Source organism: Tinamus guttatus, unplaced genomic scaffold, assembly GCF_059628265.1.
Source record: "Tinamus guttatus ecotype Peru unplaced genomic scaffold, ASM5962826v1 Tinamus_guttatus_pri_ptg000067l, whole genome shotgun sequence".
Taxonomy (NCBI): Eukaryota; Metazoa; Chordata; class Aves; order Tinamiformes; family Tinamidae; genus Tinamus; species Tinamus guttatus.
In genome coordinates this window covers 1,760,986-1,833,074 of record NW_028288601.1, presented here as the reverse complement: position 1 = coordinate 1,833,074, position 72,089 = coordinate 1,760,986, and the positions used below count along the sequence as shown (strand labels likewise).

At 40.9% G+C, this 72,089-nt stretch overlaps 1 protein-coding gene across 1 annotated transcript; it reads right to left on the bottom strand.

Annotated features, from left to right (window-relative positions):
• Positions 1 to 30,304: 30,304 nt before the first annotated feature.
• Positions 30,305 to 37,154, bottom strand: NPY (neuropeptide Y). Its single transcript, XM_010222110.2, has 3 exons — positions 36,941 to 37,154; positions 32,866 to 32,946; positions 30,305 to 30,509 (listed from the first exon to the last, which is right to left on the bottom strand). Exons 1-3 carry the CDS (start codon positions 37,126 to 37,128, stop codon positions 30,485 to 30,487), a joined length of 294 nt encoding a protein of 97 aa, XP_010220412.1. The 5' UTR covers positions 37,129 to 37,154; the 3' UTR covers positions 30,305 to 30,484.
• Positions 37,155 to 72,089: the final 34,935 nt, after the last annotated feature.

Sequence of the window (72,089 nt, the reverse complement as noted above, 5' to 3'; positions counted from 1 at the left end):
GGCAGGGAAATGAGCTTGCAGGATTTGGCATTTCCTTGGAGAAGGTACATGGAGGAAGGCTATGTAGCACAGCCAGAGATAAGCACAACTAGCCAGAAGCTCTTCAAGGAAGAAGGAAGAGAGCTCCCAAAAAGTATATTCTACTATGAGTAGATATATGGAAATACCATAATTGTGCAAGGATGCAACTATAAAAGCACAGACACAAAATGAGGCATAGTTTCTCAGGAGATCAGGTAAACAGGAGGTATTAATACTTTAGCAATATGAAAACGACTATGAGAAGATCCATCCAGTCCCTTTATGTGAGTGGAAAATGATCTGCTGATGATATTGTAAAAAATGTCATCGACGGTCACTAAAGGGCCAGCTGAGGGAGTTAATATAATTAACACTAGCAGCTGAAAAAAAAAAAATGGGCTACACCAGACACTGAGCAGTTAGATAGTATTCACACAAGGCAGAGGCTCTGCAAGCCCAGCAAGGAACTTGGACTCCGGTTGCGCATATCCATCTAGGCAGCATTGCTCAAACCAGCATCAGCATTTGTTGTCCCTCTGAGCCATACCCTCCTGCTGCTTTGTCCTCACGACAGAGAAGGCTGTTTTAGGGACAGCTCACAGTCCATGGTGCAGCTCCCTGCTTGGTTACGCCCAATGGCTGTGGTTGCAAATGCCACTGAGAAGTCTTGCTGCAAACTGGCACATCAGGACCCAGCCAGGGCATCCTCAGAACTGGTGGCACTTGCTTTTCAGAGCTTAGATATTTAAAGGGACTTCACCGTAGAAGAGAGTTAATGCTGCTCCTATCTGTGAAAAGGGAGAAAAACAGGGACAAATAAATTTTTGTCTAGTCAATGTATCCAGAATTTCTTTCTAAATTCTGGAGCAAAGAATCCATCAATTTGGAACTTTCTAAAGACATAAATAACACCCAGTATGGATTTGTCAAAAGTAAATCATGTCAAGGCAAGTTAATTTTCTCCTATTGAGAGGTAACAGGCCATGTGAGTTGGAGAGAGGCACTCAGTGGAGGGGAGGGAACACAGAGGAGGGCAGGATTAGAGCTTAAAGCATGATAAATCAGGAAAATGGCCTGAAAATAATAGCTGAAAATTCAAAAAGTTATGCATTTATTTCTCCAGCTGCAGAAGGGGAAATGCCTAGCTAGGCAGCAGTACTGCAGAGAAGCACCTGAGATTTACAGTGAATCAGAAAATGAGTCAACAACAGTGTGCTGCTGCAAAACAGGCAAACAGCAGCCTGGTACACCTCAGCAAGAGTCCTGCCTGTGAGCTACATGAAAAAAAAAAAAAACAAGTACTTGGTAATAATAAGATTTGGTATGAAATAATATATCCTGGTCCAGACAGCAGTTAGTCATGAAAATACTGGCCATCTGGCAAGGGACCAGAAGAGAAGAATGAGGGTGAGAAGAAGCCTAGTAAGTGTGAGCTACACTATGAGAAGCGATCAAAGCAAATGAAAAGAAGGCTGAAGAACACCCTCAAATATTAAAGGATAATCATAAATAGAATATAAGGAGACTGTTTGCTGTACTTATCCTGAGAAAGACAGGCAAGGGGTTGAAATAACAGAGATTTAGAATAGATACCAGGAAAAACAGAAAGGCAAACAACCCCTTGGGCAGAGTGCTTTGAGAGGCTGGAGACTGTTTCAAGGCTTTGAAGGACTTTTTTGGCACACACCTATCAAGAAAAAAGTCTAATTCACACTGATTGGAGCAAGGAAATGCTCTCTTGTTCTTAAAGATACCTAGTAAGCCCAGTTTTCTGAGAGTTCTCATACATTAAGGTGCACTAAAAAATAATACCTGAGGAAACCCCAATACTTTGGATCTGCAGGGTGAATGTAGCTAACATTTCCCTCCTGGGTAAAGGGGGGAATTCTTGTGTACCAGACATGGAAAATGCCACTTGCCACTGTGCAAAATACTTCTGCTAATGCATTTTTGCTATGTTTTGACAGCTAAACTAGCATACACTGGCCTAACATCTCTGACTGGTCAGCCCTAAGGTTCCTGCTTCTCTCTGCTATACTCAACTGCTAGCAGCAGTGTCCTGAACCAGGAGCACAGCCTCTCAAGTGCTGTATCAGGTATCCTGCCAGGGAGGGTTTTCATTAATTAATTAATCATAATTAATGTCCAAGAAATGTTTTCATTAAAAGTGCACATCTCACTTTTCTCTACACTGCTTTTTCTGTTTGAACAAACTATGGTGGAGCAACCAGATTCTGCAGCCAGGTCAATTTCTCATGAAACTGTGTTTTTATCTGATTAGAATAAAGATCAGAAATAACATTGTCTACCTGTAATTACCAGCTTTACATTCCATCACTAGTTCGCTTATAAGCAAATAAGTTTGGTTTACTTTGAAGAATTCACTTCAGACACTTGTCTTAAAGTTTGCATTTTCTAGCTATATCCAAGAAGGGCACTGCGCAACTCCAACAACCCTGCAAAGTCCAATATCTCCAAAATTGAGGACATGCCTGCCACATCATTTTATCATGCTCTCAACATGATATACCATTTAATTACAAGATCATAGATTTTTTTTTCCACAGGACTCCTAGCTGACTTGCCCCAAATGGACAGTGATCAATTAATGAACAATTTTGTATGCATCAGTCAGTGTATGTCCTCATGCACAGAGGAATTTGAACTGAATATGGATTTGTTCATTTTCTCATGGGTTTTCCATGGTGCTGTTCTCTTTGGGGGTCAACTCACTGCAAGATTTAGGTGCCAAAAGTGATCTGAGGATTTGATTATAATGATGAAATTTCTTGTTAAACCCTTATTTCAAGTCAGCTGAAGGTGGGCTGTGGTGTTGGGATGGGATTCTCCAAGGGGATCTGGTGGGTCCCGGAGCTTGGGACAGCTGCAGAAGGGCAAGTGGGGCACCAGAGCAGATCTGATTCAAATTCAGACACAGCTGAATATAACCACCCCTTAATGAAAACAAAAATCACTGTGTCTATTCATTAGAGAAACCTTCCTAGAATACTGCCTTGAATGGAGAGATATGCAGAATCTGTGTGGATCACCAGGGTGTAGCAGTGTAGCATATAGCTGGACCATCATTGTGCTTACGTTATAAAAGCATTGATTTTATTGGAGACCTTGTATATGGTCTCTCCTTTACAAATCCAAAGGGAAATAATAGTTTTCACAGAGTGTTAACATGTAAGAATCTGGAATTAGTGTGCCATTTTGTTTGAAAAATAGCACAACAGCAATGTAATATTTAAGCTATTGGTTACAAAATTATATGGGGGAGTATAAGTCGTGACCACTACTGAAGTGTGAAGACAGCAGTGTATGTAATTTTACCTTTTGTGTAAAGAAAAAAAATGGTAAGAGGCAACCGTTCAGCCTAATTTTTGTATTTGGTTGTGATTTCTACGCCTGTCGGATAACAGTTAGCAGGGCTATTAAAGTGCATTAACTCTCTGCTGGTGTTTAATGACAAACAGACATGGTCCATATTCATCAAGCAATTATTTATATCACGACCTTTTATAGAGCTATGAATTACCCTTAGGACTTTTACAGTGACTGATATTTCTAATAAACTGTTAATTTTGCTCCATAAATTGTTGATATTTTTTAAGCTAGGAAACTAAAAACTGTGAAATTAAAACTACAGTGCAAGCTGTGAAAATGGGATCTATGAGATTAGGACACAGTTTCAGGTCACTCTAATGTAATAAAAGTGCATCATTACAACAGAAATTAAGGGGAGCTGCTGCAGATATTAATATCTAGACAATAGACTTTTATGAGAATAAATGTATATAACCTGCCAAATTAAAGGATCTGCAGAGATTTCTTCTGTGCTACCGCTGGGGCAGGCCAAGATTTTATTTGCCTCTGACTTATGCTCAGACCTTCAGCTTCACAGGCTGTGAGACATCTCTACTTTTTAGCATCTCGCTGCCAGTGCCCTGCCACACATGCTCCAAGGTTTTTTGTGTTAGCAACAAATTTCTACTGCTATTCAACAAATAAAATGAAATGTGGGAGGCAGACAATGCACTGTACAGTAAGACCAAGTAAGGCCTGATGCTAAGGGAAGTGTAGTCTTAAGGAGGAGAACAGGCTCCAGACAAACCTGGCTCCTGTCACAATATGTCCCAAATCAAAGGCTTATTTAGGCTTTGCTTGATTTGCCAAAGGGACAGATTATACAAGGGGCTGCGCTAACTGATGTTGTAAATAGGCATCTGTTACGAGGGCCTTGGAGCTTCACTGCTCACATTAAGACAACTAAATGCTCTAGGGAAAAAAAAAAAAAGCATCTGGTCCTAAATGATGCATGTGGCTTTGCAGTATTTTCAAAAGTGACTGAGGCTTTGCAGACTCCATTCACCAGCTTGCAAAGTGGCTTCATCCTCCACAGGGTGCTTCCCTGAGAAGCATCACCAAGAGCCTACAAACTGCTGAGCACCATGAAACGATACTGCTGTCCAAGCCCCTCAGGAAGAGGAAACGGAGCCACGTAGGAGCCCAAGAGCTTCTGAGCCTCCAGTGCCCAAGGGCTGGACCCACAGAGAGGGCCGAAGCTGGCCATCGTAGTCATGCTGGGTGATATTCCCATACACATTTCTTCCTAAAGATGTTTTCCTGCCTAATGTGCTAGTGTAATTAGAAACTGAATACTTATTCCTTGGGCAAAAGCATTAGAAGAAATTGTCAAGTAGTAATTTCTTATATTTCTCCAACAGGAATTGAAGCCAGAAGAATAAGAAAATCCTGCTTTAGGACTAAGATCTTCACTGCTACATCACAGCACAAGACAATTTTTCAGGAACAAGGTAACAACTTCCAAAAATAGCGTTCAGAGTAGAAACACTGATTTTACAGTTTTGAACAAGAACCTTATCATTCGTGTTTCTCATGAATGTTTTATATCTTGACAATTTTCTGTTCCTTGGCAATGTACACCATCAGAAAGCTTACCTCGTTATGTGCTTTCTAAGTGGATTTTCCTCTTGTTCTCAATGGAGTATTGCTTCATAGCATATGACTGATTTAGCAAATACTTTAAAATTTGATGCAGGTCATTAAAATGTAGTACATATTCACTCAGCAGCAACTCATTTCTTTTGTAACCTGTTGCCTTATCACCATTCAAATTTTAAGCTAGGAATTTGCAGCATTTCAACAGCAATGGAGCATTAGAATTTCCTGGGTGCTGAGCTGAAATAGCAGCTGATTAATTTTGACTCCACCAAAGAAGTGGGACTCCTTTTTTCCCACTATCTCCCCTAATTCTGATTCCCAAAAATACAGAACGAAGTCTGGCTCCTATTTAATCTTGCTAGGTGCCACCTAACATCCTTGGAAAAGGTGGAAGATCATTCTTCACCTTGCAAAGAAGGTGCCAGGCAAAGGCTGGGCACATTTTATGTATTGCAATAAGTAGCATTCAAGGAGAAAGATAACTGAAGCTAAGCACCTATTCCGCCATTGCATCTCACGTAATGGCTTCAAAAGGGTATTTATTGGTGGCATGATGGTGGAGTAACTCTCACTGTCTCTTTGGTAAGAATATGCAACCCTCAAAACAGCGATTTTTTCCTTCCAATGCATTCATCAGGAAAAAAAAAAAAGAATAAGTGGATAAAAAGTAAAAAGCACTAAATCAGACTGTTGTGTGCTGTAGCTGCCCACAAATAGAAGTAAAAATTGTTTCTTTTTTTTTTTCCCATAAAAAATTGTTTTGTATAATCCTGCAATATCTCACAATTCAATTTCGTTTCAAAACCTGTCTCCCAAGAAAGTACCAAAAAGAACTTACAAGAGAGTAAGGCATAGAGTATATTTCTGCCAAAGAGAAAAATACTAATACATTTCCAAGGCTGTGGTTATTCTAGTTTTGGGAAAGAAATTGAAGAATTATAATACTTGTAGCTTTGGTGGTAGGTCACTGGAAGAGATTAATACTACTGCCTTACAGTTAGCAGTCCCCACTTGCTTAAGAAAACGGTAATGCTTTTGAAAGCCTTTTTTGTTGTTGTTCCTTAAAATATCGGTCAAAAAGACAAAGGGAATGATTTCTTACTTTGAAACATCTCGAGTGGCCAAGGACGTAACAGTATCTTTTTGTAACTTCAAACACTGATGTAATTTTTAGATGACTCAGCAAGTTCATGTCCTTTTTGATGGAATTTTTCAAACTGCCAATAATATAGATATTTGTGGATATAAACTTGAAGTTATGGTTCCTTTAAGTGAAGGATTTTCCTTTTTATTTTTATTATTCATTTAGGTAATTTCCATTTACATTTTGTACCAATTAACGAACAATCTTATTGGCATTCTGAAGAGATAGATGGTAGTTATGGACTTTTCTCTTTAACTTTCTTCTCCTCCTGCTGCGAGATGTTGTTCATTTAGCAGCACACCACAGATTTCGTCCCTGCAGAGGAAGAGAGACCTCACACTTTTTGCGGGGTGCAAAGTACCAAATGGTCATGGTGACAATCAACAGCAATCATGGAGGGAAATAATTTGCTTCAGGAGGGACAGGAGATGTTAAGAAAATAAAGTGTCTTTTAGATAATTCAGCAGTGGAAATCAGTTCTGCAATGTCCTCTGGAATGAATTGTCACAAAGATGTTTTACACAAAGATGCTTGTGCATTTCACATCCCCAGAAAGGATTTTGTTGTTGTTGCTGTTTTTCAGTAAGAGCCATCGTGCAGTGAAGACCTGCAACAGCTCAGGGAAGGGAGGCACTGCCTGCCTCCAAGTCCAGTGTGCCCCTCGTGAACTTAGGTATGGATAAAGGTGATCTGAGTCACAGAAACCTAGAATAGTTTGGGTCAGAAAGGATTTGCACAGGTCACCTGGTCCATTCTTCAGTCCTTCCCTCAAACAAGAACAACTTAGATCAGATTATTCAGAACCTTGTTCAGTGTCTCTCAAGCCTCATCCTTATCTCTGAATATCTCCAGGAATGGAGATTTCATAGCCTGGGTGTCTGTTCCTGTGTTTGATTATCCCCACTCCTAACCAACTTCACTCATGAATATTCTCCTTCTGATATCCTTCCCCATCCCATTATCTGATTGAAATACCTCTTGTTGCCACTTATGTCCATTGCTTCTTGTTGTTGTGCACCTCTATGATCTGCCTCTGTCCTGTCTACAAACCCCCACGAGGTAGCTGAATGCAGCTATAAAGTCCACACTTCATCTTCCCTTCTCTAGGTTGACCAAAACCAGTTCCCTTGACTTCTCCTCTAATATCAGGCAGGCTGTTCATTGGCATGATCCTTTGCTGGACTCACTCTTATATGTCCATGCCTTGCTTACAGTGGGGTCAGTAAAACTGGACACAGTACTCCAGATGCGTATCTCCCAAATGCTGTCTAGAGGGGGAGAATCACTTCCCTTGACCTGTTTACTGCACTCTTGCGGATGCTGCCCAGCTTGCAGCTGGATTCTTTGCTACCAGGGCACACTGCTTACTCATGTTCAACTTGTTGTCCACCAGAGGCTCTTCTGCAAAACCCCTTTTATACCCAGTCAGCGTGCAGCTTGAGGTTCCTCCATCCCATATTCATTCTTTGCATTTTCCTTGGTTGAACTTCAAGAAACCACTAGCTGTTCATATTTAAACCCAAATTTTCAAAAAGCTATGGTATTGCTTTCAAAACAAGAGATTCTCAAACTCAGGTGATCCTGTAATCCGCCAGATGCTCAGCAGCTTGTTTCATCCAGAAGCTGACAATACAAATATTTTAGGAAGGATGCTAAGGGGAAAATACAAACAAGAGAAAATTGCTAAACTACTTTGAAACAAGGATATTTCTGACAGGATGGTAATATCACCAATCCTTTCTCTTAACTGTGGGATGAAAAGAGATGTCGTTGTTTTCTTCACAGGAAGAACATTTTCATAATCTATACTCAAAAACATCCAATAGCCTCTGACACCTGTAGTCTTATGACTTCTTGAAGAGATCTGACTATTTTAAAAAGTCTTGAAAAGACGTCCTCAGGAACTGAAAGGAATTCAACCCCATACAACTGAACAGAATTGTGAAGTTAGTTTCAGAAACGTTATTGCAAAATAAAACATATTATTGAGATATGAAGACAAAACAGAAGGACATCCTACCAACAAAAGACTCAGAAGTGTAGCAGAAGAAAAAAGAAAAAATACGTATTCTATGAAAATCTTTAGGAACAAAAAGGCCCATCTCTCCGTATGTCAGGTGTACTCTGATTTGTATGCTCATGTATGGAGCACCATGAGTTGTATGTATGAAGCCTCCTTTGTATGGAGCACAAGGAGTTGTACAGACGAAGCCTCCTTTATCGATACGGTGAAAGTAAAAATTAATCCGGTCTTGCAAGACAGTTATTGAAATCACATATCCCTGCTCAATTGCAATATACCTCTTGTTTATCTCCTAAAAAGTAGAACAATGTAAGCTGATGCTGAAAATACCTCCCCTGAGATTTTTTCTGCATGAAAATTGTCAATGAACGTACTGTATGTCTCCAAATTTCTGCCTGGTTAGAAACATTTCAATGTTAGTTTATGTAGGCACATTTCAATTCTTGAATTAGTCGCAAGTTATTCGTTGGCAGGATAAATTCATGTAGGCAGAATCCAGCTTCTGGGATGAAATGTGAGCCCCTCCATATAGTCACTAGCTGCACGCATGCCTCAAAGGACAGTTCCTCTTCTAAGGAGTGAAGAGAGTCACCTGAATTTTGAGGAGGAGACGACTGATCTTTGAGCACTGGGCAGGTGCCAGATGGCAGAAACGTCCCTGATGGATTTGCACCTGAAGTTGCATTAATCCTAAAGGTGAGGAGATGAACTTCTTCTAAGAGCTGTTCGATTAGCTGTCATCACTGACAACTCAGAGCTCCATATTAGGGGCAACAAGTTTTCACTGTTAATCAGACATCAGCAGCAACACAGCTTGAGAAATGACAGACTTTACATAATACATGAGTGGAAAAATCACATGGACATCATCAAGTCTACTGAGAAAATTAATGTTTTGGTTCATTGGACATTTTTACAGAAGAAACTGTGACATCCCTGTAGGTAGCACATCTCCATGTAAAGTCACAGAATTATTGTGCACTGCTGGCTCTGCACTTATATAAAAAAAAGAGAACAAAAGAGTCAAAGCAGTATTATTATAGGATTTATAATCATACTTACTGATTTTTTATGAAGGATTGCTATCCTAAATGTACTGAATATCATTCCTGAGATAAAAAGACCATTATGCCTATAAATTTATATATAAATGTCATGGTTTACGCAGAGAATCATATGATCAATACAAAAATCACCTGAGGAGCTCAGAAATGATTCACAAATGCCAACCCTCACAATAGCTCTGTGATATATAAAAATACCCCCCCTCTCCTTTGCATAGTGGGGTGTAGCTAAGGTCTGAAGAGGCTGTGACCTGCAATCACCTGCCTGGACATCAGGCTTTGGATCACTACGAGGTCTTGGCAACCAGGACAGAGAGGCAACTCCAAAGTAATAGTTAACCATTTAAATAAAGTACTGATATTCATCAATTAAGCATGTCTATTAGGTTCTTAAATTACTTCTACTGAATCTCTACCTTTCCAAAGTTACAGGAGGGTGGTGGTGCTAAGGAGAGTGGTGATGCTACCAAGAGAACTCGGTAGTTCAAATTGCTAATACCTTATTCGTGATTATTTCTTCTTATGGAAAGAAGCTTTGCTTCATAATCATGTTTCTCATCAGAATACAAGAGCTGACAAATACACTTGGCATTTAGTTCTCCTCTATCACTACTGTAAAGATTGTTTGTAGGAATTACTCATGCAGTAGTAGAGGAGTGATTTAAACATTTGCTGCTATTACACTCTGACTTTTTCACAAAATACTGGCTGTGAAAGATTTGCTACTGGCTTCTCAAAGAAAGCATATTTGTCAGGAAACTGTATTTTATTTTTAGTTGTCACCTTTAAATGAAACTTCTTTAGTGTATGAGTGTGGAAACAGCAGAGGACTGGAACCAGCCTTCAGTGCACTTCAGGTCTGCTTATCTCAGAGCTCCAGAACAAATCAACACTTTTCTGCTGCTTCTAATAAGGATGCTACCTGTGCTAAGACCAGGCACCGTTGCTTCGGTAATGAAGGGAGAAGCATCATTCCAAGCACAGCAGGAGCCTCTGGAATGACCAATAGGCCCCTCTTTAAACATCCCTGAAACATGTAAATGCCTTCATCAATATTTTAAATGCACTTCATTCAATCATAGAGAAACTCAGGCTGGAGCAACAGGGAGGAATAATCCCTTTCAAAGGCTTTTCCTAATAGAAGCCTTCAAAAAGTGATCTTACAATTGCAGCAAGAAGACCTGCTCCAATATCTCCACACTAATTTCTTCCTTAATGAAGAGTTAAGTCTGGATGTAAGACTGGCTGCGTTGCCCCTTTCTGGTTTTTTTTTTTTTTTTTTTTTTTTTTTTACACCATACAGATCTGTCGCTTTGATACTATCTGCATGAGACTGGTTTTCTTCACTTTTTATTTTGTCTTTTTAAAATACATTTTTCTGAGAAGATACTAAGGATTCTGCATTAGAAATTGAAGCTTCAGGAAGACAGGGAGAGCACAAAGATACATTTTGTAGTCTAAGAAATACATACGCATTCATAATTTGAATGGCTGTGTAAGTAAGTCGTAATGGTTTTTAAGAGATTGACGTAAAATTCACGTAAGTTAGGGAATGTCTTTCCACAGAATTAGTCCAAATTAGAGATCAAGATAATTATTTCTAAAATAATTAGAAATAATTCAAAATAATCAACAGTAATAATTTTAAATAGGTAATAATAATTAACAATAATTAGAAAAATTAGAAATGACTTATGAATAATGTAATTATTTCTAAAATAATATATTTCTAAAATATACAATAAATATAATAATCCTTAAATAAAGATGTGCCTAAAATCATTAATTGTAGCCAAATGTAACCAATTATAATCCTCTCTAAATTATTCCTGAACTTGCCTGAGATTTTCTTCACTGGTGCAAAGTGGCCTGTTTGGGGATAATTTTGCAGTTTACCAAGTCATTTCATCTAGACAGTTCAACAACCAGCAAAAGCAACAACACCCAAATGAACTGCATAATCCAGAAGAGAAAAGCAGCATTTGCCATTTTCAAACCCCTTAGCCATCTGGTCAGTCATCACCAGATTATTTTCACTATTCCCGGACCACAGCTGAAGAATTGCTTGTGGAATGCAGAAAAATTAATTGACATGACCTGAACTACTATTTTTTTTCTTCATGGAAGACACTGATTGTTTAATTAACATTTTGTTTGATTGTTCTTAAGGGCTAGAGGGATCATTATCTGGACTTAATTACCAGCATTTTATAATGCAGTATATAGCTCTGTCAGAAATGCTTACAAATTGCTGAACGGATGCAATACCTTTTTCTGGTGAGCAAGTTTGTCACTCCTAATTAGATGTTCCTTGGAGAAGAACGCTAAAGCAGAGCTTATGTTGGTAATGACACAGCCAGCAATAACAGGGGTTCACATAACTGCCTCTATAAAGCTAAAGGATTACAGTACATTGCCCATGCATGTGAGTATGTGTATGCCTGTGTGCATGCAGGCTACCTGCATGGCAGAACGTCACCTCTGCGCTACCAATGTACACAGGGCAAATGCAGCACACAGAGGAGCCAGCCCGATGCTCTTCTCCATTCTTCCGCATTGTCAATATCAAACTTCTGTTACAAAGAGAAGATGAGTGAGCAGGAGAGAGAAGATTGTCCCTTTCTCTCTTCTCTCTCTTCTCTTCTCTTCTCTTCTCTTCTCTTCTCTTCTCTTCTCTTCTCTTCTCTTCTCTTCTCTTCTCTTCTCTTCTCTTCTCTTCTCTTCTCTTCTCTTCTCTTCTCTTCTCTTCTCTTCTCTTCTCTTCTCTTCTCTTCTCTTCTCTCCTCTCCTCTCCTCTCCTCTCCTCTCCTCTCCTCTCCTCTCCTCTCCTCTCCTCTCCTCTCCTCTCCTCTCCTCTCCTCTCCTCTCCTCTCCTCTCCTCTCCTCTCCTCTCCTCTTCTCTCCTCTCCTCTCTTCTCCTCTCTTCTCCTCTCTTTTCCTCACCAAACCTCACCTCACCTCACCTCTCTTGGATTTTGCCTTCATTTGCAGGTCAGACCACCTGGGTGAATAGAAAAATTCAAACAAATTTTAAAGAAAATCTTAAGGATATGGGACCCTGTGTATAGCCCTGGGGCCAGCCTCTGACCACCTTCATATCAGAAGTGCAAGCCAGAAGGATGCTGAAGGACTGAGGTGCTCTGTAGCTTTCTTGCCCTCTGACCATCCCCAGGGGCTACTTTATCTGTGCTCTTCAGCCTCTTCCAGCTAAAGCCATTGTTCAGCCCCACATGGAGCTGCAGAAACTGTAGATCACAACTTCACTGGGGGCCCATGAGGTTCCTGGGGAGACTATACCTGAGCTGTTATCTTTTCCCACAGACCAAGTACTTTCCAATGAGTAGGAGCGAACTCCTGAGGCCAACCAGGTTAGAATGTCCTTGATAGGTCCCTGAGTGACCTATCATCTACTGGGTAAGAAAAGGATAGTTGTCAATGACCACTTACCACATCAAGGGCTTCAGGCTGCAAAGGACATAAATCTCATGAGGCAAAACTCTTTGCAATTTACGGCTCACCATCAGGTGAGAAAAGGGCACTACTCACATGCCCCAAGATGGCAGCTACCTCTTTAGATCATCCTTTGAGACTCCCAGGCCATTACAGAGCAGAACAGGTTGAGTGCAGTGTTGGTGTGCATATGTACCTGTAGGGTGAGTGGCCTGGGTGACAAACGGCAGGTGTGATCTTCAGAGAAGCAGAAGGGAGCAGAGGGACAATCCATGGTACTTGGTGGCACTTGGTCCCTGCAACTGGCTCCTGAGGCCTGTGCTGAGCTGCAAGGAGAGTGTAAGTGTTGAGGTGCATTGCTGTGAGCAAAACTTCCATGGACACATGTGCCTCCCAGCTGAGACCCTACTCTAGTTGCATGTTGGCATCTAAGCAATATCCCAGGAATTCTGGGCTAGAGTCCGTAATGTAGAGTTGATTGTCCCTGGCAACCATCACACTGACAGCATAGCTTCTGCAGGGACAGATACATGCCATTCACCAAATCTGCATGCCATGATGGGCCTCCCAGAAACCCAGTGTAAGCAGAGCCATGGTCAGTCCTCTCTGGGGCACTCTGTGGTAAAGTGGATGGAGTCTTCCCTAGGGCATGGGAAGCCCCTGAAAGCAGGTGTTATTCAGGAACTAGCAGTCATCATGTCCATCACAGTACTCCCAGGTGTCTTCCAAATGATGAGAATATCCATCACACATGTCCCAGGAGCAGTCCCTCCCTGTGGTACTCTTCTCGTGGCTTCAGCATGATTGCACCAGTGACACCATGTGACAAATGCTTCTGTCAGCCTCAAGCAGGCTCACGCTTTGGTTATGCTCTTCAGGGGAGAAGAGACAGGGGAGAAAAGTCACAGCCTTCAGAATCCAACTTTGACACCTGATTCTCTCCTGGGTGCCTCAGCATTAGCACCTGAAGGTTTTGAGTAAAGCAGCCCCCACGACTCCGGGCAAACACTGCAAACTGCCTCCTGTTTGCACCACCCCTGCAATATCTCAGGCTGTCTTACTCCTCAAAAGTAGGTGGGAAGGAGAAGTGGAGAAGAGGAGGAGGAAAGGGAGGCTGCCAAAACTAGACTAGACTAAGTGTTCCTGGTTAACTTGGGGATCTGAGGCAAAACAGAAGTCAGATGAATTTCTTAATAACTCCCTTATGTGGCTTTAGTACATCAGTTCTGGGAAAAACTGATTAGACATAGTAATTGATTTCAAATACTAAGTTTAGACTATGATCTAAAGATAGCCATAGTTGCAGGGCTCTGTGACACGTCAAAGTTAAGTAAGGTAGAGAGGATACTTTTGTTAAAGATCAATATTATGACAAAGAAGTTAACCATAAAAAGACTGACAAAAAGCTGTGCAGGCCAGTAGTGCAGTGAGGTGTCTAGTCGTCTGATTCGTTTCACGGGGCAGGGAACAAGAACAAGACAATTACATGATCTTTGAAAATACTGGAATTTGTGGCCTGACTTTCTAAAATAATATGATAAATATTTTTGCTACTTATTATGAATAATCTCTACACACACACACACCCCAAATAGATACTCAACGCTGCGATGCTAAAGAAAACATGGCTAAGGGTAGAGAAAGAAGAAGGAGAAGGAAATCTGGGATATATAGAGCCTATGAAAACCACTTTTTCTCTAGAACAGTTCAGTATTCCTTCCGTTTCTTTCTCCTGCTGTACAAAAGCTCCTCTGATGCACCCTCAAGGAGGACAGGATCAGACGAACCAGGAGCAACCTACTGCTATCCTGAAAATAAACAAGAGAGTAAGAAGACAATTACAAGGCCAAACAGAAGCAGAAGTGTATATCCCTTAAATATTAATAAAATAATTCTTACCTACATACATATTTGTAAGCACATCTGTGTGTCTGTATGCATACATACATATGTTAATATAAAATGCATATACTTGCACACCTACTCATGGACACATATGTGTGCTTGGACAAGCATGCACACACAAAGCACAGCAAAATGTTCCCCAGTGTATACACAACATGAAGTTCAGCACTAGCAAAACCTATGCTATCAGTTATGGTCAGATTTCATAGCCTGCTGCACAGGACATGGCCGAGTTGTGTAGTTTGACGAGAGCAAATCCTTCCAGGGCACTTTGTTTTCTTTCACTCAGAAAGAGTGTCTTTGGTCAACTGCATCAACCGGACCCTTGTGACTTGCTTTGGGCATGTTTGTGTCCTGCAGAAGGCAGCTCCCCTTTTGCTGTGAGGCTACTTCATGCTGCCCACACTGCCCACACATTAAATGCTAAAACGTTCGCTTGGGCCATTGCTGTAGAGCTGACTTGCTGCAAATTTACACCCTGCTTTACCCTCCCTGTCAAGGCTTCAGCTCCCTCTGCCTTATTCTACATTAGTTTAAATGGCATGCGCTATAGGAGGCAGCTTGTCCCAGTTCCACCAGGGATGCTGAAGAACGCATTTTATACACGGGTTGCTGTACAGTGTTACCAGCACACACCCAGATTTTGGGAGATTTAATTCGTGTTTCATGCTCAAGTTTGATTTAATGGAAGTCATGCTGATTTATGTATAATTTAGGCATTCATCATCAGAAATAAGACTGCTTTAACTAAAAACACAAATGTCTGGATTGTAGTGGAACTAACACAGTTCCAAGTCACGTCTGGAGGCTTTTTTTTAACGTAGAGAATTACATAGCTCTAACTTACAGAGATTCTGTAAAGCTGATACCGGGCTGTGCTTTACCTTCCCATTACTAAAAAAATGATTGCCCTTTAGATTGTAGACTGTTACTTCTGCTTTTTCTTTTCTTCCTATTTTTTTTTATCTAACCTCCTATTTTTTCCTCGCTTTGCTTCATATCTGTTCTCCTCAGTGTCTCACTGATGGGAGAAGTACTGTGCCAATTATCTAATAAAATTCTGGCAGAAATTCAATCACACTCAATATGTATGACATTTTTAAGCACTCTAAATTATGATTGAAAAGTCAGAAATCTCGTTATCCCAATAGCAATAAAATATCAGACTTCCTTTTGTTAATATTCTCTTATTCAGAAAGGAGTGGGAAAGGACACAAAGGCGATTTGTGTAAATGCAATTATCCAAATATATTTATAAAAGACAGATCTTTTTTCCCTACCACCCACTTCCTGTAAGACAATATATCTTGAGTTCAGCTTGTCACTACCCATAAAGTCATTGCTGACAGTGCAGGTTACAGCCCTGGAACCTGAAACTGTTTTAAAGAGTTCTGCTCAAAACACTAAAATAGCTGGCAGCTGGTATAACTAACTCTTAGGTGTATCATAGCTTCTTGACATGGAAGAAGTCTTCTCCTAGCCCTGGTCTATATCTGAATGGCTCTGGATGCAGGACAGGGCCAATCCAGGGAGCACACCTGCACCAGAAGAACTTGCATCCTGCCCTCCCATGCACCTCAGACACCCCGACCACCAGCACAGCCGGCAAATTGCCCCAGAAATCAAGCAGGGAGATTCATGGCCAGTAGAAACATATTTGATGCTTGCAAAAGGTGATGGTCCTCTCAGCAAAGGCAAGAGATTCCCTCATTTGCTTGCACAGATCTAGCTCGAGGACTGAAGACAACTCCTCTGTGAAGCGTAAAGCTGTCAAGAAAATGTTAGAAAAAGACAGCTCAGTGACCACATTTTTCAATCTTAACTGGCAAGTGAAAAGAAACATTAATTGTCTGTTTATGTCATCTCCTCCCACAGTTGACTGTTGCAGAATACAGTTTAGGGTGGCATTAAAATGGAAGGTGGGTGTTATAATTTGCCTGAAGTTTTAGCAGTTTTTAGTTTTTGTTCCAGAAATGATCTAAAGAGTGCCATTCTACTAATGTCCTTGTAAGTCATCCAGATCTTCTACCATTGAGTGTACAATCCAGTGATTTGCACAACTTTGCCCGCAATGACAGTGCCTTACTAGATTAGATTTGTTGTTTTAAATAAAAAGAGTACCAGAATCAATCAAGTACCCAGGACTGGGCTGTGCAAAACTCTGAGTCAAATTCAGTCCTAAGTTCATAAATACCTCCATCCCCTGTCCTGCTTTCTCTGCAGTGGGAGCAGCACATCTGCAGTGATGCTTGCTCTGCATGGGCTGGGTCTTCTGTGACCTTTTAGAAGCAGATTTCCAGATCTGCATCTAGAAGCACAGAAACTTATTTGATACTCTTTAAACAGTGACATTTCTGCTCTCCTGGTTTAAAGTGATTAGTAAAATTCAGGCATCACCCCACATTTTTCACAGTAGTGAGCAGTTCCTTTGATGCCTTTACAGAGCTCTCCCAAGGATGGAGTCCCATTATGCCTCCCACTGCTGTGCTCATTGAGGTGCTCTGGGGGAGTGCCCCAAAACTGTCCATGCCACTGTGAGTGACGGGGAGTATGGAAAGAGCAACTCATGCCCCACCAAATGCAGCACTCATTTTCTCAGTACATGAATCACAGCTCATGGCCGTGCTCAGACAAAAGGAACAGCTGTGGACACAAATCAGGCAACTTAATAGGTCAGTACGCTCTCTAAGTGTTTCCCTTTGAGCTTTTCTCTAGACAATACAGAAGAAAAGTATGATCACATTCCTTTTTTCAGGAACATAAGCAAAGTGAATAAATCTGCCCAAATATGCTACCCACTCAATGATCAGTGAGGTGTAACATCCACATCCTGTTAGCATCACTTAGAGTAATGTCACCACCAAAAATCTTCAAGCTAAGCTCCAGGCTATGTGAACACACTTTCTAATTTTTTTTCAGACAACGGTTTCCAGCTCATTACTGAGATTTGGGGGAAAAAAAAAAAAAGTAGGCAAGCATGAAGACTAGCATATCTTATTATCTTGGTGGTAATGATTATGATATGCTGTACAGAGAAGCAGAAGGAGTTGTCACCCTGAGGATCACTTGGATGGTGCCCAACACAGATCTGACTGACAGTGCTGTGCCAGCTGAACTGGTGCTGATGGGCTGCGTCTATTATATCCACCCTGAAGCTGTGTAAAATCTACTTCAGGCTCCCTGTTAGGCTGCATTTCATCAGCTGGCTCAGGTGGGAAGAGCGTCAGCCTTGACACTCTTTTGAGCGTCAGCACCAGTACAGACTGGGGGGTTGATCTTTTGGAGAGCAGTTCTGCAGAGAAGGATCTGAGCAACCTGGTGAATAACCAACTGACATGAGCCAGCCAGGCCAGGTTTCCTGGCCTTCATTAGGAGGAATGTTGCCAGCAGATCAAGGGAGGTGATTCTCCCCGTCTGCCCAGCCCTGGTGAAGCCACACTTGGAGTATTGTGTGCAATTCTGGGCTCCCCTGTACAAGAGGGACGTGGAACTGATGGAGAGAGTCCAGTGATGATCAGGGGACTGGAGCATCTCTCTTATGAGGAAAGGCTGAGAGAGCTGGGCCTGTTCAGCCTAAAGAAGAAAAGGCCGAGAGGTGATCTTGTCAATGTGTATAAATACCTTGAGGGAGGGTGTCTAGAGGATGAGGCCAGACTCTTTTAAGTGGTGGCCAATGACAGGACAAGAAACAAGAGTCAAAAATTGAAACACAGGAAGTTCCACCTGAATTTGAGGAAAAACTTTCTGGCCATGGGGGTGACGGATCGCTGGGGCAGGTTGCCCAGAGAGTTTGTGGAGTCTCTTTCTCTGGAGATACTCGAAGTCACATGGATGTGATTCTGTTCAACATGCTCTAGGTGACCCTGGTTGAGCAGTGGGGCTAGACTAGATGATATCTGAAAGTACCTTCCAACCTTAATCATTCTGTGATTCTTTGACAGTTCCCCCAGCCATAGAAATGACAGAGAGCACCCATCAAATGTGCTGGCCTCTTTACACTCTTCCCACTCCTGGAAATGACGCAAGTCCCTTATGCTTCACCTGTCTCGTCTGAAATCCCTCATTCTGCAGCCCCCAACGTCCAAATAGGAGCCTCAGATGAATCCAAAATTTCCATCCCTCTCCACCCACACTCTTCTCCAATAGTTCATCCTTACACTCAGGGCTCTCCAGAGCAGCAGTGTTGTTGCAACAACCTCGCTTCTCGCAGAAGTGCAAGCAGAGCAAGTCCAGCTCAGTCAGAGGGGGATGCTTAATCAAGGCTAAAAAGAGGAATGAACATTATGTGCTACCCATCCCTTGTAAAAATCTTAGAAGGAAAAAGCATCAGTGCAAAACACGGGGTAAATGAAATTCAAGTCTGTAATTTCTGAAAATGTGAGTCCTGGTAGGTTCTTCCACAGAAAACCCAAGTGCACTACATGTCAGGGGACTTTGTTCTGGTGTGGGGCCCTCAGACCACCTGTTATTGAAACCTTCAGGCTTGCAAAGGGCATATCCACCATGGCATGCTGTGAAGTTTCTTACCCATTAGGGTCCAGCAGAAGGCTGAATATTTGAGGCCATGAAAAATCATAATGTAGTGGCTTTTATATGTCATTACACAGGTTTTTGGAATTATCCCTTCATCATGGAAATATTCCCAGTGCCATTTGTGTTATAGCATAGTGAGAGGTTCTCTTTAGTACTTTATGTTTTTCTCTTGTGCTGCACTTTGTGAACCAGAGCTTATTAGAGGGAAAGCGGAAAAAGCAGGGCCTTTTACACAGTACATTTACAGTAGTAATGAAAATGTTTACCCAGGCAGAGAAAGGAATTTCCACAACAAGACAGATAAATGGTCAATTGATTTCAGTACTATGTCTGTAATAGTTGGCTACACTAGATAGATTAAGAAGGAGGCATAAACCCCCTGAGGTGTGCCAATATGTTTTTACAGCCTCTAGTCAATTCACTGAATGATTCAACTGGGGTTTTGAACAAAATTTTCTTCAACAGAATTATTTTTGTAAACAAGCAATAGCATAATCAAAAAATGAACATCCCCTTATTTACCATGCTACCTTGTTAATAGGAAAGTCAGCTGTATGAGATCCACAGAAGAAATAGACGCTCTTTTCAGGACATGCGTACTGATTGTCCAGGGCGATGTGGCTTCTGCTTTTGCAGTTTTCAGGACAACTTTTCTTCTTTTCTCATGAGCTTTATACTCACTTTCTTCCACAGGTGATGTCCTAAGCCAGGACCAAAGAGCTGAAAGCATTAGTTGGTATTAAGACTACTAAAAAGCTGCATAGGTTCAGCAGTTCCAGCTCCAGACTCTGAAGGTCCCAGGGTGTTCAGCTGAACCACTTTGGTGATGTTGGAGCTGCATACAATTTCCTCTAATGTGTTATGATGGATTTCTTTCTTTACAACTGGTCAAAAGTCTTCAGTGGTAGAGGGGGAAGAAGACAGAATGGAAGTCTCTTTTTCCTAATGCAGTACAAAATGATATTGTCAGTATTCCAGCTCTGAGCAATAAAAAATATTAATCAGATCCCTTTCCTCTTTTTCGCCATGCATTTTATTGAATTAAATATCAAGATTTTTTTTCTAGTATCATATAGGGTCTCTTTAAATGCCTCTCCTGTCTAAGCATCTAGGGGATCATTTGGCATTTTCATTCACAACCATGTGAGCTAGGAATAACATTCCTAGGAAGGTGGAATGACTGGTTATGTTCTTCCAGTCCTTCAGTTTTGATACGGTCCTATGAACTGTAGACATTGGCACTTCTAGGAAGAAAAAACTAAATATCATATTTTAGAAGATAGAAGAGATGGTAAAACCAGTATTCCCCTTTCCCTGAGAGTTTGGAATGACATTTTCTTTCCCCTTTTATTTCCTTCCTTTTTCCCCTGCTGGTCCCACCATGGAAAGATGGGAAAAGACTCTGGGGCTTTGCCAACACCATTCCTCTCACAGCAAGCTCGTGCTGGAAGCGGCAGCCTCCTGCCCGGCTCAGTCACTGTCAGCTGAGTCTTGCCGTGTGGGAGACGGATGGAGATGGAGGTGAAGAAGGACAAGGAAGGAAGGAGTGTTGCAGAAGAGAAGGGGAAGGGCTCCTCATCCAACTCTCACACCAGACTCTCTCACCACTTTTCCAGCCCCATCTGCAGCCTGTGGGCCACTGTGAGGACCCTGGCACCCCACCCACATGACCCCACACAAACCCTCCCTGTGAGCACTCAGTGGAGCAGGGCTGGACAGGGCAGGTGGGTGCCAGGCATTTTCCAATAGCCTGAACTTTGCACTCCACGTTATCCCCTGCCACAGGCCAGAGGTAATTTGGACCCGTTGGACATCACTGGGCAGCTGCTTTGTAGCAGTGTAAGCAAACATTTTCTACATAGGTGGAGCACATGTGACCCCAGTTCCCATTTATTCTCATTTTCACATCCATCATCTGCTTATTCTTTTCTTATGAGATAGGTCTCCGGGAAAAAGACATGTGCTCCCTGAAAATCAGAAGATATTATGGCTTCTCAGGTTATTTTTTTATGAGCATATTGTCTCATAACCATACTCATGGGTTTTCTGCAAGCTCCCGCATAGCTTTGCTTACAAGGTTTCCATGACCAGCGCAGCTTCAGCTCGGGAAAGGGCTGCATGTTGTGTTAAAGCTCAGGGGACTTTTTCCAGGCCTCTCCACAGTCTCTTCACTCCAAATTGGAGAGAGGCACTAGCAACCCATATTTATCATGCTTATTGGTATACTGCTCCAGTGCCCGCTGGCTGGCACTGGCCAGCTGAGTTCTCCCCAGAAAGAGTAAGCCAAAATTCTGGTAAGACATAAGGAATCCACTTTCTGCTGATCTAACAGCAAAGACTTGATCTTCTGCCACAACTAGCAATCGTCACAGCTGAACTTTGCAGGTCCCTGTTCGCTACAGCCAACACAGTTCCCTAACAGTATGTTCTTGCTTCCTGCAATACATGGTTTTCACACAGCACACAGACTTCCACTCACACCAGATCCATAATCATCCTCTACAGCCCCTAGAAGACAAATAAATCGCATAAACTCATTTATGTCTAATACTTGCAAATGACTAAGTTTCTACCTCATTTAGGTTTGCCTTGTGTTATCTAACTAGATCAATTACTGGAAATTATCATTACAAAGGAAACTTGACAGGGAGCTGCTACAGCACAATCTCTGAGCAGAGCTACCAAAGGAGAGGCACAATCAGGACTGCAAAAGCACCAGGCAAACGCTCCCCGCTGTTGCACTGCAAGCTGAGAGAAGGAAGTTCAAAATACCACTCTGCTATAGGTACCTGTGTGGCTATTTAAATGGCGTGACCAACCCTTCTTACCTCAAAATGACATTACAAGAGCATAGTAGAAATATACTATATACTGTTTTAGATATAAGCAGCTGCCTGCTCTGTTAGGAGCCGCGTGGTGACGGACAGCCAAGGAAGCAGTCTGGGCAATTACAACTTGGAAAGGAAATGACTGTAAGGCAACCTTGCCAGGAAATAATTACTGGGCTGGGGAAGAAAGGAGCAACTTTGATCCAAGGGGACTTAACTAAAGTTTAAAGCAGAGCTATCCCTGCCAGGTGTTCTTCAAGAGGAAAGAGTCGTGTTTTTGCATATTTGTGGTCGTTGGCTTGTGGAGCACCAGACATTTTTTGGTGTGAGTTGTCACATTCCTTTTCTCTTTGATATCTTTTAATTAGGACACCAACCCTGAACCTCAGTCAACAGCCCTTCGAAAAGCTCTGCCATTTGGGGTTGGTGCCCTAATTGAATGATATAAAAGGGAAAACAAGAGTAATTTGAGGAGAGCAGGAGGGCAACACAGTGAATCACTATAATGGAGTAACTAGAGTTTTCCTGTGAATCCCAGAACAAAATATGAGGCACCTGGTTACAAAGAAATACATTTAGGAAAATTTAAATATAGCATCGCATTGTCTCTGCATATTTCCCTGGCTGAACACAGGGCTGAAACTCTTTTTTGGTGATGGTGAATTTCTTTTTCTTTTTTTTTTTTTTTGGGTGGGGGAAGATAGTAGAGCAGAACAGTTAAATGAAATGAAAAATGATTTCTTCCCACTTAAATGTAGCTCATTATTAGTAACCAAGTCTGACTCACCGTGCGGGATGCATATTTGAGTCCACGTATGCTATTGTGACAGCCACTGCGCGTGCTGAGGCACAAACACGGTGACGTCCGCAGGCTGCAGCAAACACGGGCACCACTGTTTGAGCACGAGGAAATGTGAAACTACATGTTTCTGGCTATGACAGATAAGGCAGCCAATTTAAGATGCGCTTTTAAGGAGTTCTAAATGCAATTTATCTTTTAAAAGTAGGTTTGTATGAAGGCTGTGATGCAGTGATTGATGCAAAGCTTCACGTCAAAAGTCAATAATTTTCTGATGTTGCTTGAAGGCAGCAAATGACCAAGGTAAAAGCTAGGATGTTTTAAATATGTATGCATTAAAAGCAAGTTGCTATTTCTGATTAATCTGATTGTTTAACCCTGACTGTCCCTGCCCAGAAAAAACAGATTTATCAAATAATATCCCTTGAACTATTCAGTTGATAAAGTTTATTTCTTGGTTTAGATCGTCTAATTAGAATCCAGTCTTCAGCTTTATAATAGTGCAGAAGTACTGATGAGATTGTTTTTAAAAAATATCTGTGTCATTAATGCTTTAACAGCATTTGTAAAAGACTGGAGAAAGAAAGGGATGCCACATTAATCACCATGATCAAGCACATGAATGGATAAATTCAAGAACATCATTCCTGAAAGTAAGAATAATTTTTATCATAAATGGAGAAAAAAATCAAAATTAAAATTCATGTTTTTCTCCATATAAGGGCCACCAAACCAAGTGCAGCGACTACAACTATGAGGGAAGCAGGTTTAAAAACGAGACAAGGCTCTAGTAAAGTCAATTACTTAACACAGATTTTTCTTAAACCCTCACTCTTAACTGGTATAAAGGTATTTCTCTGACAAAGAGCATTTCAGACCCTTGCACCTCTGGAGAGGCTACTGGGCAGCTCAGGACTAGTCACCATCAGCCGGTCCCACAGCTGCAGGCTGTGGCTTCTGCTCGCATCAGTATCACTTCTGCAAAGATGGGATGCCTACAGCCACATTCCCAGAGCCTGTAATGCTTGGAGATTCAGACCAGAGGGCAGACGCACAGAGGAGCGTGGTCCTTGAAGGGCTCTGCAGTGCTGATTCCTCCCATGCTGATGGCATCTCCAGCCCGTGGCCCTGGGACGTCCAGTCAATGCTTGAGAAAACAGCATTAACAAAGAAGTCTTAGATCATCTGACCTAATAGTTGTTCTCTGGACAGAGAAAACTTATTCAGATCCAAAATTCACAGCTTTTATTGTGGATTTAGGTGTAATCATATGACCAAGATGGCTTATGGGATTTTCCCATGCACTTAAGCAGCCATGACCCCCTGGGATTTCGGCAAATGGGTGCTAGAAAAACGTCCACCACTCATTCCTCTGCATGTCTAGGAAAATAAGTATGTTTTACAACTTGGATTTGGTTCTGCTATGGAAGTCTGAAGTAATTCAGGTGTTCTGCTGCCCTTGCCATCAGTGTAAACTTACACTTAAAACTCATCCTATCTTGGGCCCTTTCCTTTATTTCGAATCTATGTTTCACCGACCTGGAGTCAGCCAGCACCCAGTATTAACCTAGCATTTAGGTGCTTTCCTTAGGTCTGAGAATTAGACTTTATTAAGCTAGCCCAGTTATTACCCTTAATTCAGATTCATACTACTGACTAATCTGCATGTAAATTATAGCTCCAACCCTGCCTTAATCCATATTCCTAAAATAGTCCAAATCCCATTGATTAGCATCAGTAACCTAGCCCCCGACTGAGGCTAAAATTGGTGCTGGACTCCTGTGAGCCTTCAAGACAGGGCTTGCATGGGGTAAGTTTATCGTATTGAATATAGTCACAGCTCAGTGCAGAGCTTGGTACTGATCACAGGTAGACAAAGACCATGTGTAAACCCAGGTTAAATATAGCTTGGAAGACTGTGGAGCCTGGCAGGTACTTGGTCATTAGTGAGATGCAAATAACTTGAATTAGGAATTGCTTAGCAAACATATAAACTGGAAACAAGATAACATTGGACTATGTATTTTATAGCACATTCTTAATTGCTGCAATCAGTGTCTACAGAGAGGAGGCTGCAGGTGTGCTAGGACTGCTATTTATCCTTCTCATCATATTTATTTATTGTCTCAAGTTTCTCCCACTTGCTTTCTTTGCTTTGGGGTGGACAACTCTCTAATGTAGATTTATCTTATTTTAAAGAGACTGGAGCACAATGAGCCCCTGAAGTCTCCAGGTGCTGCTGTAATATAGATAAATAAATGACTGATAACAATGCAGCCAGATGATAAAATACACGAGCCCGATATGAACTACTGAATTAGTTACACAGGCAATTTCCGCTCAGTAGTGATTTCTCACACAGGACTCTAACACACTGAAGCAAAGCAGGAGTTTTTTTTTTTTTATTTGCATTAGTGATTTGTGTTAAATCACTCTTTGATCATTTATTAATAGTAAGCTATAATTAAATATTAAAATTAAACAACCAGATATGACATTGTTTCAAATTATGATGTAATAATCCAGAGTTTTGAAATATTAACTGAGACCAGACACTGAGTTGTAACCCTGGGGCTTTCAGAAAAATATTGCAAGCTCATATGCTATCCCAAGTGAAAGATTTTGCATTTAGATTTCAGACTTTACTGAAATGTGTGAGGAAACCCGTTTTATTTGGTCATCATCTGTCTGGATCACACATGAGTGTCCCAGCTATGACATAGCTGTTGTAACGTGGGTTTGCTTTCGAGATCAGTTTATTTGGGACAGTAGCATAGTGTGATTTTCAGGGATTGATACAGACTAGTTAATTTATGCTAAATCATGTCTCTTTTAAAGGACACACCTCCACATCCATGAAAGGTTTTTCAGAGCTGTACAAATGAGGGTAGCACCAATTATAAAACTTAACCTTTTTTCATTCCTTACACATACTGTACAGATCTCAGGACAAATTCTGGATCTTTGACACAAAAAAAAAAAAAAAAAAAAAAGCTTTCATTTAATTTTAGAAAAAAAATAAAGTATTTGAATGTCACTAGAATGTTATCAATACCCAGCAAGGGTTCTACTGAGTTCATGAAATAATTCAGGTGTGCAGAGTGGGAAGGAATATTTTAGCATCTTTTCCTTTCAGCTGTTACGTAGGAAAGAATGATCTGAACTGTTGAAACTGTGACTTTACCCTGGAAGTAATCGAAACCTATGGCGCTTTTGATTTCAAGAGGAAAAACAAATTAATTAAAGAGAAGCAGTACTAGAAAACATCTCTTAATAACACCTAAGTGTTTCCTTAACTCTTGAAAAATTGAAGCCTTTCTGAAAGTGATTTTCTTTTATTAGATCTGTTGGTTGTGTGCTTTTAGCCTAGTTGTTTGTTTGTTTGTTTGTTTTCTTTTTGAAAAAGGAAGGAGATGCTGAAAAAGACCTGATTTTCAAGAAAGTAAAGAACACCCACCCATCGTGTTATGATTTGTTTTGGAAATGTAAGCAAGGCATGTGCTCCCCCTGACTTTTGCTTTAGAAAGCCATGGCTACTCATTTGTGGTCTGCTGTGCCTCACGGTCCAGCCTCACCTTTTCACAAGCTGTACATGAAGCTTTTACAAGGCAGCTCCTGCCTGAGTCACAGTAAATTCTTGCATCTGCTTCTGAATTTTGCTTTAAAAGGTTAGCTGACTTTTAGCGGATAGCAACCATTGGGTAATACCGCAATGATGGAGTGCAGGGAATGGGTGACAAGGGGGAAAAAGGTCTCACGCCAAGCACCCAGCTTAAATATCCCCCTTCCACGCATGGGCAGAACACAGGGGGTGAGAGGGGGCCAGGGAAGAGGTGCAAACTGCTACGGAAAGCATTTTATGCTATGAATCCTGGTATTTATTTGCTGGCTACCAGCGGGCTTCGTGTGTTTGCTTCTATAGCACAAGTGTGGCACAAGGCGGCTGCAGGCTGCTCCAGGGAAATACTTTGGTAAGTCCTGCCAGAGGAGGTAATCTGTCTTGGATCTGCGTGGGAAGAAGCTCCAGCCCGCAGCTCAGCTGTGATTTACGAGGGACACATGATCTGGATTTGTGAGCTGGAATACACCCAGGTTCTCTGGTACCTCAGAACAAGCTAGGCTCCTCTCCTTCTCCAGGAAGGTCTGGAAATCTGCCATATGTACAAGATCATCAAATTGTGGGCATACAATTTGATGATATAGCTGAGGGAAGCCATGATGAGTTGCCTGTGGCTAACATCCTGGTGGGCTCCCCCAAAGCCACCTCCCACATGCACCTTCCTTGAGAGCATCTTAAGGCACTTCAAAGACAAATACCAAGGTTCCAGGGTCTCCCTTGCCCCAGCTGTCTGGACAGGAAGCTGTGCCTGATCCATGGTCTTGCTGCTGTCTCCAGGCTGCCTCTCATGACAGCTGCCAGTTCTGGACCTTATGTCAGCAATTAGTCATGTCTGTGTCACTGTTGAGTTCATTCCTACATCCCCTGCTAAAGCAATGCACTCTTGGTCCCTTTCCCAAACATGCTGTGACCATGTCATCCCCACCTCTACACCACCAGCATCTCCTGGGCCTCCTCGGGCCTTCTGATTAATGACCACAGAAACTTTAATGGGTTGTTGTCTCCTCCCTGACCAGTCATGGTCAGGGTGGCCTGGCAGGGAACAGCTTCCCTCTCTGTAAGGGCTGCCCATGCCATCTTCCCACCACCAGGGGTGGTTTCTGCCACTTAGCTAATAACTTGCAGATGCAATCCAACTTGACGAACGCTCTTTACCCTTTGCTATGGAAGGAGAGTGACAGCCAACCATTAGGACACATGGCAGGAATTCATGGCATCTGCTCCAACGACAGACAGAGGTTTCACACCCTGACTACAGAGAAGGGAAACACCTTTCAGAGGAAGACTGAAGAATGTGTACATTTTGTCATGGAAGACTTCCGGGCCACCTGTGAAAGGCTGGGTTTCTAGATACAAATAGAGAATAGAATAGAGATTTTTTTCCTCTCCTGATAGAGAAAACAATACACAGATTTATGGGATCATCTAGGATCCCCTCTTTAGTTAAATAAAAGTTTGGCATAACTCAGTGATGTATTTTAAAGAAATTGCCAAAGGCAAAGACAGACCGTCTCTTAAATGTTTTACACCTGTCTATGTACATTCCTCATGATTTCAAAACCTCAATAAATAAATAAGAAAATACTCTCACCTAGTTTAATGGGTCTCACTTCTCACTGCTATCCTTGAAGCATCTTGGTTTCTCAGAACCTTTCTTAGATCCTGTTGCACATTTCAGCCTTTGTTTTAAAAACAAGGTTCTATTTCTCACAGTTACAGAGAAAAAGATTAAACTGTTAACCCTAAAGCCAAAATGCAGAAGTTAGATCTAACAACAGATCTAGCAGGTTTATCTTCACCTTAGAGCTCAGTATTTTTGAGCCTATCTTGAAATTTAGGGAGGTGATCCAGTATTCTAAACAGTGTGGCACATCAGGTGTGGCGTATGAAGTACACAAGGAAAGTAAGTCATAAGTTGTGCTTCTAATGCAACACGACTCTCTGCCATCAAGAGTACCAGCAGTGTTTTGGTAGAAAATCACAGCTCTGTATGGATAGAAATATGCTGTGTGACTGTTTTGCCTTGCCTCTGCCACTCACTTCATTAGGTAACCAACATAGCATCTCATGGATCTTCTTATCTTTTCTATTTCTATTTTCTTTTAGCTTTTCTTTTCCTTCAAGTTCAAGAAAATTCAAGTAATTGAGTGGAACTGCACAGTACAAGCAATTAATATACACTAATTCTGCCTTAATTCTTTCTTCCTCCACTAAGGTAATTCTATAAAGAGAGTGATAAGCAACATGTGTTTAGTTTATCATCTATCTACACTCTTGATTTTATAATTTACATGCTCATTAATATGCCTATATATAAATTAGTTAGCAGGAATTACTAGGAATTAGAGCTATTATATAGCATATAAATCATTAATCTCCAATTAAAAAAGATTCCAAGCAGAACTTAACACGGACTTGAAAGCAGCAGTTCCTGGCTTGTGGCTGACGGACTCCCACCAGCCCCTGAAAGCCACTGCTGTCTCAGAGCCCCACTGAATGCCATCGTTTACTGCCTCGTGTGATAATGGTTTATACCAGCAGGCCCAAAACATTCATAAACTACTGCACTGCTCTTAATCCTCACAATTTCCTTTATTGTACTCTGGAACGACTACTAAATCCTCTAGTGAAAATAGCACCACTGAAAGCAAAAATTTGTCCATTCAGATGATACTCAGGGGTTTTATTAGAAGGAAAAATATTTTGGCTGGGATCTTGGAATCCTGAAAATCTTGGCAACCTGAAAAATTTTAACACCACAAACACACCCCAAGTGCATTTGTGGAGATCTATAACCTACTTGCAATGATGCCTTTTTGCAGTGGGCAACACCTATGAGAACATACTCGAAACAGAGGAGTGAGATGTTAATGCACTAAACTTTCACATTTCCTTTTATATTGGGGGTGGGGGTGCTTTTATATGTGTCTTCTCTCAATGGTCAATCATGTTCCTGCTGTCTAAATACAAGATATCACACTTAACACATTAGGAACCTAAGACCAGAACTTGTGCCATGCTGCACTACAGGCCTGGTGTAGATCCTGACTGTACTGAAAGCTGAGTTATCTGGGAATTAAAATCATTAAATAAAACAAAGGCAACATGTGTTACCATTATATTTTGTTAACATTAACTGAAAAAGTCGAGAGTTTTCTCTGAGGTCACTATGTAACTCTCCTACTAAGCTAGGGATGGAATGCTTAAAAAACAGCAAAAGAAAATGAAAACCTGAAGACTGTTCCCATTCTCCCTGTTCCAGACACCTTTCCCTGGTAGAAACAGGCACCATGGATGTCTCCAGGGGAGAGAAGCTCTGAACATTTCGAGTGCAGGTACCCAAAGCTTTGGTCCGGATGTTCATGTGATTAGCACCGTGCTCCTCCATAAGCACTTAGGCAATATTAGACATTTCCTTTCTGGCATGGATAACTGTAGAATTATCCTGTCATGAGCTCACTTGCATATTATTTTCTGCCACTTTGCCTATTACCAAAACAAAGACATTACATTTGTTTCAACTAAAACTCCTAAGCAAACTTACATCAAAGCTTCAAATCAGTTTCAGGGAATTAGAAGAATTAAGGGAAGGGATTACTTAATTTGTATTTTGAAAATGTTATCAATTTTAACATACTTGTCTATATAAACAGCAAATATGTTTTTCATATAGTGTTTCTGAAAAAAGCTCCTTTTAGAATACTCCTTTCCTATATTCTGTAGTGCATAATAAATTATTTTAAACAATTTTGTGTAAATCAAAAAGCTGAGCTGAGTTTGAGTGAATTACATCATTATCTCACTTTGCAGTTAATTGCTGTAACAGCTGCAGCACTACTGTTGTCCACACTACTTTAGACTGAAGGAAGGTTATAATACAGTTTTAATAGCTTACAACAGCTCTTTGCTATACCAAAAGCAGGGTGTGTGTCTTCATTTAGTATGGTATATTCTGGAATGCACAAATAATTTATTTAAATAAAGGTATATACAAATATGATGAAGGAAAATCTCTACTGAATTCCGTACAATGACTGCATGCACTGGGAACAATGCGCTCTGATTTGCCTTAGAGGAGTGGAGCATGAATTGAAGATTAGGAAAAGTTTGATGGCGTTCTGCAAATTCTGTCACCACATCGAGGGGTCTTCAAACCTGTAACATATTATGAATAAAACAAACATTAAATACATTTGAAAAACCCCTTCTGAAAAATCCATAGCTAAAACTGCTTACAATTTTCACTGTAGTAATATCAGTAACACGGAATATGTAATCAAATTTGCAGTTGAAGACTCTATGTGCAATTCCCATTTAAACAAAGCTGGGTAGCTAAATCTCTGCATTGGCACTGGAACTAACCCCTCCAAGCTGCTGCCCTGACATGTCTTTATACCATTGAGACTTGAGGTGAGGCTGCTTTATGCTGACATGTGACATTTAATGAATTTCAGCTAGATAACTGTGACACATTGAAATACAAATATATTATTAAGAGCTAGTTTTCGCTCTTATTAAGGAGTAAACTGCTTCCAAACAGAATTCACTACACCAAACAAAACTGTAACTTGCTGTTAGGGCCTTCAAACAAAACTAAAGTCCCTGGCCACCTTCCTAGCATATCACAGTGATATTGGCCACCGCTCAATATTGTACACTTGAAATATCTGTTGAAGAGTGTTCCGAGGACAGAATTTGGTCTAAAGCCTGCCTTTATCAGCCTGTCTTTAATTCTTTTAGCTTGTTTCCTCCAGGACGAAGGTTTATGCAGCAATGTTGTACTGGGCAAATTCGGTGCTGGTTTCCATGCACCAGCCCCTCTGCGCCTCCCCCAACTTCCCTATGAGCTTTGGGACAATCTCAGCCAGGCCTGAGAGTTTTGTCACTCATACTAAGTTTGCAATGTACCATGTCACACAGGACTGTGTAGAAAGAAGATTTAATTATTTCTTCGCATGGAGGAAAAAGCTGAAGTCAGATTCAGAATCTGTGTGGGTTTTTATCCTAGAAAACACACCCATAGGAAACCAGGCATCAGTGCTCCCAGTACTCACATAATTGTCATCAACAAATGACAAACACCAGCATTTTTTTCTCAGTTTAAAGTGCTCTTACAGGGGGTATAAAATAAAAATCTGTTTCTCATTAATTCTGGATCTTAAATGCAGACTAGTTTGTTATGGGTTGCTCATGGGTTTTAACCTCCTGCTGTGTTATAAATAGCATTATTGAAACAATAATATCAACCATAAAGTTTTGTTGTGAAGGAGGGAAAATTAGACAGAGGATTAGACATTGCACTACCCTGTGTGTTGCCTCAAACTCATGGCAGCGGAAATTTCCCATTAAGTCAGGGTTCTGCCTTGTCATTACGAAACACAAAGTATTCTAATATATTTCACTGTGCTCTGTGCAATTTTATACATAAGCATCTGCAGAGAAAACTGTATCACACCAGCTGCAGTTAGTCATCAAGCCACAAGGCAATGTTCTTCCTTTTGTGCAAACCCGCCAGTCTCATGGATGACCCTCCTTGAGAGCAGTGGAAATTTCTGTCGCCTTTCCTTTACAAGATCATGCTCTAAATTCCATGCTGCAAACTCTTATACTTAACTGTGATCCTTTGTATAACTGAACAAAATGCACTGCACTTGTTCGTAGACTCCAGAGATGATCACAGCAGAAATAACTACGAAGATGTGCACTAAAGGCTTGAACCCCTTTGTGCCTTACTATGACTAAAATTAAAATTAGTATTTTCCTTCTCCAGCCAAAACAAACAGATTTTATATTTTCAACACAGGCAAAGGGAAGTTAATTTTTTAACAGCTGTAAAATCAGTCAGTACACTAGCACTCTATATATTGGTTGAAGTGTCTTTACCTGAATATATACTATGTACATTTGAAATCCCACTACTGCTTCAAGCATCACTTTTCTTTTAAACCAATTTTAAACAGAAATGTTAAAGTCTTTTTTACTTTGTAAAATATTAGGTTCAAAAGCTATGTAAAATACGGCATCTTAAAGAGAGTCATAGTGTTGCATCTGCACATATGTTAATTCATCTGCATATTTACCAACCACCCTTGTTTAGAGGAAGAATTTAAACCTAAGAAACCTAAGAAATTACTGAGTAGAAACAGGCCACTTTGGGGGTTCCAAGATGTTTGTGAATCATCATCTGATATCAGTGAGCAATTCTGCTTAATAAAGCCCAGTAAGTGGGGAGCATTTTGGAACTGCCTCCCTTCCAGCCAAACAGCAGGTTTTGCTCCCAAAATCAGGAACCACACAGGGTCTGGACTACATTTGAACTGGCAAAGCATTTCTTGTGTTCATAGCATTCTTCCAGTTTTTAACAACAGAGAAATTAAAACACTTTTAAGGACATGTTCATCCAGCTATTATAGTGTAAGTTTTCCACCTGTAAATGCATTTATTGATAATAAATTAAACTGTAAAATCCAAGTGAGAAATCAGAGACGCTGCAAAATATCTTCATACATACCTAGATCTGGGAATATTTTCTGTGCTTTCTCTCAACAAGAGGTCTGAGATCAGTGTCTCTGGGCTTGATCTCTTTCCATATCTAAGGAATGGAAAAGAAAAAGTGTGTTTTTGCATATCTCAGTATTCAAAAATCAAGACTAATCATAGACCCAATGGGTAAATCTTTTCAGAAAAACTCAATAGAGCAGACATGAAGACTACTTCCCAACAAGTATTTTAACTTGATTTAGTAATGCGAGAACGTTTGTGCTTTCAGTATTTCGTTCATTATAAATATAGGTAGCATATTTGGGCTGTCCAACACACACTATGTTAGGGACTGAAAACTGAGCTTCCCCAAGCTATTAATCATTCCTGAACTACTTAGCTATGAGAGAGAGAATTTTCTGCATCAGATTTTTTTGTTGTTGTTGTTAAATGGGCTACCTTCCACCAGCTACCTCTGTCCTATAGTCACACAGTGGCTGTCTTTCAATTTGCATTTTTTAAAATCTTGATTATTTTTCTATACATTGCTCAATAGCTCAAAATACCACAATTCTTTCTTCTTGGGAAAGAATTTGCTCTCTTTTCCTCTGAAAAGAGAAGCCACAATGAGCACACAGCTTGACAGACACCTCTATATTCAATAGCTCAGCAGTGGTAATTATAAGCAAATGCTGTTGGAAAGAAATAACATATAACATCAAGGTTTATAACTTGCATATATGTCTGGATCACAAACCACCTTAAGAGATAATCTCTTTCTGAATGCCATTTAAGTGAAATTCTTCATCCAGAGGAGTCACAGGTGTAACTAAGGACTTACATCTTATCCATTACTATCAAGACATTTTGTTGATTACTTTATCCAAGTCTTGGAAAATACCAACTATGTTTAAAAAGTTAACGGTTTTACCTGTCGATTCCATGCCCTCATGAAAAGTGGAAAGTGGATCGTTTTACTTAACTAATTGTACTTTTGCATTGCCTTATTCATTTTAATACATCAGAAAGTCGAAGCTTCAGAATTTTAAAGTAAATTTCTTAATTGAAAGTAAGTGGAAGTATCTAAAAACAACCGGCTGCTTATAGTAAAATGCTATTACAATAATGCAATCAGGCACGATGCTGAACTCAGCGTCTTTCACTCCACCACCGCAAAGGGACTTCTCTCTAGCTCCCTCCTCCACTTAATATGGGTGCGATTTGGGTATTAACTGAGGGTGAATCTATTTCACTTTTCTCTTAAAGAAATTGTTGTAACAACTCAACCACTTGCTCTGACAGCTGCACTTGGGCCAAACCTGCGCTCATTGCTGAGAAGGTCTTGCCTGCGCATTGAATGGGGAGCAGCCGCCGCAGTGCAGAGGCTCAGTCAGAGCAAGAGGACTCTGCTGGAAAGAGCCTTTTGCAGCCAGCTCCACCAGCTCTAGTGCTTGGCTAAACCTGTCTGCACAACTGGACTGACCTTGTCCTCATAGAGAGAGGTTCTGAGGGTGGCGATTGCTGGCTGCGACCTACGGAGTGGCCAAAAGGTGCCCAATCTTCCCATGTGCCTGAGCCTCGAGCCTAACTCACGAATTTGTCACTTGCAGGACAAGCAGGCTACAATATTAATAAAAAGAGGACATAAACAGCCCTGAAAGTAACAGCTTAATGTAGAAGCTGACTGCTGAAGCAAACACCTTGCAGGATGTTTGCTCCAGCTGCCTTGTGCTTTCTCCTCATCTGTCCCACACACCTCTGAGACACCATTGACACAGGAAGCCAGGCAGTAAGGATCTAGGAATAAACAGCACTTATTTTGATTAGGGCCATGGTATCTTAGATTTAGAAGTCTCAAATTTTCTTACAATTTCTTTTAAAAATTTCAGCATTGGGAGTCAAATCTTATCAATGTCCAAGGCTGGAAGCTGAGAGACTCAGAAGTATCTGGTGGACAGGTGCCAGGTGCCCAAAACACCCAAGCTCTCCATATCTGCTCCCTTCCACACTAACGGGTATTGAAATAAAGTCAGAGCATGACTATTGCCTAAGTCAGACACACTTTCAGATATTCTCTGCTCTGCCTACCTTTCAAGCTACTTCCAGCAGGAATGGCCAAAATGCTTTGCTGCAGCACAGAACAGACACGAATGTAAGAACAAGCTGATAGGGACATGAAAGAAAGTGGGTCTGATCAGCTGAGGAAGCAGGCTAGTACTAAGTAACAAGCCAGAACTGCTTAGGAGAAGAATGAGGGATCCACAGAGAGATTGGCCATGAAAAGACCCCCTGCAGTAGAAGTGTATGAGGCAAGGGCTGGACCACGGGACAATCTTGAAGACAGAGGTGAAATTAATCCAGACACACAGAAATCTACAGTATGGAAGCCTACATCTGTGCTGATCGCCCTCAGCATTCTTCATTGCCAGTGAAGATCTGGCACCCAGGGAATAACTGATCTCACCTGAAACTGGACCTCTGAAAGGGGCCAAGTGGCTTGCACGCTACAAGTACCTATCACTCTCAGTTAACCTCAAAGGGCTACTGAGATGATTGGCACAGATGTCCAAAGCTAAGTGAGATGGAGCTCACGGAGATGGAGTTGAAAAGAGAGAGGGAAGGGGGAAAATCTGCTAGCTGAAATCTGGGAAACAAAAGTGAAATTCTGCCTTGCTTCACCCATCAGCAATAATAATTATTTTGGTTCACTTTTGAATCCTATGCACAGACAAGAATGAAAGTCTCAATCTCTGAGCTTGCACCCCAGAACTGAGAGAGAAAAGTTACAAATTTGACATTAAAGTGAGCACATATGGCTGCATATAAGGAACATAAAGTATGCAAGAAGGGAAGGTTGAATAAGGAAGTTATTTTTTCCTATAACCTGTTTTTGGATAGGGACTACCCAACAGGCACAAAAGAAGAGATGAGAAACCAGCACTGAAGTTCCACTGTAATGAAGAGAAAAGGATTGGAGGGGCAAAATGTGAAGAACAGATCATTTTAGCAGTACTTTAGAAAAGAAGAAAGTTATTAGAGCACTGACTAATACATAGAAGCATGCCATACACATGAACATGTTGCAAATATTTCTATAAAAGTCCAGGACTGAAGAACTGTAGTTACATCAGCTATATCAGGTTCTTCATCTGTTTTATGATATCAGTGCCCTGACAGACAACATTATGGGTTTGGTGGATGATAGCCTCCCTTCTAACTTAATTATTCCAACTTTTACAGGGACAAATGAAAGGCTAATTATAGACCTCTCATATGTTTTTGATATTGAACAAATAAGGAAATATTCCAAAGCTTTTCTGGATCACACAGTATGCAAGGGACCTCAGAGGAAACTTCTATTAATCATATAGCCTCTTACTGAACGGATGTTCCTAAACAAAAGAATTTTATATTAGAATTTTTCCTTTTTTTTTCAGACTGAGCTTTTAGTACTACTCTAACAATAATGTGCATTCCTAGAAACCCAGTTTGGAGCAAGGTAGGTTTAGCTTGTGCATCTTCTTTTGGTTTCTGCTTGGTTTATTTGCGGGCTGGAGAAAGTTTTTTGTTTGGACTAGCAAGTTTTCTGGCCCATAACTGCTGTATTAAGTAGCTAACAAAACACAAAGTTTCGGAACTACTACAGTAACTCCTCGGCAAGGACGGAGAAGTGCTTTCTCTGAGTGAACCACTCAAGAGACCCGGGTGGTGAAGAAAGTGTGAAACTATGGAACAGCTCCCGCTGCCCTGACTTGCCCGTTCCTGCTCCCAGGGCTGTCAGTGTTCCCCTCTCTTTTGGGGAACACCCCACACGCTGTGCTGTTTGGTGGCTCACACGCCAAGCCTGTCGCACAAGAGCTGCACAGGGCTGAGAGCACTGGGACAGCGCAGATACCGCTCCACCAGGTCCTTTTGCCAACTCAGCTGCCTGAAATTCACCTCCAGCATCTGCTCAGGGGTGCACGGCTGCAACTCTACGCTATAGGGAGACGCTCTCTCAGGCCAGTTCTTTCCCCAGGGGTGATTTTCCTGCATGCTGGATGAGCCAGCTGTGTGTCCGCAGCCAGGGCCACCTGCTCTTGCCCCGCGGGGCTCACCCTTCCTACCTCTGCCTCGTGATGAGGTTGATGTAGTGCCTCAGCGCCGAGTAGTATCTGGCCATGTCCTCTGCGGGCGCGTCCTCGCCGGGGCTGTCCGGTTTGGAGGGGTACGCCTCGGCCAGCGTGCCCAGGCACACGAGCAGCGACAGCGCCAAGGTCAGCACCGAGAGCCACAACCTCCTGGTGCGCTGCATCTGCGCGGCCAAGGGCGAGAGGCGCCGTCAGAGCCCGCGCGGGCAGCGCCCCGCGCTCCCCGCCCGCCCCCTCGGGCCTCGACGGCCCCGGTTCGGCCCGGCCCGGTTCGGCCCGACGGGGCAGGCGGCGGTACTCACGGCGGCGGCTGCAGCGGGGCGGCTCCGGGCTCGGCGACGCGCTCTGCCGTCGGGGTCCGGGCTCCCGAGTGCGGGCTCGGTGCCTCGCCGGGCTCATTTAAGCGCTTTCCCGGCCGGCAGGAGGGGCCTCGGGCGAACACGCCTCGGCGGCGCCGGCCCCCCCGCGCCGCCCGCGCCCGGCCCCGGGAGGGGCGTCGCGCACCGGGCGCCACCGACGGCGCCGCCGCCGCCGCCCGCGCAGGGCCCGGGGACACACGGGGCGCTCCCGAGCAGCCCGCACCGCCCTCCCCGCTGCCCCGCGCTGCAGCGCCGCTCCTGCCCCTGCCCCCGCCGTCCCGGGTCCTGCCCTCGGGTGTCCCGGGTCCTGCCCTCGGGTGTCCCGGGTGCAGCCCCGGTGTCCCGGGAGCACCCTCAGCCCTGCCCGCTGTGCGACGGCGGCAGGGGAAGGCGAGCAAGTGCCGGCCCTGTTGTGGCACCCCCTGCACCCTCGCACCACCTCTCACCCCACCTGGTGCCTGCACCCTCTTGTTGCCCAAAGGCCAGCGCTCCCCACCGCCTGCAGCCCAGGTTGACCCACTCCTTAGATCTACCTAACAGCAGCGCTGCCTGCACAGGAATGAAGCAAGGAAATGGAAAGGTTTGGGGCATCCCCAAATCCCAAATCAATTCCTGAGGTGTGGGATCACTGCAGGGCATGATCCTGCACACTGGCACCAGGAGCAACTCATAGTCTTCCCAGTAGCTCTCCCGAACCAAAGGAACCACAGCTGAATCTGAGGATGTGACAACTTCTCATGATAGCATGGGATTACTGGGATTAATCTGGCCAAGATCCAAATTTAAGTGTCCCACATTTAGCCTAAAGTTGTCCAGGCTTCTTCTAGAGTCGTTGGAGAGTGATGGGCCCACTTTGAGTGAGCTGGTCCTTCCCTGAGCACAGCAGATGAGCAGTGACATACCCTGCTCTGCTTGCAGCATTACCAGGTTAGACTGGATACCTGATTTCCAGGGCACCTGATAAGATGAATCCCATCCAAACAAAGTTTTGGAATCAGTTGGTGAGTTTGGCTGAGTTGGAAACTATTCATACGTATTAGTAAAATTAAGTTAATTCTTTAGAAGCAGGTAATTTGATTAGCATCTTGATGACCAATGACTAATTCCAGTTGGAATGACAAATCATGACTCTGATCGTATCTTATTTTTCCTCTAATTTGAAAGTAGAATGAAAAAACACTCAAGTAAGAACATTAGGCATACTGACAGAAAGCTTTAAAACATATTCCAAAATTGCATTATACACATACTGTTATAAATGGACTTATGAATCGTTATAGTTATTATTATATGCAACAATTTTTTTAATAATAATCTAGCATATACTGAAAAAAAAACCTCAAGCAACAACAAAATCAAAAATCACTCTTGTCATTCGGAAGACACAACCTTAACTTTGCCTGAGATCCCTGCAAATGCCTGGCCCTTACAGCACATTGGAAGCCCACTGAGCTGTGCCCATTTCCAGTTGTGGATGCAGAGACAATTCTGGGGTGCTTCATGCCTAGAGAGATGCTGAAGTCTCCCTGATTCAGTTGCATATTGACCACAGACCTTATGGCAGGATCACAGGCTGCCTTTTAGCACATGCCGAGGGAAGGATTTCAATGTTCTATTCCAACTCCTTTTCCCCAGCATAGCCAGCAGCTGGGGCTCCTAGTTCCAGCACACCTATAGATTCGGTGACATTGCCCCCTACAAAGTGGGCCCAGCAGCCTCTTACATCTTCAGGCGTGTTGCTCATGGCAGTCTGGCTCCCAAGTGTTCACACTGTCCCACTGACACTACAGGAACAGCTGATGTGACTGACTGCATCAGCTGGGTAGGGGACAGCGACAGCGCTGGAGACAGGAATAGACAGGAAAGGTGCCACAGTGACAGCATGACCAGCTCCCGGCCTCGTTCTGCTGAAACCTCTTCCAGGGGCTCACAGAGCCAGAGGCAACTTTCTGGCCTTTTAGCTTTTCACCATTGAGAACTGGGGTTGCTTCTGTCCCAACAGCACTGTTATGACAGAATCACAAACAGAACAAGATGCATTTGAAGTCCAGCATCTATACACTCGCTTGAGGTATAAGGAAGCTACAGCCCTCCCTGCTGCCACGTATGTTTGTGGTGCTTGACGTGGGAGCGAGTTGCTGCTTTCAGCACTGAGCAGCACCAGCCACCACCCCCTGTCCAGTCAGTTGCCAACATCTCCCGAGACGTCACAAGAGCCACTGCTTTGGTGCTGACATGATACAGGCAGCGAGTTGCTCCCTCTGAGGTAATGGTTAATGAATCACTTCTGCTAAGTCCTTGTAAAAACACTGGTTCAGGAGCGGGAGCTTCTCACAGAAATAACAGACTGACTGCGCTAGAAGTCAGCTTGTTTCACGGTGTGAAGAGGCTTGAGGAAGCCCTTCTCCTGTGGCAGGAGGACTCAAACTGTCCTTCCCTATGAGACCGTGGGCAGGTCCTGGGGCTGTCTGGTAGGGTCTGGGGAGAGGGTTTCTTCCCAGTGGCGAGATGACCCTTGTCAACTGATCTGTTGTGTCCTCTCACCACTGAATGAAACTGTAACTCCTGGCTTCCGTTGAGTTTGGACTCATATCCCAACTCTGAGCAGCCAAAGGCTCATGTGATGTCAAGCCTTGAAACTGTTGCTGCTCCATCAAAATAACGCTCCTTTTGTATAGTCCCAGCATTTCATTTAGGATATCTAAAAACAGGAATCCAAATGTTTAAGCTCTTTGAAAGGAAATTCATCAGTGGGATGCAATGACTTGGGAGGAAATTATTCTGATGTTAATTTTTGCTGTTGCTTTAGATGGCAAGAAAAGAGTTCAGAGCTTCCTCACAAAGACTCTGCATCTGGAAAGACACCTTGATTTCTGTAGTACCTATTTCTGTAGCAGTATTAGGCATAGGCTCAGTATTAGATGTGTGATTGTGTCCCATCTTACCATTTAATGTTAACCTCAAAGCTTTCTTGAATACAGACTTTGGTGTTTGGAGCAGTTCTGCCTGTTATTACTAAAATTTCTGCTCTTTTCCTATATGTTTTGAAACACTAAAAATCCATACAGGCTTGTCCAGTTCCTACCATAAAACATGTATTAAACTTAAATAAGTAAGATAAAAGATTCTTTGGATCTATAACCTATTCATCAGCGCAATCCCAATGCAACAAATATTGGCTTTTTTAAATTGATGAAACAAACCCTGTACCTATAGCTAACGTATGTAGGCTCCTGCCTAATTCGATTGTTCAGCAAGAGCCTGTCTCTGGGTCTCATTGATCTTAATGGATGTTTGACAATTTTGTTTTTACAGAATCCTTCTCTCTTACAGCTCTGAAGAGACCCACTTGGGTTTACTCTGTGAGGATGCTTGCCCAGCACTGCTGTTTTTGCACAAAGCTGGAAAGTGTTTGCATCCTTGCAAAACGGCAGAACACAAGCATTTTTTGCACATGGCAGAAAGATGAGCAAGAGGAAGGTGAGCGTAACTGGAAAGAAATGAGTAGGAAAGCTAATGATGGACTATGGGAAGAACTGGATGGAGTTAAAAAGGTTTTTTTTTTTTCCCCCCAAATATTTATGTTTCTTCTCTGCGTAGCATTCTAGCTCTGATCTGGAGGTATCTGGCATGATCTTGCCTATCCACAGGGAGGAGTCTCAGTATGGGTGCAGGACTACCACAACCACCTCCATCAGCGCTGGGTTTGCAGATGTGCGACTCCTAGCACTACAGCTAAGCAATCAGGAGCTTTAACAGGGCATGCAAAGAGAAATACAGGAGTTTCAAAGCCTTGAGTAAGTATCAGTGTGAGGTACAGCACTGCAGGAAAAGAAAAAAAAGTGAAAAGGAACAGAAGAATCAATTTTTAATCTATGTTTTAGTGTCGTGACATTTAGAGATTCAATAGAAAGCTGTTTAGCCTACAAATTTCAGAGCACGTTAAGAACACAAGATCAACAAGAGATCAACATATTAAAAGTAAGATAATGCTGCTTTGCAAGTAGCATAAATGTAGAAAAAAAAGAGTCATTTATTAATGATAAAATATATGCCTACATTAAACAGGGAGCATGATGTTTGTCTTGGTTAAACTAAAATATAGTGTGATTAACTTTGGATAGAATATTATTCGTATCACGTTTTCCATGGTAGGCATTGAATTAAACCTTTTTCGTGTGTTATTACAAATACGCCTAATGTAATTTTCTCATTGAAACAAAGAGAAGTTACATGCATCAGTGATCCTTAACTAACATTGCGTAAGAGCTCATTAACAGTGCTTGTTTTAAATACAAGGAAAAGATACTTCTCTTATCATAAGGCAAGTTTTACAAGCAGGCCTCCCAGTGCAAGAGAGTACATTTATGAGATCCTAGAGACCTAGAAATGGCAGATATTATCAGCTGATGCTGCCTATGCTCTTGCAGTTAAAATGTCTCACTAAAGATTTCCATAGCTGAGCAAACCTTCCAGAAATGTTGAATCTTTAGGACTAAAAGTTCAGTCAGATAAGCACTGTATAATTATTCAGTAGTCACATGAATTTATCTGAACCTATTTGGACAGAAAATTGGGCCGCTAATCTCACAAAATCAGGCTCTCATACACTTTCCAGTATTGCTGATTTCAGTCTGCTTAAAAATACTTTCAGAAAAGCTGCTTATTGTACTCTGATTCATCATGCCAATACCTACATTTCCAAACTTTTATGGTTCCTTCTCAGTGGTTTTATTTACCTACCTATGTACACACCAGTAAGAGCTGACAGGATAGTCTGTAATCCTAAAGTGGTGGCTTCTTCCTATCTGCTTAATACTAATTTATTTTTTGAGAAGCATCTGTGTGAATTCAGCAGATGTGCAAATAATTCACCAAAAAGTAGAGCTCTGACTAAATACAACCTACATGAAAACATAAAAAAGAAACCCTATGCAATCAAACCAAAGGTCCATCAAGCTTGTCTCCAACAGCAGCAAAGATCACATGTGAACAGGGTAAGAGTGTTGAACTATTTCTCCAGGAAACTGTCCCAGCCTCTAGAAAAAAACGTAGTAGGGCCTTTTGTATATAGCAGCAAATGCACCACTAGCCTTCTGTGGTGAAGAGCCACACATTGTGTTGGGAACTGCCTGTTTGGTTTCTCTCCAGCTGAACTTGGCAGACTATTTTTGATCTATGCTTATTCAAGCCAGCATCGAGAGCCAAGTGGCCAGAGATAGCATCATGCTTAGCCTAGCTGGAAGAGTCAGATACCGAGGACCTGGTTTCGGGTCCACCTCTGATCAGCTCTCTGATCAAAACTCTTGCAGCTTTCTCCTGCAGCTGCCATGTCCCCTCTTCCTCCTCCACCTCCAACCACCACAGCTGCTGAGTCCTAAAATGCCAGCCCCACATCTCCCAATTTATGGTAGGGATAAAAAAAATCATTGCTCCTGGAGCAGAACTGTCTCTTTCTGGTGATGGGCAAAGGACACTGTTAGAACTACTCAGCTGTGAGTTGCAGACCCAAGATTGAATACAAATAAATATTATACTATAATAAGTGATGCTGTTCACATCTTTGTAGCAAAGGACCTGCAAGCATTTAGCTCACAATTGCAGCAACATATGACTGGAAACTGGAAAAATAAAATACGGAATCTTAAATTTTTTTTTATTTGAAAACACAGCCAAAGAGATTCCTGAAATGTTGCAACAAGGTCAGAAGAGCACCAAGAATTGTCCTGAGGATACACAGTACAATGCCTGGCTTTGACAGCAACACAGTGATACTCAAATAAGCAAAAAGAATAAAAGCAACATTTGCAACTGTAATGACATTTGTTTTGCCCTATACCCTCTGCCCTTTTTACGTCCCCCAGGACAACAGTGAAACACAGATGCATTAAAAGCCATGAGAGATCGGAAAACTACCTCTGGCAACATGTCCACAGTTGAGACCAAATCTAGAAGATTTAAAGCAAAGGAATCAAAAAAGTGTTCATATCAGAAATAAAAATTTTCTGCAAGCTGGAAGAACGTGATTTTTCATGAGCATAGGGGGAGGAAGTTAGCCAAGCTGTTTCTCCTTAAAGATGACCCAAATTATTGGAATTAAATATTTATTTCTACAGCGTTATGTCTTGACTTCAGTCCTGTTAGGATAGGAAATGGAAGAAAGAGGAAAAGTGAGAGAAGTCTGAACAGGCTCCACCACAGGAGTCTGCTGAGCTGACTCTGTCAGAAAATGAAACAATAAAGACTTGCCTGAAATGTAGGAGATATCAGAGGTTGATGGGATTGTGCCAAGGACTGAAGAAGTTCAATTACATTGACTATTGTCACATGCCTTACCTGCAGAGAGTAAATTAGAGAGGCACATATAAGGAAGACACCTGCAGGGGCTTCTAAAAAAAAACCTGCTAGTTTCTAAACAAACCTGCTAGAAGTCTGTGTGTTCGTTAGTAAAACATTTCCTCTTATTGACACATGCACAGAAATGAATTCATTTACATCCAAGACATTGGGTCTGGAAAATATTTCTGTGCTTAAAATGTGGATATTATATACATATAAAAAAAAGTCTTCTCCCCAAGCAGATTTAAAGCCTAAGAGTAGAATCGTATTCTCTTATTGTCCTACAACATCAACAAATCTAAGAGAACATTAACTTCAACCTGGCTAGTTTCATAATTTTATATGTGTTGAATACTTTATTACTTGTCATGGAATGTAACCCAGGAAACATTCAGCACCAAAGTTGCAGCACTTATAAAAGCAGATCTAAACTTGGAGACAAGGGTGACAGATTGATTAACTGAATGGCAATAAAGGATAGGATTTACCTCTGCTCTTTTTGGCTACCTTCAGTGTAGGTTTCTGCTTTAAGAAGCTATCCGGGCTCCCTATTTCTCTGTGGTCAAAAAAGAGCAGCTGGCACCAGCAGAGCCATTCACCTCATTCTCATATAAGTGCCTACAACAAGTGGGACTCTGGGAGGTGCTTCTCTCTCCCTATTCTCTTAAAATATAGCAAACCTGGACCACCCATCTGGGTACAGTCAAAAGAACTGAAGAAGAAGATAAATATTGGTGAGAGGAAATCCTTACCTAAAAAAAAAGTCTTAGACACCGCAGAGGATGGCAGTTGTCTGTAACAGAGATATTTTTTTCCTTGCAGCTTGACCTGCACATCTGAAATAATGAACAGGCCTAGGACTTAGGGTACCATCATACACACAGTATTTATCTCACAGAAGCAGGGACAAGTGATTCTGTGGAACATGGAAATGTCTTGATACTCTCCTAAAGATAAGACTAAATAGTCCTGATGATAGTCCATAGTTTGACTGAGTCTTAGCTAATGCCTTTTCATTTTCACTCAGACATAGAGTCCTTCCTAAATTAATGAGTTCCATCAGATAAATTCCATGTTCACCCATTAATTTAAAAATTCTGGCAACAGGAAAAGGAGACTCATCTAGCCATTCTTTTTTTTCTTCTCCTGGCTGGTTCCCCTAGTCTGGGGCCAAAGAGCACAACAGCTTTAACAGTAAAAGAAGGTTTATTTTGTATTTGGCAAATATACAAATTGCAAAAAAAATGCAAAATATACATTGTAAACTCTACAGCTTTGAAACAAATCTCCTCTACAGTGTAATTACAGTGTTAAAACTAATTACTGTATCTATTTCTTAATTCCTATAATTTCTTCCTAATCCATTCACACAATCCTCTGGCAGGCACCGAAATCTTGGTAAAGTCAGTCAAAGGGCATCTTCAACAAATATGATTGAGAACAGACTCTGCCTCGTACAAGTCCATTTACTTTTTCATTCCTTTGCTTGTGTTTTGACAATATGCTATTATTTATTAATTTCATAATTTATTTTCTTAGAATTAACAGCGATATTATATATGCAACTAAAAGCAATCACGCAAGAGTTGATATGGTTCTCCTCAGCCTACCGCTGCATTGCCTGTAGACCCTCACTTGTTAAATGCTATCTGTTCGGAGAATGCATAAGCCAATATAGAGTTTGTCATTTCTTAATCACGATAACTACATATGATGTTGAGATTTTGTGGAAATGCCTTTCTTTCTACACTCTCCCTTGAGAGATGGAACAGGCTTAAATACTCTTGGCTCCCTCTGTGCATTACTCTAACTTCCACCCAAAGTACGAAAAGACAAAGGCCTTTATTAAACCAGTGATACTGGAATGGGAGTCAAATGCTGTAAGTATCGCTGTGGGTATGATGAAGGAATACAGTGCAGGCTGGCAGCCAAGGGTGGCCTGCTGCCAGCCTGCTGCAAGTACAATAGGGGGGCTCTGCTCATAGCTGGAGCTGGTCTGTTGAGAAGACAGCAGATTGCAGATGACCCTCCAAGCAATAGCTTTATGGAAGAGAATTTTGATCCAGCTTTTAGCCTAATTTCAGCTTTCTACAAACCACACCTGGATTTGCTGAACAAGGTACCCGTCCTTTGGGTCTTGAAAGTTTTGGAAGTGGCATAGCACTGTTGTTGTTTATATAGTCTTGCTCCTTTGATTCCCATTTGTTGCTCATGTGTGTTTTAAAGCAATTGATGGGATTAAGCTGTATTTTTGCCAGCACTTGCCTCAAAAAAAACAATGATTTCCTGGCCATCTGGCAAGGATGGAGATGATCACATCATTGCTAAAGAGCTAGTGCTCATTCACAACAGAAGTGTTGACACAAAACTCACAGCTTTTACACACAGATTAAGCAACCATTAGTCAAATAAAGCTCATTGGAAATCAGTATTCTTCAGTGGTTCTTACTGAAATCTTTCCAGCATAGCAAGAGAGACAGGAGGAAAGCCCTCCAGAATACGAACAGTCTGATTTTTCTAAGCTTGTTGTGTCCACAATATTTGTCTTCAACCATAAAGTGAAATTATCTGTGTGTGTAAACCTACATCTGGGTATAGAAATACAAAGCGTTGGAAAGAACTTGCTAAACTTGTGAGTATTTACACACAGCCATATGTTCAAATCCTACTGATAAAAAATTGCTCTCAAGAAGCAAAATCTGAACAGTACAGTATAATTTCCCAAACCTTATTCATTCGTTTCACAGAACACTTGGCAAATCTCTGTAAGACCACTTAGTATTTCTCCAGCTGTAAGAAATGTTATGTTTACTGATATTGATATGTTTCAAAGATTTTCTGGCATTTACTTGGATGACTATTCTACTCTTAGCTGCTCAGAGAATAGTGGAAGCTCCATATTTTCCAGAAGTTCCCAGATGATATTTCTTTTTTTGCCAAGTAGAGGGAAGTCATATTCAAAAGAGGAACTAGTAGTCAAGCTGTTAGATACAACTAACCCCTACCTTAATATCCTCAAATTCAGCAGTGCTCCTGAATTGTGATGGATTCACCACTGTGATTAACTATTATTTCTGTGTTTTGTGTGATGCAGAACTGCTAAAAAACTACTTTTGCGTTTTTATGATAATATAATAATATGGATTTATACTCTCGACTGTTTTCATAGTTAAGGTAACAGCGATACATGCGCAAAAGGCAAATATCTTCCTCAAACCCAATCAGACAGATGGAAGCACACAGGAAAATCCCAGGATTATATCTTATCTTGGGGCTAGAGCTGCTGCATGGTTCCCCTGGGTTGCTTTGGGCTTCCCTGGGCCCAAACTGCAGGGGCACCAGGATGTCATGGGATCTCTTTGCTCTCCCTCCTGGCAAAGACTATGCTAATTTATCTGCCATCAAGGCCGTATAATTATTAGTGGAAATAGTTTTAAATATGATGTAACAGAACATGGTAGCCTGTTGAATTACCTCATGGCTAGCTGCTCAGCTCACTACAGGCAGGACTCATCAACAATGTCTAAAGCATAGCCTCAAATATGTTTTCATGGGTAGCTTTAACTTAGTGTTTACTGTGTTTGAAACCAATGTTTTCCACATGTTTCTGTCTTCAGAACATCTTAATATGCCCATCTTGCAATGAGAAAGATGATAAAAATATTATCATAGAAAACAAACTAAAAGGAGACCCATAGAGCCCTGATTGCCCACTTGGACATATGTTCTGGAACAGGTGAATTTACAAAATACGTCCCTTTCTAGGGAGCCTGAAATGAGCAGGATAACCTAAACCCTGGTAAACACTGAGGATGATCCATCCAAAGTGGGATTATCGTTACAATGTAGCATCACCATATCAGCGGGATGTTTTTAGTCCTGTGCAACTTTTAGGGATAAATTATTCCCGTGAGGGACTCCCAACGTCTCATTAATCAGCTGCTTTGCAAGCTGATGTGGTGCAACCACATTACTGCTCAGTATTTAACTGGGACCTAAAGAGGTCAATAAGCAGCAGCCTTCAAAGAAAAAAGATGTAGTGCCTTCCTCAGGGATCCGGTAAGTGTGCCCTGTTACACCAGTTCTCCATGGTAGAGAAATGTTGTGGACAACATCTATGCCTGCAGCTGTGTGAATGCAGGTCGCATGGAATGAATGGTCGCTTGGGAGCCACACAGCCCGGAGACAACCAACTCCAGGAGGAAACTCCTTGGTCCCAAAGGAATTGCCCTGCACTAGAAAGCAGTAAAAGCTCTTTGTATGAATTTATTTAATGCAATATAGAAGGTAGTATCAAAGGCCTTGAACATTTCCTTTCTTGTCAAGGGTGGCAGGATGAATGTGCATTCACAAGGAGGAAGAAATTTTTCTGATACATGAGAGGAGGTGCAGATCTCAATCCTTGCTCCAGGAATGGTGCATACTGGATATACCAAAATATATATGGCACTAAGAGCTTGAAAAAGTGTGTAAGAGCTAGAGCACACGATTAGCCCTCTCCCTCTCCCTAGAGAGTTCCTCTCCTAGGGGGCTGAGGAGTCAAATTCTTTTGTTTCTTTCATCCCTTTTCTCTTTCACTCTCTTCTGAGCCGGCGCCCAACCTAGAAATTTGGTCATTTTAGTCCCCTTGAAGGGAATGTATTGAGTGTACTCCAGCTGTGCCCACTTTCCAGGGTTCAGGAGGAGTTTTATCACCTCCCTAACCAAACAGCAATCGCTCCAGATAACACGGGGGCCTGATGAATACTCACAAGTCTGCTGCTCACTTGTATTTCAAAGTGGAGCCACCAATTGACTTTGAGTGCCTTCAGCCCTGCTGCTGAATCACAGCTCTCTGAATCTTGCCCGATGGCTTAGGCAGCCACATCTCACCTAAATTCCAGGTTAGGTGGAACCGAGGCAGTATGACCTGCCTTATTTCAGTCTGCTATACAAAAATTACATCTGAGATCAGCATGGACTTCAAGATGAGATTGTGTTGCTTTTCTCTGTGAACATGAACACCGAACAGCTAAAATCACTTCAAATGAGAAGCCTCATCTATGTAGCTCTGAGGAGGGTTCTGCAATTTCCCTGTAATTTCAGCTTTCTAGGGGAACCAGGCTCGCATTGTGGCAAGGCAAGTGTAAGAGTTGGATCTATCAGTGATTTCAGTATTTCACTCAGCTGGCTTCAACACTGCTGATAAATGTGCGCTCTTATCAAAAATACATTTCTGTATGGAGGAAATTGTGTTCACTAAATGAAAAAAAAATTGCTATTGCAGAGCGTGCTGTACAGAGATTATCCTCCTATGGAAGGTGTCCAGATGTCAGTCTTACATCATTTTATATGAACTATGCATTTTGCAAGTGTTTAAAAACCATCCTACATGCCATTATAATGGTTTAAAATATTATCATAGAACACAGTTGAAAAAAGATCTATGTGACAGAATAAAGATAATTTTCTTCCCATTATGTTCAGACTGCAGGGGTATTTGAGCTGCAGCACACGAGATAGCATCCTAAAGCACCCTTTCCCAAGCCCTGGTCTCATGTGATCAATGCCAGGATCTGGGGCAGCTTTTCTTCTTCTTTTCTTTTTTTTTCTTTTTGTATCTTTAGTCATTTTTGACTCTATTTGAAAACCCAAACTTTTCTTATCATTCTAAAACAGTTTAGCATGTTTGCATTTTGTTCTTGAAACTAAAACAGTAGTTGCGTCATTTTTCCAGCCAAGAAGTGATATTAAAAAACATCTGCCTGTGCCAGTACCTGTAAGCAGACCTCAGGAAGGGGTTATCTTCACTGGGGTTTGGTCCATTTAGCCTTAAGAAAAGTCTAACAAACAGCCCCTACAAAAGCGCTCCACCAGGCGCTGATGAACCTGCTCGTAGAAAGGGGACAGACCTCATGTTGGCAGTATGAGTGGCCACATCTATTAGTAAATAAAGTGACCCAGGAGCTGTTTTCTGACCTTGAAGCCAAGAGAACAGAATGGCTAATCTGTTTTCTCATCCTTAAAACAGAGTAGCATTGTCCAAACAGTTTCTTCTTTTTCTGGTGATCTCTGATACGTGCTGTATGTGCTTGGAGCCCTACAGTTTATACCATTCTTGGGTTTTATTATTTCATTTATTTCTTTACTTATTCATTGAGATTTTTTAAAGGAAGTTACTAGCTCTCATAGTGTCCAAACCATTTGGGTTTAAGTGGATCAATAGGAAAAATGTGAAAGATCTTTCAGGGATCATCATATGAACAAAAACGAGCAATTTGTCCAATTCATTCTTCTTAACATGAAGAAAAAGGATTGAAGTCTATCATTAATAAGGCTAGCAAGTCAGAAGTGCATTTAAATATAAATATAGCAAAAAGAGTTCTGTAACTGGAAACAGAAATTCTAAAATTGTCGAAAATGATCCAGAAAAGGCATTAGTGTTCAATAAATAGCCATATATATTTGCCCAAGGATCAGAGCATGTGATCATTTCAGAAGGAAATTGTGAAACAATTTTCATTTTAACACCACATCAGAAGGGTATCAAATAAATAATTTTAGATATGCTTATATTAGTAAGTCTCAAAACTTAGGTATGAGGGCTTAAAAGGAGGTAGGTAAAGACCCCCTCAACCATTAGTGTTGATTTTTCTATAACTTATTTAATATCTAAGAGGTTGTAAAGGACAAGAGGAAGTACTGATACACTAATATTAAATTTTTTTTTTATTATTTATAAAATAAGTAGAAATATTTATAAAATTAAAAGAGAGAGAAAGAGACAGAGAGAGAATGATAACAACTGCACAACTCAAGTAATTACAAGATTGTCAGACTAACATCAGTCCCAGGCAAAATAAAGGAATGGCTGGTAAAGGACTTAATTACTACAGAGTAAAAGAGAGGCAGCATAATTATTGTCGCTCAGCAGGGATTTTCTGGCAAGCATATCTTGTTAAACTAACTTGATTTTTTTTTGTATTGCGATAGCAATTTGACTGATAGAAGTAATGGTATTGCTATATTTGGGCTTCTACAAGAGAGAACCATATATTGCAAAAAAATATATATTGATTAAGATTGCTATGAATCAACACTGCACACATTAAATGGTTTGAAACTGGCAAGCTTTTACACACCAGCATGTCATTGAAAAGCCGTGTGTTTTAGCAAGGTCCAAAGGTGATCCAGTCTTAGTCCTACACAGACTAAGATTTTAATCCAAGATGCCAAAGGAAGCATAAAGTCATCATTGATGCAAGCTGTAGATGACACAAAGTTGGGTGTGAAGCACATAATGAAGATGATAGGAGGCTGAGGCAGCAGGTGATATGTGATGCATCAGAGGTGATGTACAATGTTATTGCAACTCAAAAAATATGCACACACACACACTCTCTCATACACAGAAGCAAGCAGGCAGGCATAGAAAGCAGGGAATATAAAAGCAAACATTTAATGCTGAGCCAAATTTCATCACTTGGCAGGATGGATGGAAAGAAGCAATATGGTATGAAAACCATCTGGTGCTCATATGTCTAGAAACAAGGAAGGAGGGCATCCCTGCGGGATGGGGATGCAGTTTTGGGGAACAGAGTCCTAAGAATATGAGCTCTTACCCCAGTATGAACATAACAACCAGGAAGGAACATTCTTTGGAAAGAATATGAATTCTCAGCTATGGCCAAAAGAAGAACCTCAGGTGGCCTAAATGGAGTTGGTCATACTATTGACCTGATCATTGATAAAACCACTGGAATGGAAAAAGTCACGTCCTTCTCTAGTATCCAGACTTCAGAAAGGACATTGATAAGCTGGGAGAGATCAAGGCAGTACTGAGAAAGGTTAAAGAACTAGAAAAAAACATATTCTAGGGACAGACTGCAGGAATTCAATCTCTTTAGATAATGAAAAAAAAGGTTAAAATGTAATTTGATGAGTTTGTAAGTACCTATGAGGGTTGGAACTTTGATAATTGGTTCTTCAGCCAATAAAGACAAAACAAGTCTGTGAAAGTTAAGACTGGAGATACTTACAATAGCACTAAGATCAAAGAAACAAAATGCTTTTGGTGGAAAATGGTCCAAGAAGCACTTTTTCCAGCAATGATTTTTTTAAAATAACATTGAACACTCTTCTAAAAGCTAGTACAAACAAAGAGCAACTTAGGAAAGCATATGGTAGACAAGACGTGAGGCTGCTGGACCTCCTTCCATCCTTTTACCGAGCTGGCATGGAGATATCTTCCTGAATCTGCAGAGACCCTGAAACAAATCAGAGGCAAAAGCTGCCACTTGCCTCAGCAATGCTGACACCAAAGCTTACTGAGCTGGAGAACCCAGTGCTACACCAGCAGAAGGTTGGTGGAAGACACAGCCTTGCTCCTGTAGGTATATCGTGGTGACTGTATAAGCTGCAAGCAGCCAGAGACCCTACCAGCCCAACAAGGTGGGTGTAGCATAGTGAGGAAAGGGATGAGGCTGTAGAAAAGGATCCAATAATTTCTCTTTTTAATGGACCACAAGACCCAGAGGCCATTTAGTCCTCCTTGGAAACTGATGCTACAGTGATGCATCCTTACAAGAGTGGTGGCTCCTGCATGGAGCTCCTTCCTTTATATGTCGTTATTGCTAACACTATGCTTTTGGAACAGGTATAGGAGGAAAGAAAAATGCTGCTAGCCATGTGAGAATAGTATGCAGCAGATAAGCAAAAAGGAAGACATCAAAACCCTTCCATAATCTCTAAAATATTTTTTATACCTAGCATCAAGACAGGAGCACTAAAAAATACAAGCTGATGCTGTTAGAAGGGTTGTGGACATGGGAAACAGAGGAAGAGAAGCAAAAAGCAGGAACGAGAGACTTTTTATTAACAGAGGCAGTTTGTAATAAAAGGAAAAAAAAAACATAGCTAGGACTGCACTGTATGGCATATAATTCAAGATTTAATCTGACTACCAACTTCCATTGCAAAACCATAGGTGAATTCTAAATTATTAAACTAAATTGAGGAAACAAATTACTTGGCACCCACTGTTTCCTGCATTTCTGTAGTTCAAACCTTCACAACACTTGCACAGTACTTTAGTATGAGTTGTAAGCTTCCAGTTTATCTCAGATCAAGCTCTTTATCTCCTTGAATTCTCCATAGATTTGAGGCTGGAGTGAGAATGACATAGACGATCCCTTGCAAATGCAAAATAAACAGGAAAGAAACACCCTCCCTGCCAGACCTTGTAATTGCAGGTTGGCTTGGTTCATGCAGGTTCAACTCAATCCCCTTCTTTTTTTTTTGTAAGTGTTGAAATCCAAATCCATCTGAGAAATACCACTGGAATTACACTAAGGACGAATTTAATCCAGATTTCTTAAATCTGGATATCTTAAATCTGGTGTATTCCTCATGTTCATGCTCCAGGTTGGTTTTGTCATGCAAAAAATGAGTACACAGAATAGAAACCACCAATAAAAATATTTTAGGAGGAATATCTGGATTTTTTTGCCAACTCTGGAAATCTTTTTGCCATACATAGCAGATATGGTTCTCTCTAGCCAACTCTATGGAAGCCAAATGTTTTTGGTTTTCATAAAGCCTTCAATGCATGGGCACAACCCAGTTTTGCTTTTAACAAGAGGAAATTTGGTTCAAGCTGATGAATTCTTTCTGCAGCCCAATTAAGGGGAAAAGACTTCCCCCTACTCTAGCCCTTGCTGCCACAGTACTCAGAAAACTGACTCACCTCAGCAAGAAAGAAACAACAAGAATTCAACAAATTCTGAGTAGAAGCAATTAAACTTTACCTATCATGTAAATGCAAAGTCCCAGCTTTAATTATATTAAATCTACCTACGCTTCCCCTTGACTGGCACATTGCATTTGTGTATGTGTGTATATGTACTTCTTAACACAAACACGGTAAAATTCCTACCAGATTTTTGGAGGCAGGATGGTTCACTCTGGTACCCAGGATGGTTCTCTAGGACTTTTTGAATTCTTTTTTTCATGCCTTTACTCTATTTTTGACCAAATAAAGAAAAATAAATTATAAAGAAAAATAAATTATTTCCACTTCATTTTCTTTCTTATTTATGCATTTAATAGAAAGGCACTGCATTTTTTTTGTAGCCCAATCAAGGATATAAATTACCTCCAGGCTGAGAATTTTACAAAATCAATTAAGGAATAATTATTTTTTGACTAATAGTACTGTCTCTTAAATGCTTAAGGCATGGATAAGAAAGGCTAGGATATTTAAGGAGGTGATCGATTTCCTTGGTGTTAGCTAGTAATTTGAAGGTGTGCTTTAGCTCCTTCATAATTTGGGCAGCTTTGTTAATGCTTTGAGAGTCTGAGAGCTGATTTTGCTCTACATACTAGATTCTTCTTTTAGAATAAATGCAATCCTTGGTCTCAGTTCTCTTAAACTCAAATTCTGGACAATTTCTCTGTCAAGGTCTTTTCTAGACTAAAAGTACCAATAACCTCTCTGAATACTGTTAAAATACAGCAAATATTTGAAACAGGTATGGAACTTATCATTTTTATTCTGGTTTTGTAACAGAGACTCTCTTTGTTTCAGTTCAGTATGCACTAGCCAAGCTTTCTCCCTAATATTTGAGTAAGCGAGACACTTTAAATAAATCATAACTTTTAGGTCTTTTGCTAGATAAAAGATTGAGGAGTTAAAATAGATAAACTATAATCTCCCTATAGAAGAAATATCTCTGCTCTTATATCTCTACTGAGCTCCCCTATAGCAATGCCAGTATGGGAATCTCCATTATCCATGTGGTAAAAAGCAACTCTGAACTGGTTACTATTGCAGATTTCAGAGACTATATCATCAAAAAGCAGGGTAGTGAGTGCATGGACAGTTCTGATTCTGTGAAATTGTATTCAAATATTTCAACAAGACCCTTACCAACCATAATAACTGTAAAAAAAAACAACAGTGAAGCACTACTCACTTGTAAATGCTGATTATGTCCTGGGGTTTTCAACAGAGGCTTTTTCCTTATTTACCTTATTATCACAAAATTGGGCAGACATAGTTAAGATAATGCACGCACAAAAATTAGACCTTGCATGGAGCAAGGTGTACTTTTCTTCTTCATTTATAGGTTTACCAGGGATAACATTAAGCAAATTCATGTTAAGGCAGAGTGAGGCATGACTGAATTTTCTCTCATATTATGTATTGGTTTATATAGCAAAAATATGAACAACAGATTTTTATTAAAAGAAAAAATAATCAACTCTTCATTAAAATCCTAAAGCCTCTGGTAAGCATAGAGGCATATATGCATCTCTCCAAATTCTCTGTTTTTATTTTTTTTCCCCTCCTCATAGCTTGGACACCTATGTAGTTAAAAAATAGCTTGGAAAATAGCAGCTTCTTCAAAACATCTCTCTGTCCAGGACACAAAGCTGTTTACGCTATAGCAATGTTTATCCACACAAAGTTCTGTAACATTTCATTAATTGATGATATATAATGCACACAGCACTGGAGCAGCAGCATCCTACAATCTATCTGCAAGACAAATGAGGGCATGGCTGTGATCCTGAAGCTGCAGGAACCAACCTTCATCAGCCTCACAGAATGATTGAGGATGGAAAGGACCTCTACAGATCATCTAGTCCGACCCCCCTGCTCAAGCAGTGACACCCAGAGCACACGGCACACGGCCGCATCCAGGCGGGTTTTGACGATTTCCAAAGATGGAGACTCCACAACCTCTCTGGGCAGCCTGTTCCAGTGCTCTGTCACCCTCACGGTAAATAACTTCTTCCTCATATGGAAATGAAACTTCCTGTCTTTCAGTTTGTACCCATTACCCTTTTTTCCCATTGCTGGCCACAACCAAGAAGAGTTTGGCCCCATCCTCTTCACATTCTCCCCTCAGATATTTGAACATACTGACAAGATCCCCTCTCAATCTTCTCTTCTCCAGGCTAAGCAGGCCTCAGCCTTGAAGTATCTTCAGTGTTTCCTGCTGCACTTCAGAAGCAGCCTACAGAGAACAGAGGGGAGGTGGGTTTGGTGACTTTTGCTTGATCTTGCTCTCTACCTTCTGCTCAAGAGGCTCTGTGTTCTCTTGGAACAACATGCAGGCTTGGATGTTGTACACCATGAGCGGCATAGGCTTCCCACATGCTTTCTTCCCTAGACCGAATGTTACCCTTTTAATAAACTTCTTAATGACAATAGTTTGGTTCCAGGGTTGCAGCTGTTAGTCTTCTTGGACAGATGTGCTTTCAGATACAATGATCCCGGCTTGTACTTTGGTTGAGTTTTCACCAGCCATTTAATGGATAGTAGCCCTCCACACCTCCAGGCTCAGCTCAAATAAAGCAGAGAAATAATGTTCTTCAGCAAAGCCCATAGACAAACGCATCCATGGCCAAATTCTCAGTATGGGGAAAGGCAAGAAAACAAAGCAGCTTGGTCTTAACCAAGCAGTTTCCATTGGGAGCTTTTTGCACTCTTAACTTAGTTGTTCCCTAACTACTTCATGGACAGTCCCCCATGGTCCCCTATCCGACTTCATGGAGAGCAAAGCCCTCCAGCCTGACGAGAATCTCCGTTATGCTTGGTCCAAGCTTGACCCTGAGTATGGCCTCTGCTCCCCAAGCCAGTCTTTCTGGAGGTCAAACCAGAGATGCAGATGGGAGCAGGAGGCAGCAATGCCTGCTACCTCCAGGCACCAGCCAAAGCATGTTATGTAAAGGAGGAAGTAAAGTTCACCCTCATAGGGCAACCATAGTTTATCTTTCCTTCCTCCTGACTTGAGAAAAGAGGACTGAGGGGAAAGAGATCACACAATTGGGTAGCAATAGGTTGTGCCAGTGCGTGAGTGAGCAACAAATATGTGCTTTCCTCTTTCGGACAGGGATTCACTTACTCTGGCTTGTACTGAGAGTCCCCATTGGATAAAATGATCTTTTGAAAGGGCGTCTCAAGTGCCCTACCAGAGGTGCGGTGTATGTAGACTTCCCTGAGCTATCTCTTTCTGCCTTTTTTCAGCCCAGTCTACCTAATCCTGATCTCTCCCATCTTTAGCCACATCGACTTACTTTTCCACATATTGAAAATGATCTCATTTTCGTATTTTAAAGAAAGATCCAATTTCTCATGCACTTCTTATTGTTTCTGTGTAGAAAATTGAAAGAATCTGTATCACCAAGTGTACTAACACTCAGATTATTGAGTTCCTTCCTTCTAAAAGAGGAACTGAATTCTTCTTCCAAGTACAAATTCAATAGAAAAAGTATTCTGAAGTCCAGATGACCTGTTGTTGAAATTAAATGGCAATGCATTAGGATATGACTATGTCTATATTAAAAACATAAAGGAAAATATTGTACATTCTGCATTAAAATGTTCTAGTAAGCTACTAATAAAAAATAAATTAACATAATGTAGCCATTCTAATTTAATAATTTCTGCTTTTTATGACATGCACCAGAGTAAAGCAAGCCTATTTGTTGCTTACACATACATATTTTATATGTACAAATATATTTGACATGAAGTTACATACACAGTTACATACTGTCCTAACGATTCATATATCAAACAATATTCAAATTATATCTGGCTCCAAAATAAATCCTGCTAGGACATTGAGCAACTAAATGAGTTAATTCAGAACTATTAGTGATCATTTTCAAACAGGAGTTACAGAAATAAGGGAACATGCGTATTCTGTGTGATTAATCGGAACATTTTATCTGCCAATGAAAACCTGCTTTTTAGAATAGCTAATTGTTTCTGCAGCCTCCGTGCATGGTGGGTCTTGGTTAGCTGTGCATTAGCAAAGGGCAACGCACTGACCATGCACAGTCAGACATCATTATTTTCAATCAGACTAGGCGGTTTCTAGGGTAAATTACAAGTCCATTGAATATCTCTCTCTGTCGTGTCAGTCGGGGAGTTCATATATTTGACCCAAACGGAGCCTCTCTCTCTTTCTGGTGTTAAGAGATAAAAACCGAATTGAAGTTCTTGTTTGTTTGATGCTCTCTTTTAGACAAATTACCACCTGCCTTTTTGTTTGGAGAAAGACGAGAATGAAAAAAATCTCTAATAATACCTGTGTGCATCACCCTGCATCTCAAAAAGATATCACTACAAAGGGGAAAAAAAAAAAAGCCTGGACTAGATTACATATTTTAAAGAAATTATTGCTCTAATTATCTCTTTAAAACTTCTAACAGAGCAACTCAGAAGCAAATCTGGCTCGGAGGAGGCATGTTTGCCTGCAAAAGTCTAAGCCTCCAGTTCTGCTTTCAGATATGATTATCCTGGTATTTTGGCACAAGTTGGTAAAAGTAAGTGGGATTATTTGCATATTTGATCTCTTCCACACAGCAAAGAAGCAGAGGAAATGAAAACATCCTTGAAAGCAGTTCAAGTCAGCAACAAACTTCCTTTTTTTCCCTCCTTTTTCCCACCTTTTCCTGATTTCCAATCTTAAGAGCAAAGAATAAATGCAGAGGAAATGAGGAGGAGAGCTTCCTGGGACACAAGAAACAACTGAAACCTTCTGTTTATAATGCTACCTGTGAAATAAAAGCCATGCTAATAACATGTATTATGTTATGTTATAACATGTATAGCATGTATTATTATTTTTCCTCAAGCACCTGCTACAATTTTTCAACACTTAGTTTAAAATATTTACAGATTTTTCATCGAGCCTGTCATGCAACCCGCCAAGGGAAATCATTATGATACCAGTCAGATCACCTTGCTCTGCAATCAACAGTCAAGAAATGCCTAAGTGATGGTTTCCACTTGCCAGGTCTAGTGCATGCCAGGCATTTCCTTCATTTCCTTGGATTTCATGCTCAATATAATGGAGCCTTTGGTGATTAGGCACTGGGCTGTCAACTAACTTCTATGATCTCCATGGTTCAGGATAGCAGCATACTTGCTGATTATGGTGTTTGAGGGCAGAAAATCTGAACTTTGAGTTCCTAAGCCTAAGGACGTAATGGACATAAAATATTGTGTACTAACAAGTCAGGCTGCCTATGTGGTAGGTGCCTTGTCCCAGCCATGCAGGCATCAGAGAAGCACACAGATTTTTCCACGCTCAATGGAAAAAGGAAGAGACTGCTCTGCACTCAGTCAGAGCCATCTAAGTCAGGGCTTCAGCTCTCACCACTGACTATAGAGATGCAGAAATGAAATACCTTCATCAACTCTGCATCCAGGCTGAGGCTTCTTCTGCAGAAAGGCACTAATGGAGAAATGAGGCTCTTTTAGTTAGTAGCAGCAGGAGTGTCCTACTGCATTTATCAAGGAATGATAGACACACTTCAACCACATTTCCCATACCCTGAATGTGTTATGGACTTGCAAGCACACTGGGAAAGGATGGAGAGGGCCATTCCACACTCCTCCCATCAAAGCTGGACTAACACGCACCAAGAATTTAAAAATCACAGACTGGGGCAATATGTGACCAGACTATCACCTAGGAGGATATAAAATTGGTGTTCCAAATTCAGCTCTCTGAAAAGGATGCATCTCCAATTATGCCACCATGCTGAGTGCACCAATGGATAAAAACAGAAAAGGTCTTGAGCGACAGGGCCAGGGTCATGCCTGTCCACCTGGTGCTTTACTACCTTCCTAGCCATAGTCAGGCTACCACATGTAGTTAGGCTCCATGTGTAGTCAGGTAGAGGTCAGATTCCCATTGGCAAAATAACAGTCATGGCTCTGTCTCAGAAGACTATTGCAAGGAGATGAAGAATTGCGAAGCCCTATGAACATGAGCGTTTAGGAGAACATCAGAACATGTAAAGCTTTCTCAGTTCCTAGACTAACCTCCATTTTCAACCTTTTCTTTCTGCTGAGTTGAGGTGGAAATTGTATCTGACATATATCTCCCTTTACAAGAGGCTAAATCCATTTGTTCTCACATGGTGAAATCTACACATCTTCAAGCTCCCACCTCTACCTCCAGTTGCAACATATATTTTGTGATCAAAGTTCTTTTCAGCCTGCAAATCCACCAGGAATTCACAAGTGACTATAGTCAAATCGGAGTGATTGCCAAATCACTTCTAAAGGAAAGGTTTCTTGTTTCCACAGAGCAGGAAGGAATTGTTTAAATGCAAATATTCACTCTCAATGGTACTAGCAATTAAAACAATGTGGTATTAACACAGTGCCACAAAACTAACAATCCAATGGTATTTCTAAAGCAAAAAAAGTAAGCACAAGATGAACAATAAAATCAGATTTTTAAATTTTCTCCCTAAGTCTAAGTCACTGTTATTGAAATTAATCAATTTCATAAAGATTAATCAATTTCACAAAGATAATTTTTAACTTTTCCTCCCAATCATATATCATTGATAAATATACCAACATTTAAAGTCATCTTTAGATCTCAGTCCAGTTTATTCAGTCTAATCATGTTCTCCCACAGTTCTTGAAGTACTTGGGTCTTGAGTAGGGTCTCACCATTCCTTGCCATGGCTGTGCTACTTCAGTGATGGAGAAGGTGGCCCAGACTGTCATGTTGTTGTATATGTGCATTAAATAAAATCAGGCTGCTGTTATGACCTATTTCTAAAGCATACTGTTGTGCTTATAAAATTGTGAATAACAGGGCACATATTTTAAAAGAAAATGAAGAACAAACAGGCTTGTTAGTATATAATTATTGTGTATGAGTTTCTGGTTAGTTGTTTTTATTTCACAGGCAAATAGGATGCACTTGAAAGCTTCATCATTAATTCAGCTTCAATGCTGGTACAGCAGATGAATATTTTCAAGGGGAGGTAGAAATGTCAAGTCCACTAACAAATTTACAGCACAATATAGTGAAAGAGAAAAACATGGTTTATGGATTGCTTTATGCAGCTTGGTGCCTTTTATCCTGAAGGATAACACTTTAATGGCATATTGACAAAATGTTTCTCTCCCCACTGAGAAGTCTTGGTTTCTAGATCGGTTGTTTATAGGTGTATTTATATTGATCTGGCAAAACTAGGGAGCAAATTACACTGAGCAAGTGCAAAAGTGAGGGTACACTGAGGAAGGCAAAGCAGAGGGTCCTCTACAACTAAGCTGTGCACAATGTTCAAAGCAAGGTTGCACGTCAAGGGCAGCGCCAGCGCGGCAGGCGGGTCCCCTGCCTCTGGCCACCATCCAGCCATCAAACCTTGAGCTGTGTTCCTAGATCAACAGTAACATAAATTACCAGCACCTACAAAAAGCAGCGTAGGGCTGTACTCAGAAGGGACTTGAGCATAAGTGAACACATTGCCGGGAATAAAAGCTGGCTGCCTGCTCTACGGGGTGTGCATCTCTATCGGTCCCTCCCATCAGTGCCTGCTCATCCCAGACAGTCATATGAAATCCAGATGGCACACGGACTCCCAGGATCCAAGATGGGATCCATGAGTGATCAGTGACCGTCTGGGAAGCTGATGCAAAAAGTTATTGCACTTGCAGCACCCAGCTTACATTATCCTGCGTGAGCTCAGGAGTTACACAAATGCTTGGTAAAGAGGCCCTCTACATTTTATCCTGAAAGGATGCTGGAGAGCAAGAGCAAAGAAAATTAATTTTTTGAAGTCCTTCCTTATCACATTGGATTAGTCTAATAGGCCACGCTTCTGGTCTGTTTGCACTGCCACAAAATATTTGATGAACTTTGACATGAAAATGAGAGAGATGGATATTAATAAAAGGGTATAGATAAGGAGCTAGAGAGACAGAGACCGGGATCAGACTGTTAATCCTTTTACACTCCTACTTTATACGCAAGTCTATACGTATATATTAAAAAAAAAAAAAAGCTTTTGCAAACATCAGAATGTTCCTTACACTATTTAGAAACGGAGGTTTACAGTGACAATCTGCTGAAAACTGCCTCTGGGATGATAACAGGAAATCAGTCACTTATTTTGCTGGATTGTTTGTAGAACTGACAGACAGGCTCAGACTGAATCCGAGAAGCCTGCACCTGGTCAGAAAACTGTGCGATGTGACAACAGTCTCGCTGTTGCTAATAATTATGCAGCCAGTTTAATCACCAACCTCATGCTTAACAAAATGAAAGCATACAACTGGGTAAATGATGAAGCTATAGGTATTTAAATCATACTGCATTTTTGTTCAATTGGCATGGAGATGAGTTGCTTCTCTTTTTTTTTAATATATAATTCTAGATGATGCTGACAGTATTTAAAATTAAGATTAAAAACGACAGCAGAAGAATCTGGCTTGTGACATGTGTCATAAAATATGTCATTTAGCTCCGAATTGAATACAGATTTTGGACTGCCTAAATCAAAAACTCAAAAACCCATGATGCAAATAAGATTAAAAAACTATTACCTTTCTTATGCATAATGGTCACTTCTTTGATTCCTCGTTTACATTCAAATTAGTTCAAACAAGAAACAGAGAGTACAGATTCAAGTTTGATTATATCATTAGTAAAGTTCTCCTGGATCAATTTAAATCCATTACCCTTCAAAAAGAATTGTGAGAGATCTCAGTGGGAAGACAGAAGATATTTCCAGGCATAAATCGAAACTATTGTTGTGTACAAGTACATTTTATTTTTGCTTTTTCTTCTACCTCCTCCCTCCCAGAAGATGCACGATAATTTCTTTTAAAACTTTATGTTCTTTTAACCATGCTACCCCATCTCAGCAAGATGTGCTCATTAGCATCATGCATCATATCCCTTGGGTTTTTGACACTGGCAACTACTCTCAAGGACCTAATTTTGAGCCATAAGTGAACATTCCAATTAAGTACACTGAAAGAAAAGAAAGTTAAAGGAAAAAAAGATAGGGAGCACGTGCTATCGTTACGGACAACAAAGACACTGATCTAACATCTGTCTAACTATTGCTCTAACACTAGCGAATGTCTACGAATCACATGAAAGTGGCCGATGAAGACACCAGACTGCACTTGTGCACAGTACATAACGCACTGTGAACTGCTCATGAATTTACTTTTATTGTAAAATTCAGGGATATGCTAACACAGGCTAGAAGTGTGCACCTGAATCACACCCTTCTTTTGACACGTATTTCTTGAACTGTGCAGGATGCTCCACATTTTGCTCCCACAGACCCTTGAAGGACCATGTAAACCTCAATGCAGCAGCTGCAGGGAAAGAAGGGGAAATGGAAGGGGCAATGGGAGACCTCTTGGAAGGCTCACTGCATTTGGGAAAGGTGCAGGAGGGGCCAAGCCAGGCTCTTCCTGCACCAGCCGGAACACTGATAAGGAAGAACAAGCAAAACTTGCTGGTGGGACAGGATGCTTGCAGCAACGCCTCCCGTGTCCTACTCCAAACACACAACTCCAAACATCCAGGCTCTGCTCTGGCTGTGACAACTTGGATGAGGCGTTGGCTATCCTAGCAGCATTTCAGAATATCTACCATGTCCCTTTGCTTTGTTCCCTCAGTTACTCTAAGCCTGTCACATACATGCAGAACATCTGACAGTTTGAAGCTCTGACCAGCTAAAAGAAGTATGCCAGAATAAGACTATTTCTATTTACCCTAGGCCTTTGGAATACATCAAGTAAAAACTTAAAATAATGAAAATAAAACATATCCTATGCTACATCAATCTCTGAATTTGCCCAAAAGCAGCCCACTGAGCTGCCTGCGAGGTGAAACCACTGCATGCAGAAGGACCATGTTTGACAGCTGCCAAGACCCATCAGTTTTGATTCACTTCAAGTTATTCTCATTCCTCAGGAATATTTTTCCACTCCCACAAAAAAGGGGCAGGAAATGGCATGAGCTTTCCAGAACACCACAAAATGGATACTCAGGGACCTGCCTGTGTGTAGGAGGTGCTTGAAAGACTCTCATAGCCACATATTGGATGGCTACAGAAGTGGGATGCTGCCCAGATACTCAGGAAGGGAGAGAGAACACTGGAAAGCTTGGTATCCCATCTCCTATTATTTTCAAAGACGTATGATCATCAGTGCCCTAATCATAATGCTCTTGTGGCACAGAAATATTTCTATCAGCGGTCTTTTGTTTTCTGTTGAGCTATCAGCTAGATTAAACAAGTAGCACAGAGATCACCCGGCCTAAAGATTTCCCCAGGTAGATGGGCTGGAGTGATGAGAATGGACACCATGGTCCAGGAGTGGTGGCCTGTATTGGAAATTCCACACAAAACACATGAGTTCGTGGTGGTTTGGTCTCTCTCTTGGTCTTAGGACACCCTGCAAATACTTCAAGCTTCAAAGAACATCCTGCCATCTCTGTGATAGAACTATAAATCAGACTATCGAGGCAGGAAATATGTGAAACCTGGGGACCAGGCACATGAAGCAGATGATCATTCAGAAGGTTAATGGACCACTTCTCACCCCACATCTGCACTGAAGAGAAAGGCTGTGATGTTGCATTTCACTGATGACTAATTTCTAAATGGTTCATCATACTTAACCATATCAGCTGCTGCTGTGTTAATTATATCAGAACCAAAGAGCACTAAGAGATATTTAACCCCATTTTAATAAAATTTAATAGTATTTAGCAGTATTAATTTTATTGAAAAATTCATTGTTTGCTAAAAACGATTATTTTTTAGGCTTGGGAAAATCAGAGCAGTTCACACAGCAAATGATACATCTTTAAAAAATATTATCACAGCAGGTTAAACAAAGGATTTCATAGACTTATAATGCTTTATTAAAGACAAAATTAATCCCTTTTATCAATAATTATAATTATTTATGATCTGTTTGAAATGCTTTTGTTTTAAAATCAAGCTGCTCTCAGCTCTGCACTGCTCTTTGAAAGCAACCTTTAAATGGCCAAAAAAATACTATGATTAACTTTAAAGACTTACTGTTCTGTTTAATTAAATTGTAGTATATAACATATCTGCACAGGAACCTTCCTCTAGTATCTCCTAGCTGGCTGTCTCATGAATTTTAATTGTGTGGCATAGAAAAACCCACAGCATTAAGGTCATAAGGGACGCATTTTATTAGTGCTTATTGCAATAACCACCACAAAGCAGAACCTTAGAAAAACAAAAAAGGACACTAATTAATTAACCCATCAGTATGTCCAGAGTTATTCTGTTGTCTTCTAGTGAGAGCCAATAACAAAGACAACCAAGCTGCTGGGTGTGCATGTGAGAGATGTCACAGGCAACATTGCCCTTGATTATATTGTTTTCAAGTGTTTGGGGGACATTTCCTTTGAAAAAGAAATAAGAAGCCTTTTGCTGGAAGTTTAAAATAAGAGCAAACCGGTGATATACACTCTGAAATGGAAATCAGCTAACAATAAATTGAAATTATCTATCTGCTTATTTTTGTAAAGCTCTCTCCAAAAGGCCATACTGGCATCATCAAAATAAAAAGACGTATTTGCTTCTCTAGGATGTTTATGGAAATGGAAATATATAACCAAAAGATCTAACAAGAATGAAGAGTCTTTTCACTTCCCATCTGCAACAACATTCAGATTTTGTCCTTATGAGATGATGGCTGTATCCTCTACAACATGGGAAAGATATTTCTATAGACATATTCAGAGAATTTATATGTAATATATGTATAACTTGTATGTATATTTCTGTATAGTTTAAAAAACCTTGCCTTTTATACTTTGGTGCTTATGCAACATGCGTCACCAGAACCCTGTAAATGAACTAAGAACAGGCAAGCAACCAAGGAGAACCATGAGAGGTCCTCTTAAAAAACACCATTGCCTTAAAACAACACTGTTGCATCTGTATCCTAATTCTTATACTAGCTGTTTATTTAGGACTGGTAGTTCAAATTTTACCAATCCAGAGCATCACTGTTTTCCTTCCTAAGGAAGCCACGGAGTAGTAGCTTGGTGTGCCCATATCTCTGCGCCCGTATCAGTTTTTCACCATTTGTGATCTTTGTTACTCCACTGCTAACGGTGGAGTCATATGAGCACAAATGCACATAAGCCAGAGGGGACAACAGGGGACATCTACCTACAGCACCATATGCAACTTCAAAATTTTCCACAATCCCTACAGATTAAGTTTAAAGAGGTCTCTTAAAATTTGCCCAGATTTATTTTATTTCCTTTTTTTTTTTTTTTTTTCCTTTGGCAATATCTGCTCTCAGGTACATCAGCAGAGCACAGGAAGGTCTTTGGGCTCTTACCATTGACTTCTGCTGATGCCAAAGCACCTTCAGAAGCAGCAGCCAACAGAAAGGCAATTCAGTTATCCCCTGCAGCCTTCATCCATCCATCATCAGTTTAGCAGTGTTGCCTCATTTGATACTTACCAGATTTTTGCCTCTTGGCCTTAAAAAGAAAGCAGTAATTGTTAAGTGCTTTGAGAACATCAGACTTGACTCATGGGCAGATATGCTGATAGCCCATGAGATAACACAATCAGTGTCAATAGTTGCTATCAGGACAGTTGATGGGAGCTTGTCTTTACAAGCACAAATGTTTCCCATGAGCTTCAGTGTAGACAAGGGGCATCAGAGACTGCTGAAAGGTTTTAAAACCTTAAAAAGCTATTGCTTTTCATCTCATCATGGAGAAGTAATGTTTTCAGCTAATAGGTCTGTCTTGTAGTTCATAGAAATTAAGTGTATTCAGTCTTCAGATAATTAATTGTATGGCACATTGTAACCTCTTTAAAAGAGATAGGCAGTAGTAGATTTACTGTCTGGATGTTTAATGGATTACTATTTTGTCACATTACTAACCTTACCATGCTTATAGTTCATTGATTTAATGTTTAATGAGATGAACCAGAAAGGGACAATATGGAGCTCCACCAGGCAAAATTATACAGACATAATATACAAAATTGCAAAACATTAGAAGGTACTCTCAGATTATAACAATTACTAACAAAGGGAGAGAGAAAAGTGAGGTATATTTTCATGCATGCAGATCCAGGAAACTGTCTCTTTAGAGTGTAGACCTAATGAACACTTGCTATTTGAATTTATCTTTTAAAGGGGATGAAACTGGATAGCAGGGATGCTAACCAAAGCATCGTCCCAGGGATTCAGTGTCACCCTGCTAGGTGACAGCAGTTACTTGTAGTACTCTATAAGAGCTGAATTCTTAATGCTCTTATATGGAAAAGAAATAAAGATATACTAAGAATTTAGAATCAAAAAGATAAAATACTTATTATCTCCACTCTGCAGATTAAGGCATAGTTAAATGAGGCTGTAGCAACCAGAACTGGACCCCAAATTGCTCCAGTCCAAACTCAACGTCTTAAGATTTCTAACACTTTCACAGGAATGGAAAGGAGACCCAGCTAGAGAAATACAGGGGGTGGGTTGAGATTTAGCTCTAATCTGGCAGCATTTTGGGGGTATGATTACCAGGAGGAGGTTTGCACGGGGAGGAAAACTGTGCTCAGCACTTTGCAGGTTGCAGGCTGCAACTGCTGTTTCGAAGAAACAAAAAAGCTGAAGAAGGAAAAAGATTACCAAGCTGCGAGGCCTAACAACTTACCAGCTGAGCTAATGGACAAAACTTACCATGAAAAAGAAATAGTGTGTCTCAAGGAAATATTCTGTGATGCCCTGAGAAAATCATCTTCTAACCTGTGGCTGTAGGTCCAAGGCAAAGGAAGTGCATTGGGTGCTTCCAGTCCAACTCACCCCATGAAAGTCCCTCAGAGTTAAGGACTAAAATTCTCAAATTTGACAACTCAAGTCATGCTGCTAAATTCATGTTTCATGACCAGTAAGTACCCTGAGCATCTTCAAGTGCACCTTGAACTTCTCTAGAGTACGGAAGGTTTTTTTAAATTGGGTCATTAAAGGCCATTTTTTTGCATCTATTTATATATATATGTATATAATCATTTTTCCCATGTCTAATGTATAATTATACAACAGAAAATGTTGCAGATAGCTACCTTCATGAGCTTGTGAGGAAACACACAGCATAAGCATGGGGAGGTCAATGAAAATCCTGAGCCATGGTAGGTTGTGTCAGGATGTGGGTTGTGCTGGTGAGCTTGTTGTAATTGCATTACAGGAGAAGTCAGAAAGAATCAGGGTTTGATTCAATCAAAACTGGGCAACAATCTGAAATATGTATTTAAAATAAAAATTGGAATTATCAGAAAAAAGAATTAAGCTTTGACTGAACAACAAAGGCCAAAATATTTCACATCTTTATATTAGTTTTAGTTCACTGCTTTGATTAAAAATACCATAACACTGGGGGGGAAAAAAAAAACAGCTATTTCAGGAATAATTATTTACATAATTCATTCAAATAACATTCAAAGATTGGTATCCTAGCTTCTGCCTCTAATTACAAAGCCATATCTGAGAATGGGGCTATACACTCAACAGGAAAGAGCCAAGAGTTCCTAGATAAAGGGTGCAAATTTAGTGGGTTTTTATTTCATCGTGCACTTAAACTTGGCACATGTGAAATTTCCTGTCCACTGTGAACTCAGTAAATTACCTCTGGAGCCAACCATGACAAGACTGGAACAACAGCTTGATTAATCTTGCAGAGCCCGTGTTGCTCAGGCAGAACCAGGCAGCTGACAAGTAGGAAATGCTTTGCATATTTTCCTCTCCACAAGCCATGCTGCAGGTGGTTGCACATTTCTTTGCTCATGACAAATTCCCTGAGAAGTCACCATTTTACTTCCAGCCTGAGCAACTGAGGTTACTAATAGCAGCGCTAAAAATAAAATTTCTTTGAACTCCCTACTTTTCGTCTTCAAATTTCTTCACAAATAGTAATTAATCTCCACAAAAAGAAACCACACTTCCTCCACGCTGTTAAACTCCAGGAAGACTTATCGCTGGAGAACTGCTCTCAGACGTAGCAATGCTTCTTCCCTTACAGACCCCAGCCGTGGCAAGGCTAATCGAGTATGTGGTTTGCTCCAGTGGCCCACAAGAATAGAAAAAAAAAATCAGAAAAAGCTTTTCACATCCCCCATGGCAGACAGCCGCTGTATGATAATAACACACAAAAAAAGAACCTATGGCCAACAAAGCCCATCTTGCCCCATGTGCCAAATGGGCTATGTGCAAGTAACACAGTCACTTGACAGTTACTTCAAACCAACACTGCTAACTTCAGATCAATACAGGCTTGAACAGCAGGTCACAAAACTGAGTGTTCCTAAATATGAGGTGCACAGTGAGGCTGTGCAATTATCAGCAAATGCATATACTGTCACTAAATCTATCCATCAAGCAATAAGCAACTTGATATTTTTAGTGTATATGCCAGCTAAAAAAAAGGAAGGGTAATTTTCAAATGTTTTTCAGAGTCTATAAGCATTAAAAATATAGAAAATAATTCTATGTCTAAAACTATTTCTAATTCCAATGTCCTGTTTAAATGGCCCCATGTCTGTTTTTTTTTATTCATATGAAATTCTTCATACTTTGACCTTTCATTCTGGGTGTAAGAAGTGATCAATAAAAGCCTCACGAGACATGCAAAAAAATCTACAAACTGTGCTGGTTTGTTTGGTCTTGGCATATATGTGCGTGTTGGGTTCTGACGTAACTGCAGCCGTTCAAGAAAAAGAGCAGCTGTTCTCGCTGTATATTTGTGTTGTGAAGCTTGGCTGAGTTACCATATGCAGGAGGAGAGAGGACTACGGTCCTTCAAGATACTTGAAATCTGAATGAATTTTCAAAATTTACCAGCCTACAAGGATTTAACAGAACGTTGCTTTGTACAAGAAACGATACATGCCTTTGAAGAAAAAATGGCATTTTTTTTTAAAGCACTTCACTTAATGAGCAATAAACATAGGCTCTGAACATGCTTTTTGAAATATCTTTCCCATATTGTAAGGGATATAGACGTCATCTCATAAGTGTGAAGTTTATGATAGTTTCTCTTTTTAGCAATATTTATAATTATCCATATAAATTCTCTCCTGCATTACACAGAGGCAACATCCCACTCTGACTGCGCTGAGGTGGTGACATTGGTTCAGCTGCTGCAGAGGGAACACCTGACTCCTTCCTCTGCTCTCCACTTGCTGTCAAGCAATGAGTAATCACACCTGAGAGCAGAGATGAGTTATTTACAAGCTTCCATGGAGCAAAACAAGGGGGAGCATTTCCTTTTTGACAGGGTGCTATTTCCACATCACACATAAAGAACTCACTCAAGGTTTATGAAGCAGGGGTGAGACAGCAGGAGAGACGCAAATCTCCCAGGACAAGATCATCCAGTTCTATGTGAACTTTTAATGAAGCATCGTTCAAAGCAAGTGTCTGTTGAAATGAGGCAAGAAAGAAGTTCTTTCCAAACTTCCATAATCAATGCAATAACAGTATTCAATTTAACCTTTTAGCAGAGTAAATGGAATATGGACCACTGCTTGCTCTTCCCATCTTGAAATCTTTAGCATCATGTCCATCATTTATCTGCCACTAGGCTTCAAACGCAGAAATCCCGTGGTACTCCTTAACTGAAGTGTTAAGGCTTAATTTAACAGATTCTGAGGAGGTCTTATTAAAATATCTGGATTATTGTTGTAGCCATTGCTGGGGGAGTTGAACAAAAGCAAAATATTATTTCTTGCATTACTCCAGCATGTAGAGGCCCCAGTCATGGTCTCGCTGTTCCAGGCACATGCAATCTTTGCACGGGCAGCCCGAGCCACACACTAGAAGATAATTTCTACAGATGCTGCCAGCAGTGCCTCAGGGTTTTTGGAACACACTTAGCGCAGTTTTTGCAGCCCTCCCTTCTGCAGAGCAAATCCAAAAGTATGAAAGTGGAATCTCTCCTTTTTGCAGGCCTTTTTTACACAGCATGTTTTTATAAAACAAATTCCAATTGTTAGATTTTCCACTTTAGTTCCTAAGAAATTTAGTAACCAATTTTCCCAATTAATTCCTTATTCAACATTAAGATTAGCTCTTTCATGGCTGCTGTTTCCATGTAATTGCTGCCTGCAACTTGATTTTTTTTCTTTTTCCCTTGAGTGGATACCATTAATTTAGATCCTAGCCATTCATTTAAGTAATTCAGATCATAGTTTTGCTCATCTTTATTCAACATAAAATTTCATCTACCTTAAACTCCAGCTGTCACTATGAGAACCATCCACCCAGCTCTGTTAGGTCTCTAGAATTTCTCATATTCTAGTTTTAATTTCTACCTAAGTACTATCTTCTCTACAAGGTGTGGTACATCATCACTTATACTTTCCAAGACCATAAGATTATGAGGCACCAGCTTCAGTGCAGAATATTGCAGCTCTACCCTCACTTGCTTGTTGGAAAGTTGAATATTTTCTTTTATTTCATCCTGTTCTTTTACTATTGCCTAACATGCACTGAGTTCATTGAAATACATTACTTGACCTCTTGCGACTTTTTAGGCCCTACTGCTACTACAGGCTTCAGGAATGTGGATTCTACCATATGGGTCTCTATTTTCAGGAATATTCTTGAATTAGGGTTCACAGATCACTCTAGCAGAGCAATATTTCCTCATCGCTAAGATCGCTAAACCTGTGCTTACTGCCCGCGACACCTACACCTCACTGCAACTTTCTCAAAATGGCTTTTGCAGCCCTCAAGTCTGCTGTCTGTAAGCACACATGCAATTTGTGCTGGATTCACATATCTAATAACCCCAAACCCTCCTATTGAGGGCTCTGCCAAATTACCATCCTCTATCATCTTGCAGAGAGACTTCCCAGGTAGGAGAAACAGCCCCTTTCCTCCCGGGAAAGGCGAGATTTGCTGCCTTGGCCCTCCAGTGGGGACACAAGGCGCTGGGAGGGCAGGATGGCCAGCTCCACAGCCATGTTCCTCTGCACTGTACATACACAAAGCTGCCAGAACAATCCATCTTTTTCTTCCGATTTTACATCCATTAGCATTTACCTAACCAGCCGATTCCTCTTGGTGCTGGACTACAGGAGAGGCCAAGCACTTCTTTTTATGATGTTCCTCTCATTTTGAGAGAGTGCTCTGCCAATGAGTAAGTTACAAACTATCAGCCTTTAACCCCAAAAACTCCTTTTGCAAGTCCCTTGCATTGCCCAGCTCTTCAAACAGTCTCTTCTCTCTGCACTTTAGACAGTGCTCTTTCCTATAGGAGCAGAGAAGGAGAAGATGCTGCTAAAGAACTAAAGCCAAAAAACGTACCATGGTCTCCAGATACCTCTTGACAGAAAAATCTTAATATTTGTTTAAAATAATTTGAGACAAGTTAAATATATTCAAACATCCTGTCAAGCAGTAAGTGCAGTGAAGATGGCATTTCTGCCTTAGCTGATACCATTCTTTTTTTTTTTTTTATTCAGTTTAGACTTTATTTTTCTCATAACTAAGACAAAAGCTATTTCTTTCTTTTCTTCAGCTCTGTTCAGTGAAAGCTGAATTTAGAAGAAAGTTTAACCTATGTTTCAGAAAACACTTGATTTTGAACACAGGA

What these genes read in the sequence shown, in the direction of transcription:
- NPY (XM_010222110.2), bottom strand. Translation starts at nt 37,128, where the DNA reads ATGCAGCGCACCAGGAGGTTGTGGCTCTCGGTGCTGACCTTGGCGCTG. An exon ending in AACCTCATCACGAGGCAGAG is followed by an intron (nt 32,947 to 36,940) that starts GTAGGAAGGGTG and finishes TCCATTCCTTAG; the next exon opens with ATATGGAAAGAGATCAAGCC. An exon ending in GAAAATATTCCCAGATCTAG is followed by an intron (nt 30,510 to 32,865) that starts GTATGTATGAAG and finishes AATATGTTACAG; the next exon opens with GTTTGAAGACCCCTCGATGT.